The sequence below is a fragment of the Trachypithecus francoisi genome, unplaced genomic scaffold (assembly GCF_009764315.1).
Source record: "Trachypithecus francoisi isolate TF-2019V2 unplaced genomic scaffold, Tfra_2.0 Lachesis_group10, whole genome shotgun sequence".
NCBI classification, from domain to species: domain Eukaryota; kingdom Metazoa; phylum Chordata; class Mammalia; order Primates; family Cercopithecidae; genus Trachypithecus; species Trachypithecus francoisi.
This window is the reverse complement of record NW_022681455.1, coordinates 6,891,495-6,963,239: the sequence shown is the minus strand read 5'-3', so window position 1 is coordinate 6,963,239 and position 71,745 is coordinate 6,891,495. Positions and strand designations below refer to the sequence as shown.

General features: G+C 45.7%; 2 long non-coding RNA genes across 2 annotated transcripts; both read left to right on the top strand.

Annotated features, from left to right (window-relative positions):
- The first annotated feature begins 14,549 nt into the window (after nucleotides 1–14,549).
- Nucleotides 14,550–21,273, top strand: LOC117088644. The gene is made up of 4 exons (XR_004439258.1): nucleotides 14,550–15,000; nucleotides 20,901–20,958; nucleotides 21,004–21,111; nucleotides 21,217–21,273. It is a non-coding gene; the product is annotated as an uncharacterized LOC117088644 (long non-coding RNA).
- A 14,700-nt stretch (nucleotides 21,274–35,973) lies between these two features.
- Nucleotides 35,974–49,827, top strand: LOC117088642. Its single transcript, XR_004439257.1, has 3 exons — nucleotides 35,974–36,139; nucleotides 40,785–40,851; nucleotides 48,453–49,827. It is a non-coding gene; the product is annotated as an uncharacterized LOC117088642 (long non-coding RNA).
- Nucleotides 49,828–71,745: the final 21,918 nt, after the last annotated feature.

The window sequence follows — 71,745 nt, the reverse complement described above, 5'->3', positions numbered from 1 at the left end:
AGTGAATAGAAGAGAAGGGGTTTGGGAGTCTTCAGTGTGAATCATGACCATTGCCCCTTGTGTTTGTACCCCCCAACTTCATATCTTGAAGTCCTAACCTCCTCAGAAGGTGACCTTGGAAACAGAGTCACTGCAGGTGTAATTAGTTAAAATGAGGTCACACTGGAGTAGGGTAGGTGCCTAATGGGACATGACTGGTGTCCTTATAAAAAGGGAAATTTGGACACAGAACACACCCGGGAGAATGCCATGTGAAGATGAAGGCAGAGGCCAGGCGCAGTGGCTCACATCTGTGATCCCAACACTTTGGGAGGCCAAAGTGTGGGAGGATCTTGAGCATAGGACTTGGAGTCCGGTCTGGGCACTGTGGCAAAACCCTGTCTCTACCAAAGGAAAAAAAAAAATCAGCTGGGCATGGTGGCATGCACTTGTAGTCCCAGCCACTTGGGAGGCTCAGGTGGGAGGATGGCTTGAACCTGGGAGGTCAAGCCTTCATCGAGCTATGATCGCATCACTGCACTCCAGCCTGGGCGACAGAGTGAGATCCTGTCTCAAAAAAAAAAAAAAAAATAGACTGGGTGTGGTGGCTCATACCTGTAATCTCAGCAATTTGGGAGGCCGAGGTGGGAGGATTGCCTGAGTCTAGGAGTTTAAGACCAGCCTGGGTAACACGGTGAGACCCTGTCTCTAAAAATAAAAACAACAAAAATAAAAATAAATACAAAGATAAACACAGAGATTGAGAGGATGCTTTCACAAGTCATAAGACATCAAAGATTGCTGGCAAACCACCAGAAGCTGGGAAAAAGTGATGGAACAGGTTCTCCCTCACAGCCTTTGAAAAGAAGTGCATTCAACAAGCAGGAGACTTTGGCCTGAGGCTGTCTCTAAGAGTTCCCACACAACAAGCCACAACCTAACTTAATAGTCCATTTTTGTAACAAATAGGTTTCAGCCAATCATAAGCAGCCAACAAATCACACCATGCCCAAACAAGGCAAATGCCTAGTTATAGCCAATCAGGTAATTTGTCTACTTTGCCTCCCTGTCTTTGGCCTATAAAAGCTCTGTTCACAAGGCTGGCTGGGGTTCTCTGAACCTCTTCTTTTTCCAAGGACTGCCCCATTCATGAATTATTCTTTGGTCAAGTAAACGCTGCTAAATTTGATGTGTCTGAAGTTTTCCTTTTGACACAAGCAACTCTGCCAACACCTTTATTTTGGACTTCCAGTCTCTAGAACTTTGAGTTGGTAAATTTCTGTTGTTTAAGCCCCTCAGTCTATGATTTGTAATGCAGTCTGAAATTTGCAATGCACTAGCAAAGTAACGCACTCTTCTGATTCCATGCTCTTCTCCGATGAGCACTTCAGTGGTTGCCCATGGTATTGTTTTCTTCAGCTATTCTCCCTCTGAAATATTTAACACTTTTCTAAAATATTTTTTTTTAGTACTGGTAACAGGCAAAGAAGTTAAGGAAAAAATAAACACCCCATTTAATTTTAAGACTTAAAATTCATTTTAGTTTTAGTTTTAGTTTAGTTTCTTTTTTTTGACACTGAAAATGCAAATACTCTTTCTGAAACAATGTATTTGACAAATTTGCTCAGTGACTTTATTGGTGTTCTGCTGTTGAGGAGAATAACCTAGGGTCATTTATTCCTCAGTCCAGTCCCAGAGTTTCTATGGCCTGGGAGATTTGTGTCAAACTCTACCTAATAAAGAATGTGCTTGCTTGCTTTCCCTCCTTCCCTCCCTCCCTCCTTTCCTTCTTTCTTTTCTTTCTCTTTCTTTCCTTCCTTTCTTCCTTCCTTCTTTTCTTTCTTCCTTTTTTCCTTCCTTCCTTCCTTCTTTCCTTCCTTTCTTCCTTCCTTCCTTCCTTCCTCCTCCTTCCTTCCTTCTTTCTTTCTTTCTTCTCTTTCTTTCCTTCCTTTCTTCCTTCCTTCTTTTCTTTCTTCCTTTTTTCTTCCTTCCTTCCTTCCTTTTTCCTTCCTTCTTCCTTCCTTCCTCCTCCTTCCTTCCTTCTTTTCTTTCTTTTTTCTTTCTTTCTTTCTCTTTCTTTCTTCTTCTTTCTTTCTTTCTTTCTTTCTTTCTTTCTTTCTTTCTTTCTTTCTTCCTTCCTTCTTTTCTTTCTTCCTTCCTTCTTCTTTCTTTCCTTCTTTTCTTTCTTTCTCTCTCTTTCTCTGTTTCTCTTTTCTTTCTTGCTTTCTTTCGTCTTTCTTGCTTTCTTTCCTGCTTTTGCTTTCTCGCTTTCTTTTATTCTTTTTTCTTTTGTTTTGAGACAGAGTTTCTCTCTTGTTGCCCAGACTGGAGTGCAATGGCATGATCTCAGCTCACCCCAACATCTGTCTCCCGGGTTCAAGCGATTCTCCTGCTTTAGCCTCCCAAGTAGCTGGGATTACAGGCATGTGCCACCATGCCCAGCTTATTTTTGTATTTTTAGTAGAGATGGGGTTTCCCCATGTTGGTCAGCCTGGTCTCGAACTCCTGACTTCAGGTGGTCTGCCCACCTCAGCCTCCCAAAGTGCTGGGATTACAGGCATGAGCCACCGAGACTGGTCAGAATGTGCTCTTTTTCTTTGGCCTAAATATTCCACACACTTGGGAGCCCTGTCAGAAGGGCTGCCACAGCACCAGGGTGGCTGCTTCAGTGGAGCAGCTACTGAGGCATCCAGCTTCTCTTTTGGGACCTCTTTTAAGGTCCACCCTCCTGGTTGTGTCTTTGGTCAGTGCTGACCACTCAGAAGCCACTTCAGAGAGAGCCCGGCTGCCCCCAGGGGTGGTGCTGGCTTGTGACTACCGCAGACTTAAGGATTATCCTCAGCTTTGTAGGACCTGAAGCATAAGATTGTCCACTTACTCAGAACTGTTCCAGCTGCATATCTTTTGCTCACAAAACTTTTCAGGGAAGGATCGTCAGCCTGCATGTCAAGAGCTGCGTATCTTCCCAGGGACTGAGGAACCCATATTCCCAGCACCAGGGCTGCTTAGTGAGGGGGGAGTCAGAATAGAAGGAGCTGGAATCCCATGACCACAGCTGCCCCTTGAAACCATGAAGTCCTCAGGAGGTCTGCTGAATTGAAGCTGTCGTACTCTATGCAGACGGCCTCCATATGTTGCCAAAGCTCTTTCAGACAGGTTCAAATACAGTTAATTCAGTTCTACCTTTCCCTAGATTAACTGTATAGTTAACTGTATGAAATTGCCATACTTGTGGGTCAAAAACAGTCCAATATTACAACTTCATGTAGTTCCACCTAGTAGTTTTCTTTTAAAACTTTTTTTCTTCCTTTCTTTCTTTTTTCTTTTTCTTTTTTGAGATGGGTTGTACTCTGTCACCCAGGCTAGGATGCCATGGCGAGATCAGGGCTCACTGTAGCCTCGACCTCCTGGGCTCAAGTGATCCTTCCACCTGAGCCTCCCAAGGTGCTGGGATTACAAGCATGAGCCACTATGCTCAGGCTTTTTTTACATTTTCTTTTCTTTTCTTTTTTTTTTTGGAAACAGAGTCTCTGTTGCCCAGGCTGGAGTACAGTGGCATGATCTCAGCTCATTGCAACCTCTGTGTCTCAGGTTCAAGTGATTCTCATGCATCAGCCTTCCTAGTAGCTGGGATTACAGGTGCACACCACCATGCCTGGCTAATTTTTATATTTTTAGTAGAGATGGGGTTTTGCAATGTTGGCCGTGCTGATCTCGAACTCCTGACATCAAGTGATCTGCCTGCCACAGCCTCTCCGAGTGCTGGGATTACATACGTGAACCACCATGCTTGGCTCTTTTTACATTTTCAGTTTTCCGTTTTAAACTTCTGAAAAAGCAAAAGGTTGCGAAAATAGTATTAAGAGGTCCCATGCACTCATCACTGAGCCTCTGCAATGGGGACATCTTGTATAATATTATACACTGATCAAAACCAGGAAACTAGGATTGGCATCACACAGCTAATTAGTTTACAGATCTTGCAATGAGCTGGTTTACAGGCTTTGCTTAGATTTTTACCGAACAAATGGCTTTTGGGGCTACCTCCTAGTGACTTCCACACGGACACTGAACAATCTTTTGTAGTCTGTTTATTTGACAGATAATTGATCACTTATTTTGTTTTTTAAGTTTTTGCAAATATTATGTTCTCAAGATAAAAATTCAAATGATATAATTGTGCATAAAATAGAACGTGAGAGCTTCCTTCCTGTCTTTTCTCTCTGTAGAAGTAGCTACCATTGGAAAGCTGATGTAAATCTCTCTTTGCTTTCTCCTGTGGATACACACACACAAACACACACGCAATTTCTTTTACAAAAACAATCATATTTTATAAACTTTGTCTTACTATGTTATGAACACATTAATCGCAACTGTACCATGATTTTTGTTTTTTTTACCACTTTCTTTTATTTGTTTCACTGAGTGAAAGATCACGTTCTGCGAGTGATTTACTCTGCCCTGGGAAGGGAGTCTTGAGCGCTCTCCTTTAATCCAGCCTCCATGCTGCAGATGACAGTGTCTTCTTGGCAGGATATTCTGTCTCTTTGTCATTTCAAATTCCCAAATTGATCGCATCGTTCTCCACCAGAGCCCAAATTTCTGCTATGACCTCTGCAGCCTCTGGGCTGCTCTGCTCCACTCCACTCACTCTCTCCATCGCAGTCAGCCAGGTTTGCTGACCCATCTATGATCTTCTTGGAAACTCAGCACATGTGCCATTTAGGATTTCTCATTTGCCAGACCTGCATCTCTCCCAATATTGTTTAACTTGGGACACGGTTATTAAATCTCTGTGGACTTCTGTTTTCTCATCTGTAAGAGGATCACCTGCAGGGTGATAGGGTCTAGAGCAGGAGGAGGCACACTTTTTCTGTAAAGATCCAGGGAAGCAAGCCAGGTGCAGTGGCTCACACCTGTAATCCCAGTACTTTAGGAGGCTGAGGCAAGAGGATCACTTGAGACCAGGGGTTTGGGGCCAGCCTGGGTAATATAGTGAGATCTCATTTCTACTTAAAAAAAAAAAAAATTAAAAGATCCAGGGAAGTAAACACTTTAGACCTTGCCGGCCATATGGTTTTTACTGCAGCCAATCAGCTCTGCCATTGCTGTGCAAGAGTAGCCACACACGATAGGTAAATAAATAGACAGGGCCGCATTCCAACAAAACTTTATTTGTGGATACTGAAATCTGAATTTCATATTGTTTTCATGCATCACAAATGATTGTCCTTTTTTTTCTCAACTGTTTAAAAATGTAAAGAACATTTTGACTCGCAGGTAGTACAAAAACAAAGGTGGTGGGCATGACTGAGCTCATGGGCTGTAGTTTGCCAATCCCCTGGTCTAATAGGAGGCACCTAGACTTTGGGGTCAGATAAACTAGGATTTCAATAGCTTTTGTTATCTATCTTTTGTCACCTGCTAACTGTGTGACCTTGAGCAGGTTATATAAGCCTCTTAAACTTCAGACCTGGAAGGGGTGCTGTAAGCATTAGAGATAACCTGTGTAAAGTCTGTGACATGCAGAGGTCACTCAGTGAGTCTGAGTTCCTTTTCCACTTGCTTGAGGATAGTTCCAAAACTAGAATTCAGTCACCCAGAGCACAAAGTCCATTTCCGCTGTAAAGCCTTTTGGGGTGAAGATGACTGAGAGGTGTGTATACACTGGTTTAAACAGACTCTGCAGATTCTTTGCGTTAATTGCAAGTGTACACATGTGTGCATAGAGATTTTATGTTTACGCACAGATTCCATGCCTCTCCATGGCGACAGGGAGCAAGTGACCGCTCACAAGAGGTCCTGAATTTTATATTGTACTGGAGATGCCTCCAATTTATTAATTTCTCAGTCTTTTATAACTTTATAGCAATTCGTGGCATGCTACTTAAATCAAGAAGTTTCAATAAAATAAAAAAATCAATATGCATTATATATTCTATAAAAGAGACACTTTAGTAACTCAAAAAGTCTGTGTTCTCCAAGTGCCCCGCCACAAAGGGTTATAGCCCTTGGATGAAGCATCTTTCTAGTGCTCTTCTGAACTTACCCACTTTCCTGTTCAGACAGGCCCCATGCTGGGACATTTCAACTCACTGTAGAATTTAAAGTGACTTACATGTTGTTGTAGTCCATTTTGTGCTGCTATAAAAGAACACCTGAGACTCAGTAATTTATAAAGAAGAGACATTTATTTCTCACAGTTCTGGAGGCTGGGAAGTCCAAGATCAAGGCTCCAGCACCTGGTGAGGGCTGCTTTCTGCTTCCAAGATGGCACTTGCTGTGTCCTCTGGAGGAGAGGGACCTGTGTCCTCACATAGCAGAAGAGCAGGAAGGAATGAACTCACTTCTGAAAGTCCATTTTGTAAGGGCACTAATTCATTGATGAGGGCAGAGTCCTTGTGACCTGAAGAGCTCTTTAGAGCCCCACCTCCCAACACTGTTGCATTGGGGATTAAGTTTCCAACATATGAATTATGAGAAACACATTCATAACATAGCACACATATTATTTCATTTGACACCTAGAACTGGTTTTATTAGTATCTTTTTGTGTGATGGAACAGGCTCAGAGAGGTTAAAATGATTACCAACAGCACACAGCTGTAGGAGGAATTAGAATGCAGGCCCCGGACTCCTGGTCTAGTCCTCTGGCCAATGTGTGGCCTTCTTCCAACACCGCTTCTAAGTATTACATTTGGTCCATTTCACCTCCTTATTATCTAGTTTTTGAAGATATGGTCTGTATCTTTTTGCATTACGTGAGAGATTCTAGACAGTTTTACCTAATGCGGTTTTCAATTAGTATTCAGCAAATACAGATGCTTCTCTACTTACAATGAGGTTATGTCTGGATAAGCTCATCCTAAGTTGAAAATATTGTACATTTTGTTTTGTTGTTTTCCGAGACAAGGTCTAGCTCTGTTGCCCAGGCTGGAGTGCAGTGGCATGATCTTGGCTCATTGCAGCCTCCACCTCCCAGGCTCAGGTGATCCTCCCACCTCAGCCTCCTGAGTAGCTGGCACTATAGGCACATACCACCATACCTGGTTAAGTTTTATATTTTTTTGTAGAGACAGGGTTTCACTATGTTGTCCAGGCTGGTCTTGAACTCCTGAGCTCAAGTGACATGGCTCAGCCTCCCAAAGTGCTGGGATTGCAGGCGTGAGCCAGTGTGACTGGCGAAAATATTGAACCTTTTGACTTATGGTATTTTCAATTTAGGATGAGGTTATCAGACATATCCCCATATGCTGAGGTGTGTAGAGAATACCTACTGCTTCTTCTGCACCCATTGTAAAGTAAAAAATCATCAGTGGAACTTTTTTTTTTATTTTGAAACGGAGTCTTGCTCTGTCACCCAGGCTGGAGTGCAGTGGCCAGATCTCAGCTCACTGCAAGCTCCGCCTCCCGGGTTTACGCCATTCTCCTGCCTCAGCCTCCGGAGTAGCTGGGACTACAGGCGCCGCCACTTCGCCCGGCTAGTTTTTTGTATTTTTAGTAGAGACGGGGTTTCACCGTGTTAGCCAGGGTGGTCTCGATCTCCTGACCTCGTGATCCGCCCATCTCGGCCTCCCAAAGTGCTGGGATTACAGGCGTGAGCCACCGCGCCCGGCCTGTAGTCATTTCTTCATTCACACATTCAGCAGCTGTCCTCAGGTCATTGCCCTTCGCTTAGTCATTTGTAAGCATTTGCTGGGTGCTTCCGTGAGCTCAGGGCAGAGATCACAAATGCTGTAGAGGATATGCGGGAGGTTTTCCAATGTGGCTGGTTTTCCAACATGAGGCAAGAGCCTCAGCATTAGACAGACTCAGGTCCAGGTCTCAGAGCTGGTTAAAATCAGGTCTAAAGTTCCTTCACCTCTACAGGTCTTGTTTCCTCACTTGTAAAGTGGAGAAATGAATATCTACTTCATAATAATTTTGTAAGAACACAAGTGCTTGGTTTCCAAACAGTGCTGATGAAATAGTAGCTATTATCACTCATAAGCAATGAATACTGTATTAGGCAGGATAGGGTAGGTTGCATGGGGTTCCCCATCTCAGTGTCTTACCACGTTATCCCTCATATATTGATGCCCTGTGACCATTGTGGATGTGCTGAGACTCCGCTCCAAGTCATCTTCCCTTGGGACTCATGCTGACTGAAAGGTCGTATCTGGAACACCAGAGAGAAGCCAAGGAGAGAGAGAGCTTGGCAGAACCCACACTGGCTGTTAGAGCCCAGGGTGACCTGTGTTACTTCTCTTCACCTTTTGTGGGCCAAAGCAAGTCACATGGCCAAGCCTGACAGGACTGGGAAGAGAAAATAGAATTCTCTCCTGGCAAAGGCAGTGAATATTTTGGAACACTGTTACAGTTTACCACAATATATATGCAAAATAACCTGTAGAGACTACCAGAAAGTGTGTACAGAAGAAACATGTAAATATGGAATAAACAGTAACATTGAGTGGGCTTTTAGACTTAATTGCTTCCAGAACAAACAATTCTTTTTTTTTAATTAAAATTTTTTTTTGGCTGGGCATGGTGGCTCACGCCTATAATCCCAGCACTTTGGGAGGCCAAAGGGGAGGATCCTTTGAGCCCAGGAGTTCAAGACCAGCCTGGGCAAGATGGTGAGATCCCATCTCTATTTTATTCTAATTAAATAATAATAATAATAAATAAATTCATTTTTTTGAGACAAAGTCTTGCCTTATCACCCAGGTGGGAGTGCAGTGGTGTGATCATAGCTCACTGCAGCCTCTAACTCCTGGGTTCAAACGATCCTTTCATCTCAGCCTCCCAGGTAGCTGGGACTGTAGGCATGAAGCACCATGCCCAGCTAAGTTTTTAACTTTTTTTCTAGAGATGGGGTCTCCTTATGTTGCCCAAGCTGATCTTGAACTCCTGGCCTCAAGCAATCCTCGGCCTTCCAAAGCGGTGGGATTACAGGCGTTAGCCACTGTGCCCTGCTGAGAACAAATGATTCTTTAAGAATTTTCTGAGAAAGGCTTGTCATGCACACTCTCTTGTCAGACTTACATAAAATCAAAGATGACTGTACATGCACTCCAACAGTTGTCAAATACACAGAGTTCCAGGACAGCCAAGCTTCTGTTTGTCTTCCTCAAGGCTTTCCAAGACAAACGTCAATCAAGTCAAATAACTTCTTGTCATTCAACCTAGGTTTTTAAAATGCATTTGGAGAAATCAATAGCATTTTGGAGACTCATTAATTTGGATGTGAGGGCACACACACACAAACACACAGTTGCCAATCTTTTGGATCCTGTATCACTCAGGGTCTTCTAGTTACAAACAACAGAATCCACGCTAGGAAAAAAAAGTCTAGTAATAACCATTAAGTAGCTCAGAAAATTTCCAGGAGAGCTTTGTTCTTAAAAACAATAGCTGAATTACATTGATCCCATTGTTAGATTGTTCCAGTAGAATACTGACTGCTGCCAACACTGGGTGTGAGGCACTGCTGTGAGAACCTCTGCCAAGTTACCCTTGAAAGGCAGACATCTCCCTTCCTTGTGCTCTGCCACCTTGCCAGAATAGATTCTGGGTGACTTCCTACCTTTTTGAAAAAACATCTTTTTTATTTTTAAAAATTATCTTTTCCAGGTCAAAATCACATGCATTCACCACCTTAACCAAGCGATCATCTCCAATCTGAGAAAATTTGATATAGCACGTGTGATAATGTGATCCATTATGACATACGCAGCATCACCTGTGACATTCTTTTATCACAAGGCACTAATATCTGGTGGTCTTTATTTTTTTGATGATAGCAGCTATGGGCAATCATTGCCTAGACCCATTAATTCCTTGGCAGGTACAAAATGGTGATATTGTAATTGTGCCGTTTCTTTTAAAACGAAAACTTTTTATTTTATTTTATTTTTATTTTTTTTAGAGACAGGGTCTTGCTGTCACCCATGCTGCAGTACAGTGGTGCAAACATAGCTTACTGTAGCCTCAATTTTTTGGGCTCAGGAGATCCTTCCACCTCAGCCTTCTGAGTGGCTGAAACTACAGGTGAGTGCCACCACGCCTGGCTAATTAAAAAATGTTTTCTAGTAGAGATGAGGTCTTGCTATGTGGCCCAGGTTGGTCTCAAACTCCTGAGCTCAAGCAGTCCTTCTGCCTCAGCCTCCCAAAGTGCTGAGATTACAGGCATGAGCCACTGTGCCCAGCCTGTTTACTTTTTTTTTTTTTTTTTTTTGGAAATTGAAATAGTTTAATAAAGACACTCTTCTCCTTAGCTATTTTTAGTTACAGGTTAGTCAGGTTATAATAGAAAGGCAAGATAAATGTTTGGTTTTTTCTCTTTATTAGTTCTCAAGTTCATGAAAGTTGGTTCTCTATCACCCTGTCATCCTTTAAAGGTGGCCAGTTCATTTTTTTTAAAAGAAAATCAATATGACTTCATGCATTAAAACATATTTGAGCTTCAGTCATTTGTAGTCCTTCCTTCCTTCCTTCCTTCCTTCCTTCCTTCCTTCTTTCCTTCTTTCCTTCCTTCCCTCCTTCCTTCCTTCCTTTTCCTTCCTTCCTTCCTTCTCTCCTTTCTTGACAGTCTTGCTCTGTCACCTAGGCTGGAGTGCAGTGGCATGATCTCGGCTCACCACAACTTCTGCCTCCTGGGTTCAAGTGATTCTTCTGCCTCAGCCTCCCAAGTAGCTGGGATTACAGGCAAGCACCACCATGCCCAGCTACTTTTCTTATATTTTTAATAGAGACAGAGTTTTGCTATGTTGGCCAGGCTGGTCTCGAACTCCTGACCTCAAGTGATCTGCCCGCCTTCGCCTCCCGAAGTGCTGGGATTACAGGCATGAGCCACCATGCCCAGCCTAGTTGTAATTCATTTTTGAGGCTCAAATTGTTCTATCTTTTTCTAGTGGAAACCACTTTAATTTGGTTCTTGAGTTCTTTTGACATGACTTTTGTGGTCTTTATTTTTTGTTTGTTTTTTGAGACGGAGTCTCGCTCTATCGCCAGGCTGGAGTAAAGTAGCACGATTTTGGCTCACTGCAACCTCTGCCTCCTGGGTTCAAGCGATCCTCTTGCCTCAGCCTCCCAAGTAGCTAGGATTACAGGTCTGTGCCACCACGCCCAGCTAATTTTTTGTATTTTTAGTAGAAATGGGGTTTCACCATCTTGGCCAGGATGGTCTCAGTCTCTCGACCTCATGATCTGCTTGCCTCAGCCTCCCAAAGTGCTGGGATTACATGCATGAGCCACTGTGCCTGGGTTGCGGTCTTTATTTTTAAGAATTATTTTTATTTTAAAAATATTTTTTAGAGACAGGGTCTTGCTCTGTCCCCAGGTTGGAGTGCGGTGGCATGGTCAGAGCTTACTACATCCTTGACCTCCTGATCTCAAGGGATCTTCTCACCTCAGCCTCTCCAGTAGCTGGGACTACATGAGCACACACCACGACCAGCTAATTTTTGCATTTTTTTAGCAGAAATGGAGTTTTATCATGTTGGCCAAGCTGGTCTCGATCTCCTGACCTCAGGTGATCTGCCCATCAGTTTTTATTTTTTTTGGAGAGATGGTGTCTTACCAGATTGCTAAAGCTGATGTTGACCTCCTGGGCTGAAGCAGTCCTCCCGCCTGGGCCTCCCACAGTGCTGGGATTACAGGCATTAGCCACTGAACCCAGCTCTTGGTGGTCTTCAATGGTTTCCTCACTATCTGATATGACAAGAAGTTTCAGGCTGATTGATGCATATACACATATATGTGTGTATACATACATGTGTATATGTGTGCATATATAGACAATTATATGTATTTTAAGGTGAAAGATTAAACAATGGATGGGTTTATACCGGTATTTCCAATTCAGATCTAGATTAGGTGTTTAACTTTTGCCTTTTCTGTATTAAATCTAAGAATCTTTTCTTTTGTACTGAAAATCTTCGTCCTCAAAAATACATGGGGGCTGGGAGCAGTGGATCACCGCTGTAATCCCAGCACTTTGGGAGGCCGAGGCAGGCAGATCACTGAATGAGGTCAGGCATTTGAGACCAGCCTGGTGAAAATGGTGAAACCCTGTCTCTACCAAAAACAGAAAAATTAGCTGGGCGTGGTACATGCTTGTATCGCAGCTACTTGGGTGGCTGAGGCAGGAGAATCGCTTGAACCCACAAGGCAGAGGTTGCAGTGAGCCAAGATTGAGCCTGTAATCCCAGCACTTGGAGAGACCAAAATGAGAGGATCACTGGAGCCCAGGGGTTCAAGACCAGCCTGGGCAACATAGGGAAACCCCATCTCCCCATCTCCCCATCTCTACAAAATAATTTAAAAATTAGCCAGACATGGTAGCACGTGCCCATGGTCCCAACTGCATGAGGAGGCTAAGGCAGGAGGATCACTTGAGCCCAGGAGGTCAGCTGCAATGAGGCATGTTCACGCCACTGCACTCTATTTAGCCTGGGTGACAGAGCAAGCCTTATCTCACACAAACACACACGCGCACAAAGTCAAAGATAAAGAAACATAAGCAGAATATGAGGCCGGGCATGGTGGCTCACACCTGTAATCCTAGCACTTTGGGAGGCCAAGGCTGCTTTTGAACTCCTGACCTCGTGATCTGCCCGCCTTGGCCTCCCGAAGAGCTGGGATTATAGGCGTGGGCCACCACGCTTGGCCTTTCAGCTATTTTCATGTAGCATTTAAAAATGTGCTAGTTTCGTTTCCCAAGATTTCCTGACTCTCTTCTTCTTTCTCACTTTTAACTGGACTCTTTCCTCTGTCCTTTTAAAAAAACGTTCCACTCCCAGAAGTGTCTCAGTGGGGAGTCCTGTCCTGAAAGGGAGCCTGACTTGTTGGTTTCTCGAATTGACAGGAGCAGGATTTCTGCAGACCCATGGATCCTTACTGAAAGCCTCTTATACTTACCTACTCAGCGAAAGCCCTTCCAGTTCAGCTGCTGTTCCCAGATGGCCTCACTGAGCTCTCTGTTAAATACCACGGCTACTTTCAGGTTCTCCAGTTTTCAGACCCACTGGAACACCCTTTTGTGTTGCTCTGCTTCCTCCCACAGAGACGATGCAGCTTATGTGACTACTGGTGCTGTATCCTCATGAACTTGTATTTTGGGGTCTGTGGGGAAAATGTTTTGATCTGATTTTGTTGTAATTGTTCACGGTATCTTGGTTTTGCTTTCCAGTTGCTTTATCTGTTTTTGTTTGTTCATTTGTTTGTTTGTTTTGTGGGGATTCAGAGAGATGAACAAACTGCCCCTGCCTCCGTCGTCTCTGAATTTCTCTGTCCACAATATTCCTGTTTGGAACGTTTTGTAACACAACTGGAAACATAAGGCATGCAGGTATATCTGATTGGTAAGGCATGCAGGTAAATCTGATTGGTTGAGGTTAAAAACGCATGTTTTTGCCCTAGTTGCAGAGGAAGGAGGCCGGTTTCCATCTTGGGAAAGCGGGGCTCATAGATTTGGAAATGCCCTAACATGGAAGGATACTGAAAATGCATGACATATATCCACTATGGATCTATCTGCGCAGGCTCATAGATTTGGAAATGCCCTAACATGGAAGGATACTGAAATGCATGACATATATCCACTACGGATCTATCTGCGCAGGCTCATAGATTTGGAAATGCCCTAACATGTAAGGATACTGAAATGCATGACATATATCCACCACGGATCTATCTGCCCAGGCTCATAGATTTGGAAATGCCCTAACATGGAAGGATACTGAATATGCATGACATATATCCACCACGGATCTATCTGCGCAGGCTCGTAGATTTGGAAATGCCCTAACATGGAAGGATACTGAAATGCATGACATATATCCACCACGGATCTATCTGCGCAGGCTTGGCTTTTGCACACATAAACCAGGTTGATGCCTTTGTGGTGTCATTTGAAGGGCCTCAAAGGTTCCAACTGCCTAAAATGTTTGTCCTAATAACTTCCCAGAGATGAGGGACAATAGAGTTACTCCTAGGATAAAGATATTATCTATTAAAGATTCCAAATTTCATTTTATTAATGAAATTATGATATTTAGGAGGTTAGGTTGGTTTATCTGATCAGAGGACTGGGAAGTCAGTTAAATGTTCATCTCATAAACTAGTCTTTGTGACAACTGGTTTTTGGATTGACTTGAGCCTCATAAATCAGCTGTGTGTATACACAGAACTTTTGACTCTAGAGATTAACAGAAGCACCTTGAGTTGACTCTTGTACCGTAGAAATCTTGAATATTTCTGCGGAGTGAGGACCAACCAGTCTGCTTCTCTTAGGACCCTGCATGTGGTAGTTCTGGTCATCCTTCTTGTTTGTGCTAGTACTGCAGTTCAATTCATTTTCACCTTTCCTTGGCATATCCCAACATGTTTAGCTTCCCCACTGGCCTGCCACAGGGGTCCTAACGTGCTTTGGATAAACTCTTACAGCTTATAAATCAAGACATTTAGGAAGATACATTTAAAATCTGTATTTATCTGCCAGTTAACTAAAGCACACAAGGACATTTAAAATCTATATTTATCTGCCAGTTAACTAAAGCACACAAGTTTTCTTTAATCCTTTCATCATAATGGCCTAAGTTCATAGGGATTAAATAAGCATCCTGGAGATGAAATCAACAAGTTTTCAGTGTATGACATCTATCTAATCCCTTTCAGTAGATGGACCACTCATTTCTGCACCAGCCAAGGTTTCCTGGTAGAACGTGTTATTTATAGCACCACATACATGTGCCTCCCAGTACCATGTGGGCAATGAAACATGATGAATGCAAGTTCATTCTTGGGGAGAGAGGCTTCCTTTAACATTGCCTTGTTTCCTGTTTTGCTGCTATATTTACAAAAAGTGTCCAAAGCATGTCATTTTATGAGTGCCTAGTCTGAAAATGTTTTTCACCAAGACAAGCCAGGACTACCACTGACTGTCTTCTAAGGAGCTGTTGCTTCCCTGCAGTGGAGATCGCTATTGCTTCTGAGAGCAGATGGAGCTGAGCAGTGGATGAAAAATCCTATCAGGTATTGAGCTCCTAGTACATGAGTCAGGTTCACTGTATACACATGCTTCCCTTTAATTCTCCCTAGAACATCACGAAACAAATATTATTAGCTTCACTTTACAGAGGAGCACGTTAAAGCCTGGAGAAAGGAAACTGTGTGAGCTCACACACCTGGCGAGTGACAGAAGCGAAATTCAAATCCAGCTCTAGCTGATTCCTAAGTCCAGACTCTAAATGGCTGCATTACCTGGGCCTCAGAGCTGAAAGGCAGGGAGAGCTTCGTGGGCAATGCACCGGTTCCTGCACTTAGAACATCTTGGTGTTTGGGTTAAGTCTCTGCTATCACAGTCTTGAAATTCTTTTTTGTTGTCATTGAGACGGGGTTTCACCATGTTGCCCAGGCTGGTCTCAAACTCCTGGGCTCAAGCCTTCTGCCTGCTTCAGCCTCCCAAAGTGCTGGGATTACAGATGTGAGCCACCATGTCCCTGGCCACCTTTTTTTTTTTAAAGAAGGCTTAGCATTTTTATTTTGCAGTGAGCCCCAGAAATGGTGCAGCACTAACCAAACCACTGACGTTTTCACTTACTAAATGCCCATGGCTCTTTCTATGGTGGTGCTGACTGTGTTCAACCTCCCAGACCTCAAGAGGCAGGCTGAGCAGCTCTGCCACGTGATGAAGGGTGTTTCCTGAGCAGGAGGAAGATGACCATGGGGCAAGAAGGAGGTTGGAAGGAATTTCTGTAGGTGCTAGCTTCACCCCGCTCCTGGCCTACACCTCTTTCTCTCCATCTATGCTTCCTTTCCCCCTAACTCTTCCTGCCCTCACCATACTGGAGTATATAAGGTGTGGTGTAAGACTTCTGGAATTGGGACCCAGTTATCCTGGTTCCTAAGCCCATGCTCTCCTCACTAAGGATACCTCTGGACAGAGAGGTGTGCTTCAGACTTCCGAATGTCTTAGCGATGTTGAATTAGCCCAGATTCACACCCCCTACCTGCAACATTTTGTGTTCTGCCTGGACTTCTTTGCGCTTGGGAGGACATCTAGCCCAGAGCTCTATTCTGAACTCCAGACATTTATTTCTGGAAACCAACTGGACAAATGTTCCTGGAAGTTCTGCAGGCACCTTAGGCCCATTGTCTCCTCTCTAGCAACTTGCCGTGATCTCGGTTAAAGGGTCACCTCTGGGCCAAACGCCTCAGCTGAGTGTCCTAAAGTTGTCTTAGCTCTTTCCTGTCTCTTGTTTTCAACATCACCAAATCTCACTGAATCCTATGGACTACTTCTCCTCCTCCTCCTCCTCCTTATTCTTCTTCTTCCTCTTCCTCTTCTTCTTCTTCTTCTTCTTCCTCTTCCTCTTCTTCTTCTTCTCTCTTCTTCTTCTTCTTCTTCTTCTCTTCTTCTTCTTCTTCTTCTTCTTCTTCTTCTCTTCTTCTTCTTCTTCTTCTCTTCTTCTTCTTCTTCTTCTTTCTTCTTCTTCTTCTTCTTCTTTTTTCCCAGGAAAAGCTGGATCCCTTAGACTTCTGCCTTTGTGTGTCCCTTGGCCACGTCTGTTGGCTTCTACAGCTGTGGAACTGGTCTCTTTGCCCTACATTCTCTTCTTCCAGGCCATGCTCCACCCCACTGCAGAGTTATCCATTGATAAGACAATCCTGACCATTCATTCTCCTGCTCAAAACCCCCATAAAATCTCCATGGGCTCCCTGTTTGCCACAGGACAAAGTCCAAACACCTTGTGCCATCTGGCCGCATTCTGCCTTCGCAGCTTCATCTCCTTTGGTTTTCCCACTGTACGCCACGCATCAGCGTTTCCCAATACACGTCTCCTTCGCAGCTTCATCTCCTTTGGTTTTCCGACTGTACGCCACGCATCAGCGTTTCCCAATACACGTCTCCTTCGCAGCTTCATCTCCTTTCATTTTCCGACTGTACGCCACGCATCAGCATTTCCCAATACACGTCTCCTTGAAGCCTCTCTGTGCGTGTGCTATTTCAGCCTGGAATCCGTCGTGTTGCCCTGCTCCATCCGCTTAGTCACATATGCATTCTCCAAGACTCAGCTCCAACATTGGCAGTGCCTGGACTTTTTCCCAGACTCCCACCCACCCACCTCCTGACCTCTTTTTACTCGTTACCTATCACACTATCTTGTAAGCATTGGGTCAAGTGTCTATCTGTCCGCGGTTGGATCATGGTTCTTCACGTTTGTGTTCCCAGGGACTAGCACGATGCCAGGCACACAGAAGGGGTGAATGAAGTGTGTGTGTAACATTTGGAATGACTATAGAGTTCATTCCAAATAAAATAACTTTTAAAGTTATTTTGATTTTTGAATTTTCAAACAGAAAATGGACACATGCAGTACTTTTAAATCAGAAAAAAATGCTGTCAGTAGATGCATTTCAAAATGTTATATATATATATATATATTTTTTTTTTTTTTTGAGATAGGGTCTGGCTCTGTATCCCAGGCTGGAGTGTAACAGTGTAATCCTGGCTCACTGAAACCTTGCCTCCCAGGCTTAAGCGATCCTCCCACCGTCAGCCTCCCGAGTTGCTGGGACTAAAGACGTGCACCACCACACCTGGCTAATTTTTGTATTATTTGTAGAGACGGGGTTTCGCCATGTTGCCCAGCCTGATCTCAGACTCCTGTGCTCAAGCCATTTGCCCACCTCGGCCTCCCAAAGTGCTGGGATTATAGGCGTGAGCCACTGTGCTCAGCCATTTTACAGTCTCCAACTCTTGGCCTCAAGGGATCCTCCCACCTTAGTCTCCCAAGGGGCTGAGACTAGCAGTGTGCACCACCATGCTCAGCTGCTTCTGCTATTGTAGAAATTCTTTGCATGTCACCTTTCCAGTCGAATCCTTCATGCCCTCCAGCATGGCTCACTTTCTGCTTTCTGCCATCACAAGTTAGTTTTGCCTGTTCTAGAATTTCATGCTAATGGAATCATACAGTATAAATTCTTTTACATCTGCCCCTTCCCCCCACATCACCATGTTTTTGAGATGGTTCTGCTTAGCCATGGTTTGTTCCTTTTTGCTGCTGAGTAGTTCATTGTATCAACGCACCACAGTTCATTCACCCATTGTCCCAGGATGAGTGGGTGTGTGGGTGAGGGAGGGAGGGATCTTGAACATCTGTAAGGCACAAGCCATCCTGCAAACTTGAGGATGGATCAGTGAGAGCGGAACAGTCTGTCTGGCTCTGATCTTGGACCGTCGAGGTCTAGGTAAACAGGTCTATGATAAACGGCCCCAGACCGATCTGTTCTTTCTGTTGTATTTGTCTTCTCCATTGACTGACGGTTAATACACTTTTCTTCTCAGAGTGCTTGTGATGGCACTTCTCGTGCTAATTTTTGGCGTCTGTGTTGCAATGGAAGACAGATCACAAAACGTTTTAGGATCATGATCTGAGGCATGGTCTAAGAGGGGCTCTTGTATGAGGACTGTAATGTGGATTTGGCCTCCTCCGAGGCCTTTTCTTCCCTTCGTATTGTGAGTTTCTCAGCTATGTTCCCATGGCTGAAATGGCTCCTGGATGGCACCCTCTAGGCAGTCTGGGTGTCTGAGCTCCGACTTCCTGCTGCTCTGAACACAGGCCTCCCATGCCTACCAGCCAGCTTGCTTCTCTCTCTTCTCTCTCTCTCTGGAGGCTGCACGCCCTCCATGCCCGGCCCGTTCTCCTTTTGCTTAGCATCTTCAGCACTGACCTCAGTCTCCTGCTTCTATATTGAAACTTGTTAATGTCCCTGAGCCCAACCTGGTGTTCCAGACCCTGACCTCAGCTTTGCTCTCATGACTCATGGCCTAACCCTTCTTGGCATGGCTACCTCGTCAAAGTGGAACTCGACACAGGGCCAAGGTGTGAGGACCGGAATTGACCAGCCGCACCTTGGCTCATCACACCCGCCCATCACCCCTCCTGATGCGGCAAAGTACTGGCTCTGCACACTCACACAAAGGGAGTCCCTTAATCCTCACAGGGGAGCTCTGAGGCTCGTGGTAGTATCCCTGCTTTAGGACCAATGCAGAAAGAAGTGCAGAGAAATGAAGTGACTTAAGAAGAAACCCCCAACCCCAAAAACCATGCACTTCACAGTGCTTAACAGGTATCCCATCCTGGAATTGGGTGACCAACTGTCCCCATTTGCCTGGGACTCTGCCAGTTTTACCACCTGAAGTTCTGCATCCTGAGAAACCCCCACCAATTCTGTACAAACTAGGATCGTTAGCCTAAAACGTAAAGACAACTTTGAAAACACAGCCTATTTTAATTAGAAGACCCTCTTGCATTCAGTTTGCCCATTGAAACAATGATATTTTCATCTCGAAGTGCGTGTATTAACCCAAAGGAGGTCAATGTTTCAAAAGTACAGCTTGTGTAGAGTATGCCTGTCCATAGTATCCACCAGCTGCATGTCTATTTGTCAGAGCATCAGGGTTTGGACTAGGCTGGATTGCGAAGGCGTCAGAGCCCGCCTCCCCAGAGAGTCCAGTAACTCATATGTTCCTGTCTGGAATTTAACACACTGTCAAATCACTACTGCTTCGGGCACTGTGTTCCTAGAACGTATGTAATACACAATACTGCACTATGGGAGGGGCGTTTACTCCATCTCCCCATACTCAGGAAGTGCCAGCTTACAGGATCCCTTTATTTTGGAAAATCTCCTAGAAGAAAGCCAAAACAAAAACAAGGAACACTTTCCATTCTTCTTGCACAGGAACGCATGCCCTGGGCGAGGGAGACGTGGCCTTCTGGCTTTCAGACGGCAGAGATTTGTAGTTGTTTGCTTCGTGTTTTTTCAGCCTTGGGAGAAGGCTGTTGCAATATCACCAAGATTTAGGCTGTTGTCAATAAAATGATTTCTTCTCCATAGATATGTAAGGTTTGGGGAAGACTTATTTGTTACATTTTTATTATTTTATTTTATATTTTTTCTTTTTCTTGTTTTGTTTTGTCTTTTCTAATTTTTTTTTTTTTTTCAATTTTCTATTTTCTGGGGAAGACTTTTAAAAACAAATCTGGGTCGGGCTTGTTGGCTCACGCCAGCAATTCCAGCACTTTGGGAGGCCAAGGCAGATGGATCACTTGAGCCCAGGAGTTTGAGACCAGCCTGGGCAACACGGTGAAACTCTGCCTCTACAAAAAATACAAAAAATGAATGAGGCATGGTGGTGGGCACCTGTAGTCCCAGCTACTTGGGAAGCTGAGGCAGGAGGATCACTTGAGCCCAGGAGGTTGAGGCTGCAGTGAGCTGAGATTGCGCCACTGCACTCCAGCCTGGGTGACAGAGCGAGACTTCATCTCAAAACAAAACAAAAAACCCCAAACAAACGGAAAATCTGGAACTATTGGGCAAGCAGAGAAAGTGCAGAACAGAATCAGACTTAGGTGCGAGCAGGGATGACTGAGATCCATGAAACTGAACCACTCTCTAGGCAGAAAGGGATTTGTATTCAAGCATGTGGTAGACACATCTTGGAAGAGGGTAACTCATCATGGGCTATGAGGCCTTGGGGGAGCAGGGGTCACCTGACTTCTCTACAGAAGGGAAGCTGTATATGAGAGAAGGCAAGAAGCCAGGGAAGTGTGGCATTGTGGATGCATGGGCACAGGCGCTTGTGTTTCTGACTCCCAGGGCCACCTGCTTTTCCTTCCAGTGGGGCCTCCCGCTTTTGTACTACCCCCCGTGATGTGCCACGCAGGTACTAAGTACATTATATGTGATTTTACTGGAACCAGTGACTTTTTTATTTTTGTGAAGGATCTTGGAGTCCCACAGACCTGGATTTGATTTCTTGCTCTGCTGCTTAAAAGTTTGGTATCCCTGGTGAGTTGTGGAATCCTCTGGCCCTTGGATTCCTCCTCTGTATAATGGGGCAATGCGTGCTTGTCTATCTCCAGAGGTGTTGCAAGGAAAAGAAATGAAATATGAGAGTGCTTTGAAACTGTAAACTGCAAGGTAAATAGTGCAGCAAGTTTACAGTTTGAAACTGTAAACTGCAAGGTAAATAGTGCAGCAAGTTGTTATGGATTGGATTGGGTTTCCCCAAAGTTCCTATGCTGAAGCTCCAGCCCCCAATGTGACTGTATTTGGAGGCGGGCTTTAAAAAAGGTAATTATGATTAAATGCGATAAGAAGGGTGGGGCCCTAATCTGACAGAATTTGCGTCTTTATAAGAAGAGGAGACACCAGTAATCTCTCTCTGCACAATCACAGAGGAAAGACCACGTGAGGATGCAGTGAGAAGACAGTCTAGCCATCTGCAGGCCAGGAAGAGAGGCCTCACCAGGAACCAGCCCTGCTGGCACCTTGATCTTGGACCTCCAGCCTCCAAACTGTGACAAAATAAATTTCTGCTGTTTAAGTCACCCAGCCTGTGGTCTTCTGTTCTGGCAGCCCTAGCAGACTGATAAACAAGTTAACTAACAATTACAAGTTACATAGCAGTGTAAAGCTTGCAGAATACTTTCTTTGTGCAACTTCTTTTAAAAATTGTTACGTTTTGTTAAAGGGGTAACAAAATACTGTCAGGTAGCATGTAAAATCTATTTTCTTTTTAAAAACTTAAAAAAAATTTTTTTATAGAGACTGGAAGTGGTGGGGGGTGGGTGCCGGGTGTCAGGACAGCAAGTCCTACTATGTTGCCCAGGCTGGTCTCAAACTCCTGGGTTCAAGTGAATCTCCTGCCTTGGCCTCCCAAAGTGTTGGGATTACAGGCATGAGCTACCACACCTGGATGAAATCTATTTTAATTAAGTGCATACACTTCTTGCATCATGAAGTGCTATTGAGAATGGGTTTGCATTCTATAAAGCAGGTGGAAATGTTTGACGATTAAGTAGTGCAGCTAAAAGTGCAGTACACTAGGTATTCCTTGGGAGAAGCTCCTTGTGCTGTTTTCCCTAAATCTCCTTATCTGTGCTTCCCTGCATATTGCTAGTACTTCTGGGGTTGATATGATTTTTTTTCCAGCTGTGATAAACGGTGTGCAATGCTGCTTCAAGACAAGAGGCTACAATTTTGTGGAAGGACTTCCAGAAACATGAATTCCTCCTTCCACGCCCCGACTTCTTGGATTAGTGAATCACAGACACAGTCGTTGTGCTTTGGTACCAGCTTTTTGGTGTTAGCTGTTTACACGAATTTACCTTTCCTCCCTTCCTCTTTGCACTCTACTGACACTTTTCCTTTTGCTGCACATAAACTCCTTCCTCTCACTCATAGTTTTAGTAAGAACCATGGGCAACTGGCGGTGAGGGACCATCTCCTCTCCTCGTATTTCAGAAGGTCCTGGGAGAGGTAGGAAGAAAGTGTCACCTTTGTCCTACCAGTGAGATACACCAGATACTTACACACTTTGGCTTATATCCACACCATTGGGGTTATGAGTTCAGTTTTGGAAAACAAAGTCTCTTCAAGCCCTTTCTTTCTCCTTTATGAAATGTGTTAATCTTGTCCAGCTGGGGTAAATTCCATCCTCCAAAGCCTCTGAGCATCTCCCTGTTGCCTATGAGAGTGTCGGTTTTTAAGGTCCGGGTAGGAAGGATCAGGGCCTGAGTGGCCCCAGGCATTAAGGGTTTTGAGGGTTGGATTATCCTCAGGGCAGGCTCGCTTTTCTTTCCCTTTATTATAGTAAAATATACATAACATTTACCATTTCAACTGTTCTTCCAACTCAGTGGCATTAAATGCATTCATGTTGTCCTGCTACTATCACCACCATTCATCTCTAGGACTTCTTCATCTTCCCAAACCAAAACTCTGTCCCCATTAAACAATTGCTTCCCATTTTCCCTCCCTCCAGCCCCTGGCAACCACCATTCTATTTTCTGTCTCTAGGAATTTAATGAACGTAGTGGAAGGACATTTAATGTGTCAGTGGAAGGACATTGGTCCTTTGGTGTCTGGCTTATTTCACTGCACATAATGTCTTTGAGACACATGCATGCTGTAGCATGGGTCCAAATGTCCTTCCTTGTTAAGGCTGAATCATATTCCGTGGTGTGGATGGACCACATTTTCCTCATCCATTCACCTGCCGATGGACACCTGGTTTGGGTCCATCTTTTGGCTATTGCCAGTAGTGCTGCTGTGAACATGGGTGTATAAGCATCTGTTCAAATCTCTGCTTTCAAATTCCCTTGGGTGTACACCCAGAGGAGAATTGCTGAGTCATATGGTAATTCTCTGTTTAACTCTTTTAGGAACCTCACACTGGTTTCCACAGAGGCTGGGCCATTTTGCATTCCCACCCACAATGGTAGGCACCTTTTTAATATGTGTGGCAATTTACTGGGCACCTTCAGCTGCTCAATTAAAGCTATAGGGAAACAGCAGGAACAGCATCTAAAATGTGCAGTGGCCATATATAATGGGATATGTGCCAAACAAAAATCTGTTTTCTTTAAGTTTTCTCATCCAAACAGTTTTACGTTTAGGATTCATTTTGAACCTTTTTAAAAAAAACAAAAAACAAAAAACAGGGTCTCACTCTGTTGCTCAGGCTGGAGTGCAGTGGCACAATCGTGGCTCAGTGCAGTCTCAACCTCCTGGGCTCAAGTGATCCTCTCACTTCAGCCTCCTGAGTAGCTGAAACTATAGGCATGCGCCACTATGCCCAGCTAACTTTTTTTTTTTTTTGTAGAGTTGGGGTTTCGCTGTGTTGCCCAGGCTGCTCTCAAATTCTGGGCTCAAGAGATCCTCCCACCTCAGCCTCCCAAAATGTGGGGATTACAGGAATGAGGCACTGTGCCCATTTTGAACTTTAATACATAGAAATATTTGACCAAAGAGAAACCAAACTCTCCCTGCTCTATTGAAAGTGATCTTCTAACAAATAAATTCCTTGGACCAGACTTGTGGCTTTCTGTGCAAATGTGACACAGCAGTTATATATTCAATAACAAATTAATTTCCTCACTTACTCCATGTGTTTGTTGAGCTTGTTAGGAAAAATTATTCTTTAATCTAACTTTTTACCTTTGCTTTGAAATCAAATAAATATATACTTATTATTCAAGTTAAAATTCTTTTTTTTTTTTTTTTTGAGACGGAGTCTCGCTCTGTCCCCCAGGCTGGAGTGCAGTGGCCAGATCTCAGCTCACTGCAAGCTCTGCCTCCCGGGTTCACGCCATTCTCCTGCCTTAGCCTCCCGAGTAGCTGGGACTACAGGCGCCTGCCACCTCACCCGGCTAGTTTTTTGTATTTTTTAGTAGAGATGGAGTTTCACCGTGTTAGCCAAGATGGTCTCGATCTCCTGACCTCGTGATCCACCCGTCTTAGCCTCCCAAACTGCTGGGATTACAGGCTTGAGCCACCGCGCCCGGCCAAGTTAAAATTCTTATAACAAACTGTGCAGGCATCTGGAAAGTAGTGTGTAAAGGTGGCTCAGTAAGTGTCTGAGAATGGAACAGATTCTTTTTTTTTTTTTTTGAGACAGAATCTTACTCTGTCACCCAGGCTGGAGTGCAGTGGCATAATCTTGGCTCATTGCGACCTCTGCCTTCTGGATTAAAGCAATTCTCCTGCCTCAGCCTCCTGAGTAGCTGGGATTACAGGCACGCACCACCATGCCCAGGTAATTTTTTGTAGTTTTAGTAGAGACGGGGTTTCACGAGGTTGGCCAGGCTAGTCTTGAACTCTTGAGCTCAAGCCATCTGCCCGCCTCAGCCTCCCAAAATGCTAGGATTAACAAGCATGAGCCACCTTGCCTGGCCTAGGAACAGATTCTTTCTGATTAGGTTTTGGAAACAGTGATACATCACCTCCTCTCTTCCCCTAAAGTTCTGGGGTAGAAGAAAGGGAGAATTTAGTCCCATGTGGTTGTTTTAGAGAGATTTTTAAAATGTGACTGATGTTGTGCTTGCCAGTGACAAGCAGAACATTTTTAAAAAATCGATTGATTGATGGACCAGGCGTGGTGGCTCACGCCTGTAATCCCAGCACTTTGGGAGGCTGAGGCGGGCGGATCACGAGGTCAGGAGATCAAGACCATCCTGGCTAACACAGTGAAACCCCATCTCTACTAAAAATACAAAAAATTAGCCAGGTGTGGTGGCGGGCGCCTGTAGTCCCAGCTACTCGGGAGGCTGAGGCAGGAGAATGGTGTGAACCTGGGAGGCAGAGCTTGCAGTGAGCCAAGATTGCACCACTGTACTCCAGCCTGGGCAACAGAGTGAGACTCCATCTCAAAAAAATAAAAAAAATAAAAAAATAAAAATTGATTGATTGATGGAGACAGAGTCTTGCTCTGTTGCTAGGCTGGAGTGCAGTGGCATGATCACAGCTCACTGCAGCTTTAGACTACTGGGCTCAATGGATCCTCTTACCTCAGCCTCCTGAGTAGCTGGGACTACAGGTGCACATGACCACCGCCAGCTAATTTTTTGTAGAGTTGGGATTTTACTGTGTTGCCTAGGCTGGTCTCAAACTTCTGGACTCAAGTGAACCGCCCACCTCAGCCTCCCAAAGTGTGGGATTACAGGTGTGAACAACCGCACCTAGTCGGAACACTTGTTTTTGAAGTGACCCTCCGCTTGGTTCCAGGTGATTCCATCACACGGCGCTGACTACGTTGCATTTATCAAGGGAAGCTGAGAGGCTTTCAAAAAAAGCTGATGATGCACAAGAAAGCCCTGTGCCAAACGCAATGGGCTGTGTGCAGGTGCTGTATGTTTCTCTACTAGCAGTGGTGAAGCCAGAACAAGGTTCTTGTTATAGGAGCTTCCTGCTCCTGACCCTTTACTGCCCTGGTCCTCCCACGACAAAGAATGCCACTTCCGATGATAACTTTGGCTCAGTTGGTGAATCTGCCTTCAGCCTGAGGTTTCTTATTTGTCTCTTTGATAATGGTACTTAAGAAGCCACCAAGGAGGTTAGGCCCAGTCTAATTTGGGGACTAAAAGACAAGGGTTGAGGATTCTTTTGCAACTCTGTATCTACTACTATGGAACTTGGTCTCAAATCAAAAAAAGAAACTGGAACCAGAAGAATCTAAAATAGGTTGTGTTCCAGGATTGTATGGAGCAACCTAATTTGGACTAGAAATGGTGGAGAGGACGTTCATGGCCTTGACCTGCAGAACTGTAGGCACTTCCCCTTTGGTCAATAGGCACCAACTCCGCTCCATACCACATTAGGGCAATCATCCGGGAAAGAGTTTTAAGTTCAAGAACTTCCAGGTAGCTCTCCTGTACTTCATGTTTCAGCGTCTTCTTCTTATACTCACTGGCTATGGAGACATGAGTTGTGCAAAGCGTTGGCCACTGGTGTCACTTCGTTGTCCTCTTTTTGACGCCTTTTAAATAACAACTCCTCATTTCCTCCTCAGTATGTTTTTCACCCCATCTAATTGTGTCTGAATTCTGAAAGAGCAATGCATCAGTTAAGAGTGCATTTAGCTGCAAGTAATAGAAAAAACCCAACTATAGTTCCTGCATCAAATTAGGGTTTCTTTTTTCCCACTTAAAAAGAAGTATGAAGGGAGCAGACCAGAGCTGGCACATCTATTCCACGTAACCACCAGGCATTGGGGTCTTTCTGCTTTTTCATTTTGCCATTCTCGGTCCATTGGCTTTCATCATAATCTCTTCAGGGTCACCAGATAGCTACTGTGCCTCCAGGTTATCATGTCTGAATTCCAAAGAGGAAGAAAGGAGCAGGGAGAAGGGGAGTGTGGATATAGGTTGGGAGAAACCAGGAGAGACAGCCTTGCAAAATGCTGTAGTAATCATTTTTTTAGATGAGTAAAAACATTTATTAATTTATTCAACAGACATTTAAAAACTACCTACTATGAACAGTGGTAAGCTCTAAAGATACAGAGATAATAATTATAACGTACCCCTTGGCACATGATGGTTTGTCTAGACTTTACATCCATCGTCTCATTCTCATGAGCATTAAACTCATTTCTAAAACACAGGGCACACATGGATTCTAATGAAACTCTTTTTTTTCTATACACCCCCCTTGACCTCCTCCACTGTCAAGGGCTGGTATAAGCTTTAAAAAGAAGAGATTGATGGTACTGAGGGTGTGTTAATCTTCCCGAGGGAGGTGGAGGCATGGGCAGGGTCAAGGCCTGGAAAAGAAGCAGAAGCTGTGGCTCACCCACTTCCCACCTGGTTGGTGCCTATCGCGTGTTAGGGAGGTCCCTTCTCCCATCTCTGGCATTTTCTTTCTCTCACCATTTCCTGCTTTCCTCTCTTCTTTACCTGTCTTTATTCCATCCTTACTCCTAGTTCTGCTAGAAGGACTTGAAAAGACAAATGGCTACTCTGGGCATAGACTCCAAAACTGCAAGCAAAAAAAACTCTTTGGAGGGAAATTGAGGATCGGGTCCAGATGTATTGGAGGTGCGGATCTCACACCATGGCTTGCGTCAGCATCACCTGGAGGGCTTGTTCAAATAGTTTGCTGGGGCCTTCCCCAGAGCTTCTGATTTAGTGTGTCTGTCCAAGGCAGGGCTGAAGAATTTGCATTTCTGATAAGTTCCCAGGACACGGCGATGATCCTGGGTTTCTCCTCTGAGAACCACTGTATTAGACATCCTTTCCTCTTACCCATCCACACAATCAGTGGCAGAGTGTGACGGCCAATCGCTTTGGCTAGCATCATCTGGATGACTGCCCACACCCCGCTTCTCCTGGGGTACGTAGGCCTCACTTTTTGGCCCTCCAAATCCCATCTTGTTCATCATTGACCTGGGTTTCACTGCTGTACCTGGTTTGTCACCTGTGCTCCACAAAGAAACCTTGAAGACGATGGAAGGTTGGCATTTTGGGGAGGATATGAGGAGAAACCAGGATAGATGGCCCAGAGGTAGCTGAAGTCTGGGTGATCTCGTCAGGGTCCAGGAAGGACCAGCCACAGGAAGTTCCAGCTTCTAAAATGACCCTTCTCTACCCTAACAAGACAGCTTAGAAGCCAGAAGAGGGTTGGAGGCCCATAAGAACAAATGAATCCGTGGCTTTTGGGGAGAAGTAACAGGGGTAGCCCCTTTTCCAGCAGCAACAGTAGCAGCAGCAGTGGTTGCTCTATCCCAGGATGTGCTGCCACACCTGGAGCAAAAAATTGTTCTTGTGGACATGCTGGCATGCACCTGTAGTCCTAGCTACTCAGGAGGCTAAGGCAGGAGGATCGCTTGGGCCCAGGAGTTTGAATTCAGCCTGGGCAACATAGTGAGACCCCATTGCTAAAAAAAAAAAAAATTGTTTTCCAGTGTGCGCACGGGCAACCCGGATGCACTGGCACAACCCTGCTCAATCATGATCTTAATCTTTAGGGGTATTTATTATAGTATGGTGTGGTTTCCCTATCTAATGCTATATCAAGCACAGCAATAACAGCACAACATTAGTCTTTTGCTAGCACACGTGTGTTTTTGTTTGTTTGTTTGTTTGTTTGTTTGTTTTAGAAGAGTCTTGCTCTTGTTGCCCAGGCTGGAGTGCAATGTCATGATCTCAGCTCACCGCAACCTCCACCTCCTGGGTTCAAGTGGTTCTCCTGCCTCAGCCTCCCGAGTAGCTAGGATTATAGGCATGTACCACCTTGCCTGGCTAATTTTGTATTTTTAGTAGAGACAAGGTTTCTCTATGTTGGTCAGGCTGGTCTCAAACTCCTGACCTCGGGTGATCTGCCCACCTCTGCCTCCCAAAGTGTTGGGACTGCAGGCATGAGCCACCGCGCCCGGCAACCACACATGTTCTTAAAGAGGCTCATGGTAGCCTGTGGTGGTTACTTCACGAGCAGAGACTTGTGATGAAGCTGCACCCCTCAGGGAGGAGAGCACATGGCCCCACTCATAGCCCTTCTACATGACTTCCATATGGGCGGCTGGGACCAGCAGTAAGCTCGAGGCTCTTGACGACAGGCATAGACCTCTTCATGATCCCTTTGCAAAATGAAGTTGAAATCCATGCCTGGTGAAAGGGAAGGTTTGTGGTCTCCAAAGAGCTTCTTTGGTGCTGAGTTTGTTTGTCTTTTTCCTCCTGCTCATTGACTTCATTTTTTGAGCTTGTCTGCCCTTTCTTATTCACTCCTCTGGGTCACTGCATTGTTATCCAGTCACTTGGATAAAGGGCATTTTTGATGCTGACAGAATTTATGTTGAGGCTTGGGGGTACCAGCATCTTCAGAATTCTTTTCTTTTTTTTTGAGATGGAGTCTCGCTCTGTTGCCCTGGCTGGAGTGTAGTGGTGCCATCTCGGCTGATTGCAACCTCTGCCTCCCAGGTTCAAGCAATTCTCCTGCCTCAGCCTCCCGAGTAGCTGGGACTACAGGCGCTGCCACCACACCCAGCTAATTTTTGAATTTTTAGTAGAGACGGGTGTTTCACCATATTGGTCAGGCTGGTCTTAAACTCCTGACTTCAAGTCATCCGCCTGCCTTGGCTTCCCAAAGTGCTGGGATTATAGGTGTGAGCCACCACACCCAGTCCAGAATTCTTTTTGGTGGCATCAAGAAGACAGGTGGACTGCCCTTGCTGTAGTCCAGTCGCTCAAGTTTTGTCCTTTCATGGCAGCAGCCTGGGTTCCACTCTCAGTCAGAGAAGAGTCCTTTCTGGTTAAATTTTTAAAACAGAAAAAAAAATAAAGTAATTTAAAAGAAGACATTTGGTTAAGCCAGGTGGGACGAGAGCAGATTTGTTTTACATTTTCCTCCATTTTTCTCACATGGGCTTCCCTACCAATAGACTTGAATTAGCCGTTGGAATCTGGGTAAGTCAGCTGTGCAGAGGATGCTTTGCTTTGGGGAAATTTTGCCCTTTTCCTTCTACAGGTTTGGTGTCTGCTTTGTGGTCAAGTGGGAGGGTAGCTCCTCCTAGGCTTCCTTTTTTTTTTTTTTTGAGATAGAGTCTCACTCTGTCACACAGGCTGGAGTGCAGTGGCGTGATCTCGGCTCACTACAACCTCTGCCTCTGGAGCTCAGGCGATTCTCCTGCCTCAGTCTCCTGAGCAGCTGGAATTACAGGCGCCTGCCATCACGCCTGGCTAATTTTTGTATTTTTAGTAGAGATGGGGTTTCATCATGTTGACCAGGCTGGTCTCGAACTCCTGACTTCAGGTGATCTGCCCTACTCTGCCTCCCAAAGTGCTGGGATTACAGACATAAGCCCTCCTAGGGTTCTGAGGGCTTTTTCTTTTATACAGTCTTCCCAAGAATGTGTTCTTCTGACTGATGTCCCCGTCTCCATTTCCTCACTTTTCTCAAGGCAGCACATGCACTGAGCACGGATATGTACTTTTTGTGGTTGGCTAAGAGCAATAGTTGGTATTTGAAATACTCTTTTGACCTTGAATATACTGACTTACCAGCTAGTTTTAATGTATAAGCTGAGGTGAAAACCAATCGTGTCTAAAATCTATGTTCTTTGGGATACTTAGCACATGGCAGTCTTCATATGTTAAATGTCACTAGTGATTATAAGTTGCTTGTCACTCATGATAGTGTAAATAAGAGAGTGTGTGAATCTTGGGGGTAGACGTTATTCTTAGATGCATTATATAATTCTGGCCTTGAACAGACGCAGTCATTTTTTTTTTTGCATGTCAGTCACTGAGACCTTATGATGTGTTATGTTCTGCATCATAAAGACATTAAGAAGACCCATTTCTTGCCCTCGAGGAACTTAGGAAAGAGCCTGAGAAGAAAACAGTCACATCAATGTGATCGTTGCTGCAGGAGAGTTTTGGACCTAAAGCAGGAAGTCTGCTGCTCTTGGTTTCACAGAGGAGAAGAAAACTTCTGAATAGCCGGGTTAGGGGGAGTTAAGCTGAAGCTGGACCAGGGTTCTCCCCCTTGGCACTATTGACATTCTGGGCTGGATACTTCTCTGTTGTGGGGGCTGCCCCGTGCATTGTAGGATGTTTAGCAGCATCCCTGGCCTCTACTCACTAGGTGCTGGTGATAGCAACTCTGCATTCTCCGGGTTGTGTCCATTAAAAAAGTCTCCAGGCATTGCTGGGAGACAAAATTGACCCTGATGGAGAATCACTGGGTCACCAGGGAAATCAGAGGGGACCACATCGTGGTCAGGCATGGAGGGAGGAGAGAGCACGGTCCATTCCAACACCCTCAAGTGGACCAAAAGTGAGTGGAACTTGGTGTACCTGTAGGCTGGAAGGTAGCTGGGCCTGACCTTGAAAGTCTCATCTGCAGATCCCAAATGAACTACGTGGGTGCGGAGGCAGCAACAGGAAACAGCACTTTCAAATCAACTCGGAGCGTTCTTGGGTGGCCTTCCAGTAGGTGTCATTAATAATATGCACCATCTGGCAGCTTCCTATTTTAACTAATTAGTCTTGTTGAGTACACGCTAAGCTTTTAAAATCATTATTTTAAAACGCTGTACACACTATAGTTCAGTGCCTTGGGGCAAAACCCAGGTCTCTCAGTTTATGGCCGTGTTTGAAGAGAGGGTCTCATGTGCATTCACCACTGAAGGGTTTAGTAGAAGATTGTTGTTTGTTTGTTTGGTGTTATTGTTGTTTGCAGACAGGGTCTTGCTCTGTTTCTCAGGCTGGAGTGCAGTGACATGATCATAGCTCACTGCAGCCTCAAACTCCTGGGCTCAAACAATCCTCCTGCCTGAGCCTCCTGAGTGGCTGGGACTACAGGTGCATGCCGCTGTGCCTAGATAGTTTTTTATTTTTTGGTAGAGATGGGGTCTTGCTATGTTGGTCTTGAACTCCTGGTCGTAAGAGATCCTTCCGCCTTGGCCTCCCAAAGTGTTAGGATTACAGGCATGAGGCACCATGTCTGGCCAAGTAGAAGACTGTTTTAGCAAGACTGACCTGATATGAAAAGTCAGAGGGCACCGAGACTAGAGTCTGGGCAACCTGGGAGAAGGCAACAGAAATAATGAGGACTTGAGACTAAGACAACATGCGCCTGGGGTGGACAGGAGGGCAGGGCTGTGAGTCAATTAGAGGGTACAGCGGGCTGGGCTGGGACACGCCAGGTTGTCTGTGTGGGCCTCTCCCTTTGGTAGGTGCATAGCAATGGGAGATAGGAGGGTAGCCAAAGCAGGCACAGCGGAGAGAAAAACGATGGTAAGTTAGAGTCTTTAGTTGGGATGGAGGGAAGTTACTTCACAGAGCACTGGAGTCTGGTGTTGAGGAGAAAGGGCCAGACTGGAGATAAAGATTTGTGAGTCATCCTGTGGAGGTAGCAGTTGAAACTGTGGGTGAGATTGCCCAGGGGGAGTGTGGAGAAGGAGAGTCAGGAGGCTAGGATGCAGTTGGGAGAGTAACAGCTGTTTTCCATTCTGATTCAAAGCCTCTTTAGTAAGTTCTCTGTCTCACTATCCCATTCCAAACCCACAGCCCACAATGATTACTCTGTCTTCTTTATTATTTTTTTAATTAAAAAGATTTTTTATTTCTTTTAGAGAGATGGAATCTCTCCATGTCCTGGGCTCAAGTGATCCTCCCACCTTGGCCTCCCAAAGTGCCAGGATTGCAAGTGACAGCCACTGCTCCTGGCCTGCCTTGTCTTCTGTGCAACCACGCAACCCGCTTTTAAAATTCTAAGCTGCTCGCTTTCCACCTAAACAATGACCATACTGGAGAGGCCTTGGGTCCAACAACTCTGTACTTCTGTTACCTTTTCTGTGTTTTGCTCTTGTCTTCTGAACTCTCCTGGAAGCTCACAAAGGCTTGGGTTGCATTTTGGTATCCTCTACTCCCTTACCCCAAGTCAGCTACACCTAGTAACAGTCTCCCCTTTGGATGTTTTCACGGCCCATGCTAGAGGATCCTTAAAGATTCTAGGTCTGGGCCGGGCGCGGTGGCTCAAGCCTGTAATCCCAGCACTTTGGGAGGCCGAGACGGGCGGATCACAAGGTCAGGAGATCGAGACCATCCTGGCTAACCCGGTGAAACCCCGTCTCTACTAAAAAATACAAAAAACTAGCCGGGCGAGGTGGCGGGCGCCTGTAGTCCCAGCTACTCGGGAGGCTGAGGCAGGAGAATGGCGTGAACCCGGGAGGCGGAGCTTGCAGTGAGCTGAGATCCGGCCACTGCACTCCAGTTTGGGTGACAGAGCAAGACTCCGTCTCAAAAAAAAAAAAAAGATTCTAGGTCTGGTTGAACATTTTGGCTAGACGACAAAGTTCAGGTCCCCTTGGAAGAGCCCTATACCTGTCTCCCCAATGCCAGGAACTGGAGCTCAGGGCTGACTCTGAACATCAACATTTCCTGGGTCTGCTTGGTAAATCCCAAACCCTGATTCCAAGAGCAGCCCGAAAGCAGAAAAATCTCCTTGACTTTACCTCTGAAAACACGACTTGGAAGATGGGTGGTTTATTTCACTAAAAATAAGCTAGATGTTGAAGCAGTGTGCTGGAAAATCAAACACCAAGCTCATCGTTTAGTTTGGAAAAAAATGTTAAAATTCTGTTAATGCAGTTGTCACTGGTGATCAGCACAGAAAGACTGGTTAGAGGCCTTCATGAGTGAGGCTGCTGGAAGAACAGCTCAGAGGTGTCGTAAAATGTTTTCGCTCATGCTGGGGTTGTCTGCCAAGAAAGGTGCAGCTTATTGCCAGGGATGTTTTTACCAGGCCGTTTCTGAACTTTAACCCGCTGTTGAAACCAGGGTCATGCGAGGGAGCCACAGCTTCTGGGCCCCCAGCACAGCTAACCCAGACTGCAGGCCTGATGTCAGCCACGTGATGTGACCCGCAACTGGGGCATGGGCTGGCGGGGATGCTGCAGCCCTGTGGGTTAGTTCTGGTGCCTAAGTCAGGGTGTCACAGCAATGAGAAAAGGTGATGCCAGGGAGAAGCCGATGTAGTCCAGAGAGAGCTCGGCTTCTCCACCTGTGGCTTTCCTCTGCTCCAGGGGGACATGTAGACATCGTTTGGAACAGAAAGTGGGCTGAGCAGCCACACCATTTGTTTCCCCATCCGTGTATTCCGAGGTTGCGTGCTCTTCATTTTCTGCCCAGAGTGCTGGGCCCTGGATGATTTCACTTCTCGTCCGAGTGCTGGTTTAATAACCGTGTGAATCAGAGGGCAAGGAGCCAGCGCCCACAGTGCAGAGCATCCAGGCATGTTGCAGCGGCGCAGAGGCGATGTGAGTTCCAGCTCCCGAAAGCTGGGGCTTTACTTCAGGGCTGTGGCCGAGGGCTGGATAGACTGTAGCTGGTGCCTGGCACCCTCCCTTCTGCCCAGGGGTGGTTCTCACTTTGCTCCCTGAACTACCCCTGCGCCGATTTCACCATCCTCCAGTACTCCTTGCTCAGGGGTGGGAGTGACTTTCTTGGAACTCACGGAAGTTTCTAACACTCTTGGTAACATCAGAGTAGAGAAGATGGCTGCACGCATGCCAACATACCCATGCCTGTCTCAGCATCGCCCAGTCTCTTCGATGTAAAGGCATCTGCGAGGAGCAGGGCAAGCTTCCACTCAGGATAATGAGATTTAAGTTTGTTGGTCCTACTCTCTCTCCTGTTTGTGACTGCACATCACGTTTTCATTTGGTTTTGATGGGAGGCACACAGGGGCAGGAAGAAGGGAGCCCAGTTTCCCCATCCTCACCTAGAGATCTTTCAAACTGAAAGCCCCAGGTACTGTTTGGACAGAGGGTGAGGGTGGAGCGAGGGGCAGATTGACCTGGGGCCTTGGCCTTTGGAATCTTCAGGCTCTCTTTGGAGGTCCTGAGCATCCTGCAGGGTAGCATCAAGCTCTTCCTCGTTTGTGTCAGTGTGCTTTTTGTAAATCTTCATGCCACAGCATCCCAACCTCCCCTTGCGTGTTAGTTGGTGTGATTGGGTAAAAGCGGATCAATCCTTTAGAGATGTAAAAGGCAGAGGGGACAGTGGGAAGCCATCTCATGGAAACTTTGTGACGCTGGTCAGAATTCTTCTCCCTCCATTGTTAACAGCCCCTCCAGCCTCCCTCCTCCAATGGAGACACTGAAAACAGCCGCTTCCCCTTCCTTGCCCTAATCAGGGGTCTCCTCCTATTGGCCCATAGGACACAAGAGGTGCCTGCTGGCTGCTGCTGCTGGGAGCTGTGGAAACATGTGGCTGCCACGTAGGCTGTGAGTCAGCATCTCACCTTGCACAGGGGCCTGGGGAACCTGAAGGTGCTCAGTGCCCCGTTAATATTCACCATCCCAGGCAGGCCCAGGGCAAATCCAGGAAGAGAGGCGTGGCAGCCTCAGGGCAGGGCGGTGGGTGGAGACGCCAGTAGCCAGGTGTTCTCTTGGCTCTTCAAGTCACCTGGCTTATTCCCTCCTGAAAATGCATTTTCTCTTTCCCTATTTGGGTGAACTGCGGCTGGCAGGGCCGTGGAAGGGAGGGGCCAGATATTAGAGAGGCTTTGGAGTCAGAGCCGAGTTAGGGTTATGGTCCACTGTAAGATCTTGGAAAAGATATTCTCTTTTGTGTTTTTGAGACAGAGGCTCGCTCTGTCGCCCAAGCTGGAGTGCAGAGGCGTGTTCTCTGCTCACTGCAGTCTCCGCCTCCGGGTTTCAAGCGATTCTCCTGCCTCAGCCTCCCGAGTAGCTGGGGTTACAGGTGCCCACCACCACGCCCGGCTAATTTTTGTATTTTTGGTAGAGACAGGGTTTCACTCTGTTGTCCAGGCTGGTCTTGAACTCCTGGCCTCTAGTGATCCACCTGCCTCGGCCTCCCAAAGCGCTGGGATTACAGGTGTGAGCCACCACACACCTGGCTGTAAAAGTTACTCTCTAAGCCTTAGTTTCCTTATTTGGAGGAACGGTCATCATGATGAGTACATTTTAGGCTTATGAGGATTCCCTGAGATAAAATGAGCACCGGTTGGTGTGAGAAGCAGTGATGATCTTTCTTTTTTCTGAATGGCTGTTTCTCTTGTCCCTTCCCCCTTTCCTGCCCTTTCGACTAATAAGGGAAGAACTTCTCAAACAATTCTGCTGAGTAACCTGGAGATGGGACTTTATGCATCGTAATGACAATGGCTTCTGCTTCCCTGGGCGTGGTAGTTAGTGGAGAAGGGGAGGGTGCCCTGAGGGAGGGAGGACTCTGCAGAGGGATGGGCAGCCAAGAGTTGATCCACCTGTACAGGGAATCTCCTTGGTGATCCTGAATCCATTTGTGAGTCCAGGATGTCTTGGTGGTGGAACAACATCAGGCCTCTGAAATAGGGAAAGGTGAGTTCAGCACGTTTGTGAGGGGGCATTCCAGCCTTGGGGATTTGGGCGAAGGGGACGCGCAGTCAGGCTGTGCCGTATTCACCTCCCGTCCTTGGAGCCTTATCACCCACTAGATAACCAGTCGCTTGCCCAGATGACTCACGAGGGTGCTTTAACTTCTGGGATTGTTCAGGGCCAGCTCCTTGGACATTGAGGAAAACAAGCAAATATAGGAAGATTTGTTTGTTTATTTGAAAAATATTTACTGTGCACCTATTATGTGATGGCCCCTTTCTAAGTCACAGAAGGTGCAGAGCCCTGAGCCACATGGACAAGGTCCCAGCTTTCACGCAGCTGAAATCCTCCAGTGAAGGAGGACAAGAAATAAGACATTTAAATAAATAAGACAACTCAGCTTGCAGTAAGTGCTGTGATAAGGAACTAGGTAGTTGCTTTCAAATTTGAGTGTGTATTAGAATTCCCTAGAGCCCTTGATAAAACACTGATGGTCGGCCCCACCCCAGTATTTCTGATTCAGTGTGTCGGAGTGGGGCCTGAGAATCTGCATTTCTCACAAGTTCTTAGATGATGCTAATGCTGCTGGTCCTTGGACCACCTTTGAGAACCACAGACTTGGGTAATGGTATCAAGGGGTTGGGTGGGGTGGCACCTAGTTTCAAAACAGCTCAGAAAGATAAAGTCAAGGGCCTGTGGACTGTGTTCCTTTTTAGTTGAGGAGGCAGAAGGGATGGAGGTACTGTGCTTTTTGTAGTTCTTTGTAGTTCTTTTGTGGAAAGGACAGCTGCAAACAAAACGAAAACCTCTGTCTCCCTTTTCACTCTATGTTTATTCCTATTCAGATCAGCTTCTGAGGCTGGGAGTGGTAGCTCATGCCTGTAATCCTAGCAGTCTGAGAGGCTGAGGCAGGAGAATCTCTTGAGGCCAAGAGTTTAAGATCAGACTGGGCAATATAGGGAGATCCTGTCTCTGCAAAAAATAAAAACAAATGAGCTGGGCATGGTGGCACGCATATGTGGTCCCAGTTACTCGGGAGGCTGAGGCAGGAGGACTGCTTGAGTCTATGAATTGGAGGCTCACCACTGCACTTCAGCCAGGTGACAGAGCGAGACCCTTTCTCCAAGAAAACAAAACAAAACCAAACAAAACAGAACAAATCCTGAAACAGATGAATTTCTGGAACCTCATTTCTCTGGGGATCCTGAAGCCAGCAGGCACGATGCTTGCTTGTAATGCAGAGTATTCTCATCTAATGTTGGTTCTCACAAAACAGGAGTTTAAAGGCCAGATCTGGGTCTAAACATTTCAGAGACACCACTGATAGCACAGAGAAGGACATTCTCATTCTAGTGAGAATCAGCTTCAGGGCTCATGTTGGGTAGCTGTGTTTTTATAAAAGTCTGTCTATATGTGAAATAAGATAAGAAATCATTATGGATTAATAGATGACAATTTATCTGAAGGCAGAGGGCATAAGTTTATCTTTCTATCCTGTGTCCAGCAGCAGGCCTACTGTAATGGTAAACCATAGATGTTTGTTAATTTCATGTATTCACTTGCTCATTTATCCACAACCAGCTGCTATGCAGGGTGCTAGAAATACAATGGCTAAGAAGACAGACCCAGCTCCACCCTCATGGAGTTTGTAGTTTAAATAGAGGAGGCAGACAAGTTACCAGGTAATTACATGTGGAGGGTCATTTTGTGTCCTATGATAGGAGAAATACAGGGTGATACAGAAACACATAACTGAGAGAGGCCAGGAGGGCTTCCTGGAAGAAGTGACCTCTAAGATGGGAAGAAGCTGGGTGGGTAAGGAGTGGCGTAGACAAGGGTACCAAGAAGACAGTTTTCTGGATAGAGACACGAATGTGCAAAGACCCAGAGGTGAGAGAGAGAGCACAGAACATTCCCTGGCTAGTATTAGTTCAAGATGCCTGGGGCCAAGAACTGAGATAGGAACCTGGAAGGGCCTTGTGGGAATGAATGAGCAATACATTTTTTTTTTTTTTTTGAGACGGAGTCTCACTCTCTCCCAGGCTGGACTGCAGTGGCCGGATCTCAGGTCACTGCAAGCTCCATCTCCCGGGTTTACGCCATTCTCCTGCCTCAGCCTCCCGAGTAGCTGGGACTACAGGCGCCCGCCACTTCGCCCGGCTAGTTTTTTGTATTTTTTAGTAGAGATGGCGTTTCACCGTGTTAGCCAGGATGGTCTCGATCTCCTGACCTTGTGATCCGCCCGTCTCGGCCTCCCAAAGTGCTGGGATTACAGGCTTGAGCCACCGCGCCCGGCCGAGCAATACATTTTGAGGGATGCTGAGAAAATGTCTTAAGATTTTGCTGGTTGGTTGCTGTTTACACTGAGAGTGAAGGTTCTGACTTATGTCCAGAATGGGAATTAATCTCACACCCAGATTGAGGAAACTTGCTAGGGTGATAATTGGATTCTGTTTTGAGTTGGCTCTGTTTGCAGGTCCTGGTTCCCAGATTTGCCCTTCCTCCCACCTGTTGAGCTAGGACGTCTGGGCAAACCAGTTTTGATAGAGGAAGAGGCTTGTTGAACTCTTCGCCATCAAAGAGTATTCTTGGAACCAAAGTGACAACTTTATTACAATGTGGTTTGGAGAAAGATCGTGTCCAAAATGTTGAAAGGTTCAAATATTTTCGTGATGCTGGCCCCCAAGAGGCACAGATAGTTAGCTGTGTGCTCTGCAGGCCTGGCATCAAGGCCCTGACTAATGGTTCTGTGACCTTAGGCAGGTCAGTTAGGTAGGTTTTGGCATCTCATTTTTTATACTTACAAAGTGGGGATAGTCTAGGAACATCCTGGGAATGTTATGTACAGAAATGAGATGGTGTCTATAAAAACACTAGGCTACTGGAGGAAATGTTCAAACCTCCAGGAAGTTGATTGTTAAAGGCATTTAGTCACTAGTGTGGCAAGGGCCAGGACTCTGTGTGTGTGTATTTAATGGTTAGCTATTTAGCCTAGAATCTGTGTCTAGTTTATTTCCATAAAAATGCATTGTACTTGCTTTTAGATAGACTGTCTTCTCTTTTGTTTATATAGAGAATAGTATGTTCGGAAACTTCAGGGTAATGAAATTTCCCAAACGAGTGGGTCCAATACAACTTTTTCTTCTTTTAGTTAATTTTTAATGTATTTGGGAAGGCTGCACATTTTTACTAAAAGTTTGTGCTGTGTATGAGAAGTGTCCATCATCTCGAAAACTCTTTTAACCCTTCATCTTCCTTTTTTTTTTGAGATGAACTCTTGCTCTGTCTCCCAGGCTGGGGTGCAGTGGCGTGATCTCGGCTCACTGCAACCTCCACCTCCTGGGTTCAAGCGATTCTCCTGTCTCAGCCTCCGGAGTAGCTGGAATTACAGGCATGCACCACCACACCCGACTAATTTTTGTATTTTTTAGGAGAGATGGGGTTTCACCATGTTGGCCAGGCTGGTCTCGAACTCCTTACCTCAGGTGACCCTCCCGCCTTGGCACTTGTGAGCCACTGCGCCCGGCCTCATATTCCATTTTGAAATGCATGTTCTTATAAGGAGTGAGGTTTTCTTACACCCACTGTGCTTTCTTTATTGGGCAGTGTCCCTTTTGAGGAGTGCAGGTCTTATTTCAACTTGAAGAAGACAGAATTGCTTCCTCTGTCTCGATGAGCTTATTTTCGGCCTAGGCTTCCTCTGAATACAGCTGGTCTGAATTTTTTTCCCCTTCTATGGTGGCTTTTTTGACCCCAAGAAATACTGAAATTCAGACTGAAGTTACCTGTAGTGGAGATACCTGGACTTTTCCGATTACTTGGGATGTTTCTCAGGCTGACTCACATGTGTGCCTTGCAGCCATGAAGGATACTCTCAGCTCAGAGAGACAACCTTGTGACAGGGTTTCTCTTTTTGCATGCCTGATTTCCTTCCGATTTCTCGCTACCATTTTGAAGAACGGCATAGAAGGTAGAGAAACCAACTTCCCCCTTCAAATGTGATCGCTGTGCCCAATGCAAGAAAGACGGAAGCTACTCACTCTAAGTGGCAGACGCCAAAGGCAAATTATAGTTCTTGGCGGAGAGAAGAGTTAACCTTAACTGTTTGTTTATTTATTTATTTATTTTTAATCCTGATGTCCAATGGACAGATTCCTAAGGGAAGGCTAAATGCCTTTAATCTGCGTTTGGATGAAGCATATTCAGCCAGCTCTTCTGTAGAAAGGCCTTTGGTTTGTATTTGATGTTCTAAAAGTGCACACAGTGGTGCAACCTATATGAGTATTCTGCAGGATAGGTTTATAGATTCAGACAAAAGGGTACCTAAACTTTTACACGTTTGTGGACAATGTGAAATTGTCCCTAAGGAGTCTGTGCTGAGTTTCACTCCTGTTTCCCCACATCGTTGCCAACGATTGACATTGTCATTCCTTTACATTTTTACCAATTCAATGGAGAAAAAAACGGCATCTCATTTTAATTTTAATTTTTCTGATTGCTAGTGAGGTTAAGCATCTTTTGATATATTTATCAGCCATTTGTGTTTTTTCTCTGCAATGTATATATTTACTATTTGTATTTTAAAAACTGGCTTATTTAATCTTTAATATGTACTGATTGTAATTATTCATTATCTTATTTTTTTCAGCATAGACTTGACCCCTGTGAACTATGCTTTGGGAGTAAATGATGAAGGAGGAATAAAGAATAATGCAGTAAGGAAGATCATAGCATTTTGGAGCAGAAAGAAGGTTGTGGAGACAATTTTGTGCAAACGCCTTATTTTATGGATGAGAAACTAAGGGTTTGAGAGGCATAGCTGGCTAGTAGCAGTTCTGAAAATTGGTTCTAGGGCAGGCATTTTTTTCTCTGCCTGCTGTTCCTAATGTTTATGAGGAGTGTCATTGGCTCTTCTTTTCTGGGTACTGTGTCTTCTTCATCCGTTTAACAGCTAGCAATGTACATCTGTCTGCATGGGGAAGAGGGAAGTTTTCCCAGCCACGTGGGAATGGCCCTCGAGGTCTGTTACTGGGCATAAAGTGAAGCACCATTTCTTAGACATATTAAGTCAGTGACAATGAGTAGGTTTTGCAGGAAAAGGGGCATCATATGTTGATGAAAGAAAGAGATTCTCCTTTTTTTTTGAGATGGAGTCTTGCTCTGTGACCCAGAGCTGGAGTGCAGGGGTGCAATCTCAGCTTACTGCAGCCTACACCTTCTGAGTTCAAGTGATTCCCCTGCCTCAGCACCCCAGTAGCTGGGATTATAGGTGCCCGCCACCATGCCTGGCTAATTTTTGTATTTTTAGTAGAGATGGGTTTTACCATGTTGGCCAGGCTGGTCTCAAACTCCTGACCTCAAGTGATCCACCCTCCTTGGCCTCCCAAAGTGCTGGGATTACAGATGTGAGCCACGGCGCCTGGCTGGGATTCGTATTTTTAAAAAGGGGAGGGGGTTGTTAATTGGCTCACTGCTCACTTGTGAAGCTTACAGCGGCTGTACATTTTCTGTTTTCCAATCCTTTCAGAAATGGCAGCAAAGTATCGTAGCAATCATCTAATTCAGAAATCCCTTCTTTTTTTTTTTTTTTTTTTGAGACAGAGTTTCATTCTTGTTGCCCAGGCTGGAGTGCAATGGCGTGATCTTGGCTCACCGCAACCTCTGCCTCCAGGTTCAAGTGATTCTCCTGCCTCAGCCTCCTGAGTAGCTGGGATTACAGGCAGGCACCACCACGCCCGACTAATTTTGCATTTTTAGTAGAGAGGGGGTTTCTCCATGTTGGTCAGGCTGGTCTTGAACTCCTGACCTCAGGTGATCCACCTGCCTCGACTTCCCAAGTGCTGGGATTACAGATGTGAGCCACGGCGCCTGGCTGGGATTCGTATTTTTAAAAAGGGGAGGGGGTTGTTAATTGGCTCACTGCTCACTTGTGAAGCTTACAGCGGCTGTACATTTTCTGTTTTCCAATCCTTTCAGAAATGGCAGCAAAGTATCGTAGCAATCATCTAATTCAGAAATCCCTTCTTTTTTTTTTTTTTTTTTGAGACAGAGTTTCATTCTTGTTGCCCAGGCTGGAGTGCAATGGCGTGATCTTGGCTCACCGCAACCTCTGCCTCCAGGTTCAAGTGATTCTCCTGCCTCAGCCTCCTGAGTAGCTGGGATTACAGGCAGGCACCACCACGCCCGACTAATTTTGCATTTTTAGTAGAGAGGGGGTTTCTCCATGTTGGTCAGGCTGGTCTTGAACTCCTGACCTCAGGTGATCCACCTGCCTCGACTTCCCAAAGTGCTGGGATTATAGGCATGAGCCACCGCTCCTGGTCCAGAAATCTCTTTTTATAATACTTTAAAAAAACACTCCACATGATCTAAGGATGTGCTTTCAGATATGCAAAGTATTTGGCTTGCAAAGAAGATTGAGTGTGAACCTTTGAGAGGAAAAATTATGTGATGTGAATCTGTTGGTCAGATTAAAACAAAATTGTGTGGTGTATGTGTGGGTGTGTGTAAAAGGAATTTTAAAAAAAAGCAGAAATGGCGGGGTGAAGAGGCCGTCTTCAGGTCAGGTTAGAGACCAAAGCAGGGGAGTGCCCAGGTTCAGGAGCTGAGCACACGGAAAACGTGCTTTCTCAGAGCTGGAAGCAAAGGCTGGCCTGTTAAAGGCGGAGAGATGCCAGTGATGTTTCTCTGCTGTGCACAGGGTGGGAAGCAGAGGTGCATGAGTTATCTTGGTGCTCACACAATATTGGAAGGAAGGGAGGTGAGATGGGAGAGGACAGGAATGTCCCTGGTCCTGTCAGCTGTACTGACCAGTGTGACCTGAGGCTGAGCTTCCCACACACAGTGAACAGGAATTTGGAGAAATGGAAGAGAGTGATTATCTAAATTGTGTCTGCAGTGCTGGGGCTGGAGATTTTCTTGAATTCTCAGCAGTTTCCAGACCCACAATCTAATTTCCTTAAATCATGTGACCACTAGAACTATTCCAGAATAATGTGTTTTACTGCGAGTGACCAACCATCCCTGTTTGCCAGAGACGCAGGTTTCCTGGGATGTGGGACTTTTGAGGTGAAAACCAGGACAGTCCCAGGCAAACGAGGGTGGTTGGTCATCTTGTTTGGATAACTAAGATAATTTCAATAACCAAATTAAAAACATCCAACATAAGTGTCAGAGCTAAAAGCGAAACTCATACAGAAGAAAACTGTCCCTTCATCTTTTCTACACAGCCTTAGTATTATTATTTCTTAATTTGCCAGCTGATGGGACACACTGAGCCTTTTGGTGGACCATCGCTTGAGTCCAGGAGCCTGAGGCAACGTTGTACATTAGCACTACTTGGAGAGTTAAAAGAAAAAAAAAAAAAAAGTGGACAACCAGGCCCTCTTCTCCACCGAGTAAATCACAATTCCCAAGGAAAGCAGTATTCCCCAGCAGGGGATTCCTAAAAACTGCAGAGGAGATTGGACCATGTAGACTGCTTGAGAGGTGCTGGTGCAAGCAGGAAAGGGATCCCAGAAGTTAATATCCAATCAATTAAATCGGGGTAGCCACAGAGCCTGGCTTAGGCCTGTTGTTCTGACATACTGCTTTTTTAAATAATTTTTCTTTTTTTCGAGAGATGGGATCTTACTTTGTTGCCCAGGCTGGTCTTGAACTCCTGGGCTCAAGCAATCCTCCCACCTCAGCATCCCCAAGTGCTGAGATTGCAGGCGTGAGCCACCATGCCCATCCTGACATATTTCTTAATAGCACTTGTTTTTACTCTTAGAACTCTCCAAATTTGGCTAATGTATTATATGATTATCCAACACATAAGACTCCCTGAGAATGGCAGGGTGTGATGACTCACACCTGTAGTCTCAGCACTTTGGGAGGTGGGGGGATCGCTTGAGCCCAGGAGTTTGAGACCAGCCTGGGCAACACCCCATTACTATTAAATAAATAAATAAATAAATTAGCGGGGCACGGTGGTGCCTGTCTGTGGTCCCAGCTACTCAGGAGGCTGAGGGGGGAGGATCACTTGAGTCTGGGAAATCAAGGCTGCAGTGAGCTGTGACTGAGCCACTGCACTCCAGCTTGGGCAACAGAGCAAGACACTGTCTCAGAAAAAGAGTAATTAAAAAAAGACTCTCTTAGAAAAATTTTTTTGCTTTCCTATGTTTATTTTTTGCCTTCATTTCATGGTGATGGGAATAATAAAATGTTTTTTCTTAAATAAAAAAACCCCACAAGCTTGAAATATAACTTACAGTAGAGCACACAAATCTTAAGTGTATAGTTGATCAAATTTAACATACATGTTTTCCGAGTAACCACAAGGTATAAAACATTTCCAGCATCCCCCAAAACCCTCATGCCTCTTTCTGGTAAGTAGCCCTTCCTTCCTGTAACACACTAATTTTGGCTTCATATGAGCAGAATCAGATAACATGTAGTCTTTTGTCTCCAGCTTCCATCACTCAACATTTTGTCTGTGAAATTCATCTTTGTAGCAGCATGTATGTGAAGTTTGATCTTTTTCATGGCTGTGTAGTATTCCATCACACAATTATACCATGCCTTATTTACCCATCTGTTGGGGATAGACATCTGGGTGTTTCCATTTTTGGCAATTAGGAATATAGCAACTATAAACATTCTTATAAAGAGTCTTCTGTTGCACACACACATGAGATTTTCTTGGGTCTCTAGCCCTTAGAAATTGTGAGCTCACTGGTTGTTTACCATCCACAGTCAGGCACTTTGGCTGGATGCCCTCAAGCTGTAGAAGGTCAGGTGGGCCTGGAAAAACCTGCTTTTGGCTTTAAGTGCTGGAGAAAATCAGCATTCCATTCAGTGATCATTGAAGGGTCTGAGGATGTCCAAGAGATTCCAGGTAGAGGATGGGTGGATTCCAGTCAACGTAGTAATTGTGGAGGGAGTGTCCTGGAGGGGTTTGAGGCAATGCTTCAGTATCATTGGCAGGTGTACTTGCAACCTTTTATTATGGGAAATTGCAAATGTACATAAAACAATGTAGTAGAGGGAACAGCGTAATACATCTTTATGTACCCATCAGAGCTTCAACAGTTGCCAAATACAGACAGTTTTTTTTTCACCTCCACCTCCTTTCCCCCACCCCCTGATTATTTCTGAAGCAAATTTCAGGCATCCTATCATTTTATCCATAATGATTTCAGTACTTATCTCTCAAAGATAAAGACTCAAAAAAGCCTACAAAGCAATTTCATTACGATGCCTAAAAATCATTTGTAGCAATTCTTTATTTTTGCTAAATGTCCAGCCATTGTTTATATTTTCTCAGTTGTAAGATGCTGATGAATCATTGTAAGACAGTTTGCTGGTTGGAACTGGGATCCAAATAAGGTTTCTATAGTGGGATTTGTCGATCTGTTCAAGTCTTAATCCATAGGAGCCTCTTCATCACCTTTTTCTTGCAATTGTTCAGTTTTTGGCTGTTTTTGAAGGAACTAGGGCACTTTTCCCACAGACTCTCCCGCAGCCCTACTTTTGCTGATGGTATTCCCAAGGTGTTATTACCATATTGCTCTGCCTCTGCATTTCCGTACCTTTAAGTTGATGGTGAGACTTGATCAGATCTGAGTTTGGCTTATTTTGACACTTGTCCCTCCACCCCAGAAGCAGTCTTGCCTGACGTTTACTCCCATCCCATGCCCTCTGGCTCACTTTGTTCAGCCCCTCTGGCCTGGAACATTCTAGGCCTGCTCCTTCTCTAGGGCGGGTGCACGGCTGTCTCCTCTGTTTCTAGCCTCCTCAAGTCTTTGCTCAAGTTTTCTTCTCTGGGCGAGGCCCGTCATGGCCACCTACTGAACACCTGTAACCTCAGAGCAGCACTCCTGATCCTTGAACTGTGCCTGGCACATGATAAGTGCTCAATGTGTGCGCTCGGTGAATTCCTAAAGGGAGGACTCTTCCTCCAGCTCTTACTCGACCTGTGATGACAATGACAATAACGGCAAGCATTTATTGAATTCCTCTTCTGTGCCAGACATGCTATGTGCTAAATGTTTCATTTATTTCATCATTGCAACAACATAGGGTAGATCCTGTTATTATTACCTCCTTCTACAAACAAGTGCAGTGGGTATGGAGATGTGCAGCCCAGAGTCTCCAGCAGTTGGCCCCTTCTACGAAGTGTACACGCTGGGCTGTCTACGTCGATGACTGATCCAGGCAGGGGTATAAAGCCTTGGCCATTCTGGCCAACAGGGGACAACTTTGATGGTCACATAGGCCCCAGAGTTTTCCACTGCGTTGGCTGAGGCTTGTTCCCTCTGCCTAGCTGTGATTCTTCCACCCCTTTTCTGTAAGTGTTGATTTCTAATAAATATCCTGCAAGCCAGACTCCACCTCAGTGTCTTTCTCCTGGAACCCCCAACTTATGATACCAAGGAAAATAAAGTTTAGAGAGTGAGATGACCTTCCCAAATTCCTTCTAAGCAGGTGGTAGGGCAGAGACTTTACTGAGCTGTGGTCTCTTTGATGTGATGTGCTGTTTCTGGAAGCATCATGCCTCCCCAAATCCCGAATGTGGGAAGGGACTGTCAGCACTGTGGTTCAGCTCTGGGTTTGAGCTGCTTTTGTGTTACAGGCTGTCAGCCGTTAACCTGTTTCTAGAGGAAACTGGGCTCTTGGTCACAAATGGCTAACTTACATTGAAATTAGGAGGACAGGTTGTAGATTTCCTGTCCTGTAACCAGGAAAAGGTGCCGAGAGGAGCTCCAAAGTGTGATGCCTTAAAGGGAGAGCAGTGTTGGGTGGGGATGCAGGGATGGGAAGCGGCTGGGCTGAGACAAGGGGTGGTTGGGTATTAGACAGGCAGGAAGGGTCCCCTTTATGGACAGCCTGGAAAGCTAGCAGAAGACTCGATCTGTTGAGCAGCCAGGAGCCTCAGAGCTTCTGAAGGAGGGAGTGATCTGATGGAAGGGCTGTCTTAGCAGGAGACACAGGTGCACGGAGCAGGTTGGAGGACTGGGGCCGGGGGGACAAGTTAGTCCGGGAAAATAGGGAGCAGTGATGTGGGCCTGGACTGGGCGGAGGACATCAGAGATGGAGAGACAGGGACAAAGTAGAGACAGCAAAGAAAAAACAACATGGCCCCGGGGCAGGGGACAAAGAAGGAGTCGATTAAAGACAGATTCCATGTCATTAATCTTGAAAGCATGTTTAGTTTTACTAGTAGATTAGCACAACCATTTAATTCCACTTTTACCTACCAGAGTGACCTTCTCATGGTTTCACTGAGAGTGTTCGGGTTTCTAAAGGGGTTGGAGAAATAGACATTGTCTCATTGTCCAGCAGGATCAGTACCTCTCTAGACAACCATTTCACAATTCTGATGCCAAACCTTAAAAACAGTGGCCTTTGATGTCAATTTCAGCAAAGTGAGCTGTTTGGGGATGAAAAAAAGAGGTGAAAGGGATCAATCGGATTTTGTGAGGCAGGAGTCCTGCTTTCATCCCTGAAGCTTTCGGCATCCTCAGGACCGTCAGCCTTGCCTTATCTCCGAGCCCCACAGAAGGATTCCTTCTGGGTTCCCAAAACACTGGTTACCTGCATTCTCTTCTATTTTTTTGTTTTTGTTCTTTAAATCACGGCATCACTTTATGATCTGTCTGTTTGTCTCTCTCTAGACTTTGGCCTCTCCAAGGTCATGGGCTGTGTCACGTAGTGTGTACTGTGTTTCCCCTCCCTTCCCTTCCCTTCCCTTCCCTTCCCTTCCCTTCCCTTCCCTTCCCCTCCCCTCCCCTCCCCTCCCTTCCCTTCTGACAGAGTCTTGCTGTGTCACCAGGCTGGAGTCAGTGACGTGATCTCGTCTCACTGCAACCTCCACTTCCCAGGTTCAAGCGATTCTCCTGCCTCAGCCTCCCAAGTAGCTGGAACTATAGGCATGCGCCACCACACCCAGCTAATTTTTGTATTTTTAGTAGAGTTGGAGTTCCACCATATTGGCCAGGCTGGTCTTGAACTCCTGACCTTGTGATCCGCCCGCCTTGGCCTCCCAAAGTGCTGGGATTACAGGCATGAGCCACCGCACCCAGCCCTCATGATGTGTGTTTCCCTAACTCTTAGCATGGAGTAGGCATTGATGACGTATTTGATAAGTGAATGATGGGAGGATGAGCAACAATTTATTTTCAAGCCTGGCTTCTAGAATTCAACACTACCAACATGCCATAGGTGCGGATATGTGAGGGTACAACACAGGGCCATGATCGTCCCGACAACATTATGCCGCTTCAGCAAGGACTCTTAAGAGCAATAAGCTCCTGACTCCTTTCTTCGGTTACAGGGTCCAACCCATGGGACTGTTCTCTGTGTTTCCTTGAGAAGTATGCATGTTCTCCTGGTCCCCTCTGCCTTCTGCTTCAGGCCCTGGAGGAACTCCCAGCTTTGCCATCGAAGGAAAAAGATCCCTTCAGATCCCCAGTTCTTGGGCAGGTGGAACAGAGCCAACGCTTTCTTCTTCACTAGGCCTCCCTTGGCTTATCTGGGCTCCTCTTTGATCTATTGTCTGACGGATATTGGAGGTTTCTTGAAAAATCCTCCTTTGTTTACCCAATAGCAGTGACGTCCTCGAGTAAACTGTCTTTTACCAGTGTTCTCCCGCAGGCATTGCGCACAGGTAGTCTGAAGGCTGTGGTGCTGTTGCCTTGGAGAGGTGTTGGGAGAGGCCTTTTAACGTCTAACAAGTAGGTGTCACACTGTGGCGGAAATGGGGGCTGCAGGCACGGACCACTTGCTTGTGTAATTGGAGAGCAGAGAAAACGAGGCAGGATGAGAGGTGGAAGGAGGACAGAGAAGTGGACGTTTGACACATCTCGGTGGAGAGAACTCTGTCCATGGGTTAGGTTGAAAATCCATATCAGGGTTTTTTCTGAATTCTGGTCAAGTGAAAGCCACAGGACTATTCTAGGAGCCAAAGGGAAAGGCAAGCCAGGGATGATGGAGTGAGGGGTGCTTGGAGATGCAGTAGGGAGGGCGGTGAGTGGGGAGTGGAGAAGTACAGGTGCGGAGAGGCAGAGGTGAGGCAAATGGTGTGGCAAGGAGCTCCCTGGGAGACGGTGGAATTGAGGGGTGGAACCATAGTGGGGTTGGCTTGTGGGAGCTTTTACCCTGGACCCACATGAGAATGATCTAGGGAATTAAAAAATATCCGAATGTGGTCCAGGGGCAGTGGCTCACGCCTGTAATACCAGCACTTTAGGAGGCCGAGGTGATAGGGAAGGCAGCAGGGAGGTGCTGGGAGGAGAAGGGCAGGTCTCTGGCGGGGGCTCCACCCCTGGGCCTGTGCCCACTGACTAGGTGAGGACAGGCACTCCTGCCTTCATGCCCCTATGTTGCATTTCCCAAGACCATCCTGGCCTGCCATGCCCCCATCCTGTGCCTGTAAAAACCTGAGACCTTAGCAGGCAAGCACACAAGTGGCTGAACGTCGCCAGGAACACATCGGCGGAGGAAGACTCAAGCGGCTCGACATTGACAGGCCTCCGAGGGGAGCACGCCGGCATGTCTGCAGGACTTCCACCCGCGAAACCACGCAGAGTTTGGCTGGGGCGGTCAGGACCACTGAGCGGCTCGACTTCAGGGGCACACCATCTCCCTTCTGGCTCCCCCATCTGCTGAGAGCTACTTCCACTCAATAAAACCTTGCACCCGTTCTCCAAGCCCACGTGTGATCTGATTCTTCTGGTATACCAAGGCAAGACCTCAGATACAGAAAGCCCTCTGTCCTTTGGACAAGAGGAGGGTCAAATTGAGCTGGTTAACACAAGCTGCCTCTAGACGGCTAAACTAAAAGCGCACACGCCCACTGGGGCTTCAGGAGCCATAAACATTCACCCCTAGACACTGCCATGGGCTGGGAGCCCCACAACCTGCCCACCTCTATGCTCCCCTAGAGGTATAAGCAGCTGGGCCCTGAAGAAGTGAGCCACTCCCCCTGTCGCACACCCTGCCAGGGGGAAAAGGGAGCTTTTTCCTTTTCAGAGGTGGGTGGATGACTTGAGGTCAGGAGTTCAAGACCAGCCTGGCCAACATGGTGAAACCCCATCTCTACCAAAAATACAAAAATTAGCTGGATGTGGTGATGCGTGCCTGTACTCCGAGCTACTCCGGAGGCTGAGGCAGGAGAATCACTTGAACCCAAGAGGTGGAGGTTGCAGTGAGAGGGGACTGCGCCACTGCACTCCAGCCTGGGCAACAGAGCAAGATTCTGTCTCAAAAAAAAAAAAAAAAAAAATCCTTATGTGGGGCCCTTTCTGAGATATTCTAATTTAATTCTCCTGGGGTCTGATTTAAACGTTGGTGCAGGTGACTCTCATGGGCCAGCTGATGAGGAATGACTGCTCTAGACAAGGGAGAGGGCACTGTTTCTTCTGGGGTGGGAAAGAGCACTGAGAGGGAGGGGGCTTGATGGAAGAACTTGAAGATAGATACATATGTAGTGTCTCCCATTCTCCTAGTTCTTTAAATCAGTGCCTCTCAGCCTCTCAGACTTTACACATGCATCCCCTGGGACCTTGTTAAAATGCAGATCCTCATTCAGTGGCCTGAGTGGCCTGAGACTCTGCATTCCTAACAGACTCCCAGGGGATACCACTGCTGCTGACCCACAAGCCATACTCTGTTTTGTATTTGTTTTTTTTTTTTTTGAGGTGGGGTCTCCGTCTGTCACCCGGGCTGGAGTGCAGTGGCACGGTTGTGGCTCACTGTAACCTCCCCTTCTTGGGCCCATGTGATCCTCCCACCTCAGCCTCTCGAGTAGTTGGGATTACAGGTGTGCACCACCATGCCCAGACAATTTTTTTTTTTTTTGACATGGAGTTTTGCTCTTCCTGCCCAGGCTAGAGTGCAATGGTGTGATCTTGGTTCACTGCAGCCTCCACTACTGGGTTCAAGCAATTCTCCTGCCTCAGCCTTCCAAGTAGCTGGGATTACAGGCATGCGCCACCATGCCTGATTAATTTTGTATTTTTAGTAGAGATGGGGTTTCTCCATGTTGATCAGGCTGGACTTGAATTCCTGACCTCAGGTGATCTGCCTGCCTCAGCCTCCCAAAGTGCTGGGATTATAGGTGTGAGCCACCGTGCCCGGCCAATTTTTGTATTTTTAATAGAGATGGGGTTTCACCGTGTTGGCCAGGCTAGTCTCAAACCCCTGACCTCAGTTGATGTGCCTGCCTCAGCCTCCCAAAGTGCTAGGATTACAGGCATGAGCCACTGTGCCCGGCCATAAGCCACACTTTGGATGGCAAGTCTTGACATTTACAAAGTGTCCACTGTCTTGTTTTGCATGTGACTTAAGATGTGGCCTGTGTGAGGTAGGTAGTACCATCCTGGTTTTAGAGATAAGGGATACTCAGAGAAGGGAAGAGGGACTGGGCACGATCCTGGGAAGCAATGTGTGGAGAGGCTTTGAGCCCTGGGTCAGATACTTCTTGCCTGCTGCTCATTTAACTGACTGTCCTTAGCTCGTATACCAGCAAGTGGTGGGGTCCAGGGCCACTGACTCCGAGCCCAGAGCCCGGCTTTTTGCACCCCAGCAGTCTTCACCAGGACATGAGAGGACTTTACTATCTTTGAAAGGGAAGGTGAGGAGGAATGAGAGCTCAGGGAGGAAGGAGGGCATCTAGGGATGCTATTATGGGAACTCAGTCCAGAGACAGCAGAGGGAGACGTCAGTGGCTGGAGTCAGCTTGTATTTGGGCTTCTTAAGCCTGACGTGGATCAGATCCTAGTTGCCTGAAAGGGATGTCTCCAACTGAGCCAGGGTGGGAGCCCAAGAGGCACAGGGGTGGACTTTGTGCAGTTGGGAGATGACAAAGTTAAAACCTAGGACTGTGGTTCCTAAGCTTCAGTGTGCATCGGAGCCACCTTAAGGGCTTGTTAAACCCAGAGAGTTGGCTCTGGGCTCCACCCCAGAATTTTAGACTCAGAAGGTCTGGGGTGGGACCAGATAATTTGCATCTCTAACAAGTTCCCAGTGTATGCTGATGCTGGTCCAGGGACTTCCATTTGAGAACCATATTCCTTCAAACTCCCTGAAGAAAAGTGAAGTCAGTTGGAGCCAGCATGTGCAGTTGACCAAGGTGCCTGTGATTGAGGAAGTCCAGGGTGTGACAGTTTAAAAGAGGGGAAAGGTGACAATGTGATGGACTCAAAGGACAAATCCTTGAGGTTTGACCCCACCCTTCCTTGTTTACCTGTGCAACCTGTGGGTGGTGGAAGATGCTGTTGGCTCTCTGGGTGACGGCGATGACCCCAAGGAAACTGGATTTGCTGGAAAAGTTCAGCTTCTACAAAAGTGAAGAAGAGGGATTCAGTGAGAACAAGGTTTGGGAGTTTGCCCTGTGGAGCAAAGGAGCTTGAACATAAGGATGGCGCGCAGGACAGGAGCCCTGAGAGGGCAGAGGTGAAGGACAGTGGAGGGATGGACACGTGTGGAGCTTGATGCATTGACAGATATATAGTGATTTATCACAAACGTATTAATACTACCTCCCACTTGCCTGCAACCACTGGTCTCTGGTCTTCCTAACAGTGCGCCCTCCCATCACCTCAGCTGATCCCCCCAGCCTCCCTGTGGGTATGTGGAGTAGGTACCATCACTTTCAGCTTACAGATGAGGAAATTAACCACAGAAAAAATTGCACAATGTGCCCGAAGAGGACGGGACAGCTGCAGAGCTCAGGTCTTCCGGCTGGGAGGCCGGTGCTGTTTCCGGGAGTTGGGGGAGGGCCGCAGGTTGCCATGCTCAGTGGACACAGCACGGTGGGATGGCTGGGTCATGCCTTAAGGGTGGACTCTGGTCCTGGAGTGAATCCTGGCTGAGTTAGTTCAGCTGTTTCAGGTAGTGGAGAGCAGAGGGCAAGGCAGGTTGCCACAAGGATGGGGGTTGGGTGGAGGGTGGCCAGGAAGGAAGATAGGGAACCTCATGGAAGTTTGTTCTAGTGCTATACTCACAACCAGTCGTTCTCCCCTGGCAGTGGGGCAAAGCTGGGCCTGCCCCTTCCCCTCATTTCCCTTGATTACGGTAGGCCAGTTCCCTCCGCCTTTGCTCCCACTCCCCTGCTGCTTCCCACTCGCTTCCTCCTTCTGCCTCATGGCTTCTGCATGCTACCATTGTTTGCATTGTCACCACTTCTGTCTGCCACTCAACTATCTTTTTTCTTTTCTTTTCTTTTTGAGACGGAGTCTCGCTCTGTCACTCAGGCTGGAGTACAGTGGTAAGATCTCTGCTCACTGCGACCTCCGCCTCTCCGGTTCAAGTGATTCTCCTACCTCAGCTTCCTGAGTAGCTGGGATTACAGGCTCACACCACCACGCCTGGCTAATTTTTGTATTTTTAGTAGAGTTGGGGTTTCACCATGTTGGCCAGGCTGGTCTTAAACTCCTGACCGCAAGTGATCCACCTGCCCCGGCCTCCCAAAGTGCAGGGATTACAGGTATGAGCCACCATGCCAGGCCTATCTTTTGATTCTATTTGCATTTATTTATTTATTTATTTATTTGTTTGTTTTGAGACAGGGTCTCACTCTGTCACCCAGGCTGGAGTGCAGTGGTGCAATTGTGGCTCACTGCAGCCTCAAACTCGTGGGCTCAAGCGATCCTCCTACCCCAGCTTCCCAATTAGTTAGGGTTAAAGGTGCCCCCCATCATGCCTGGCTAATTTTTAGAATTGTTTTGTAGACACAGGGTCTTGCTGTATTGCCCAGGCTGATCTTGAACTTCTGGCTGCAAGTGATCCTCCCACCTCAGGCTCCAAAAGTGCTGGGATTACAGGCATGAGCCACTGCACCTGATCGCATTTAAAACTCTTAAGTGTAAAGACATGGTTTGAGGATGGGGATGGTGGTGGGGTCGCCATTTTCTCCTAGGCTGGTCTTTAGGTGGCTACTTTTGGGTAGTGTCTGCTCTCTGGTCAGTGAGCTGAGATCAAGATGGCAAGGTGAGATGGTGAAGAGCAGGCGTCTCTGGCTGCCTGGGGCTTTGTTCAGCAGGGGTGGTGGGTGCACAGGCTCTGAGTGGCATGCCCCATACCCTTGTGAAAGCAAAGTAGAGCCCCTGCCAAGGGGAAGTTTGGAAGGACTGGGATATGAAGCCTATTTCCAGAAATCTCCAGACGAGGGGAATGAGATGAGATTTCATTTTCCAGAATTGAAATGTAGGGTAGGGGTGTGGGGTCTGGAGCAGACACAAGACCACAGTCAGGTGAAATAATAGAATTGGATGAGATTTGACAGAGAGGATGCCAAGTGCCAGAGGGGTGAGCTGATGGTTCATAAATCCCTCTTGCCTGCAGCTGGTCCTGTCTCCTCTGATCCTGGGTGCTAAGGGTGGGCAGGGAAGGGTCCATGGACCCAGTTGGGAGTGTAGGAGGGCTAGGGACAGTGACAGACTGACCAAGGCACGTATAGATGGACCCATGTGCAGCAAGCCAGGAAAACACCATGACTACACAGAAAGGGGCATCTGCACGTAACACATACTGTTAGGACCCATTGCCAAGGACAGAATTCCATTCTTAGTTGTACATTCCTAAATGCTAGTACAAGAACCTAATCCATGAACACTCTCCTAAGGCCACCCTTAAGGAGATTTCCACCAGAGGTTAAACGGTCAGAAGCCGCGGGGTAGGGACTGCAGCTTCATGGAAGGAGAAGGTGGGCAACAGCTTGCAAGTCCCCTGAGAATATTCCAGAAGAGGCTGAGGAATCACTGACCAGTTCTGCTGCTGATGGGGTGAGGTTCAGGGTTGGACCACTTGGCCTTTAGGACCGTCCTTGTTCTGACCCTGTATGGTGTGGTATGTCCCAGGTCCTGTCTGTGCCCTGCCTGCTGTTCATAAGGCTGCCCCCATCCCCTCCTGTTAGGAGCAGGAGGGGCCTAGAAAAAGAGAATTCTGTTGAGTTCCCAGCTGTTCCTTAGGTAAATGGCAACTTATTCAAGATGTACAATTGTCTGAATAAATCGTAGTTAGTTTGTGTGTATGGTATTGTTACTGAAACATCAAGGGTTTGGTCTAGGTCCTGCTGCCTGCAGCACAGAAAGCCAATGACTGAGCTGACAAGTACTGCCAAGGAAGAAGACTTTAATTGGGTGCTGAAGCCGATGAGATGGGAGCTCAGCCTCAAATCTGTCTCCCTGACTGACTAAAATTAGGGGTTTTTTAATAGCAGGGAAGAAATGTAACAACATGTGAGAAAATAGGAACTGAGGAGAAGCAAGGGAACAATCCTGATGAATGAGAAGTCTCCTTGTCTGGATTCCGTGATCTGGTGAGTTTTAGTCCTTCCATACTTTTTTTTGAGAGGGCTGAAGGTAGTTTCCTGAAGAAGAAACTTAGATTTAAAAAAGTTTATATTTTTTAAAATTTCAAATATAAATTTCAAGCTTTAAGGCCAGGAGGGTCAATTTCTATGTTTATCAAAAAGAACTGTCTATGGGACTATTGGGTCACTTTCATTATAAGAGTCCAAGTTCATTCATTTGTTTATGAATATCCTGTTTTCCCAGAACTATTTATTAAGAGACTATCTTTTCCCCATTGTGGATGTTGACTGCAAATGCTTGGGTTTATTTCTGGGCTCTTTACTCTGTTTCATTGGTCTATGTGTCACGTCTGTTTTTATGCCACTACTATACTGTTTTGATTACTATTGTTTTGTGATATAGTTTGAAATAAAAAAGTATGGTGTCTCCAGCTTTGTTCAGGATTGCTTTGACTATTCAGGGTCTTCTGGTGGTTTCATACTGCATGATCTCACTTGTATGTAGAATCTAAAAAAGTCAGACTCACAGACGCAGAGAAGGGTGGTTTCCAGAGGCTGGGAAGTGGGAAATGGGGACATGTTGGTCAAAGAATACAAACTTTCAGTTATAAGATGAGTAAGTCTTGGAGATCTAACGTACAGCATGATGGCTATAGTCAATAATGCTGTATTGTCTACTTGAAATTTGCCAAGACAGTAGATCTTAAGAGTTTTCACTACAAAATAACTATGTGAGATAATAAATGTGTTAATTAGCTTGATTGTGTAATCATTTTGCAATGAATACATGTAGCATAGCATCACATTGTATACCTTGAATGTATGCATTTTTTATTTGTCAACTATTGCTACAGTTGTAAAAAATTCAAAACAAATACAAAGGAAATAAACTATATGTGAACATTATGGCTGTTTCTCCTAAAGCCTCTCATACCACTGGGCCCAATGGCTCACACCTGTAATCCCATTACTCTGAGAGGCCAAGGCAGGTAATTGCTTGAGCCCAGGAGTTCAGACCAGCCTGGGCAACATGGTGAGACCCCTACTGTACCCCTCCTTCCCCCCCAAAAAAACAAAAAACTAGCCAGACGTGGTGGTGCACACTTGTGGCCCCAGCTACATGGGAGGTTGGAAGGGGAGGATCACCTAAACCCAGGAGGTTGAGGCTGCAAGGAGCCATGATCACGCCACTGCACTCCAACCTTGGTGATAGAATGAGACCCTGTCTCAAAAAAAAAAAAAAAAAAAAAAGCCTTTCATACCACGGCTAACTAAAATAAAAGCAAGCGTATTCTTTTTTAACCTCCGTGGGTACTGCTGTTATGGTGGATCATCTCCTACATTGGGTCATAGTTATTTGTGTACTTGTCTGTCTTCCCCTGAGAGACTGTGGGTTATTTAAGCAGAGTTCACATCTCTAATGATGGCTTCGTCTTGCATGTGTACACCTCTTTAGAGAGGCTGAGCCTTCCTTATCCATCATATTTGACCCTTGGCAAGGGAAGTCAAGTGGGCATTACCATTATATACTCATTTGGTAGTAAGGATTAAACACCTTGTCTCGGTGGATATGGAATAGTGGTTTCCAGTGCTACAGAACAGCTGGTCTGCTCACTACTCTGTCTGCAGCCTTATGCAGGCTACTTGACCTCTCCAAGCTTTGGGTTTTTTTCACCTTCAAAAAGAAGATAATACCTCAAACAATTTTTGTGTGTATATATACATAAATAGAGCTTTAACACAGTATCTTTCACATAACAAATGCCCAATAAATGTTAGCATTATTACTGTAAGCACAAAGCCTGAGTCTTACTCCTCTGATAGCATTCATTATTATTTATTGAGCAATTACTATATGCTAAGCCTTGTGCTGTGTGCTTCACCTCAGTTACCCTTCACAAAACCCTGTGAACTTTTTAAAAATGTTTTATTTCTTTATTTATTTTTGAGACAGAGTCTCGCTCTGTTGCCCAGGCTGGAGTGCAGTGGCGTGATCTCGGCTCACTGCAACCTCCGCCTCCTGGGTTCAAGTTGATTCCCCTGCCTCAGCCTCCTGAATAGCTGGGACTACAGGTGCACGCCACCACATCCAGATGATTTTTTGTATTTTTAGTAGAGATGGCGTTTCATTGTATTAGTCAGGATGGTCTCAATCTCCTGACCTCACGATCCACCTACCTCAGCCTCCCAAAGTGCTGGGATGACAGGTGTGAGCCACTTCGCCTGGTTATTTTTATTTTATAGATGAGGAAACCTTGACCCAGAAAGGTTAAGCTCCCAAGCCAGACATGGTGGCTCACACCTGTAATCCCAGCACTTTGGGAGGCTGAGGTGGGAGGATTGCTTGAGCCCAGGAGTCTGAGACCAACCTGGGCAACACGGCAAGACCTCATTTCTACAGAAAATACAAAAATTAGCCAGATGTGGTAGGGTATACCTATAGTTCCAGCTACATAGGAGACTGAGGTGGGAGGATTGATAGAGCACATGAGGCAAAGGTTGCAGTGAGCCAAGATCACACCACTGCACTCCAGCCTGGGTGACAGACTGAGGTGATCACTGCACTCTTGCCGTGGCCTCTTAAAGTACGCAGCCAATATTTAAACCCATGTCCTGCTAATATTTATGTTTATGCTTGTTACCATTATGCTAAGTTGTCTCCTCAGGTTTTTAATGTGTCTACTCCCTTTGGGGTCTAAGCTCAGTTCTGGATTCAAAGGTAGGCAAGAATGATCTCTCAGGCTCTGCCCAAGTTACTTCCAGTTTGGTTTATTTCCAAGCCACCCCAAAATACAATGGAAATATCAGTTATAGCTACAGCAGAGTGAGGAGACAAGCTCCCAGGGCGGTCCTCATTCCACATGGAGGAATGCCCTGAGACCTATGGCCAGAGCAACCCTCAGCAGATAAGGCTACTCAGCTAAGGGTGGCTCGGGGATGGGCCATGCCCGCATGCTTAGTCCTTGAGAAGTAAATCTACTCCTTGTCTAGTTTCCACAGTTTCAACAGCCAACAGGAGGCCGCCACGGCCCACCCAACTCATCATACGAGATGCTCAAGAAATATAACTTGGGAGCAAATACATGCATGACGAAGGCCAAAGAGTTTGGAAGGGAGAGATTTGAAGATGTACAAAAAGAACGATAGACCCTGACCAGAAGAGACTTTACTCAGAAGCACTTTGTTTAGAGGCCTGAAAGAAGCTAATATGAATAATATTGATTGCTTATTAGGTGCTCTGCCAGATGCATTCAACATCTTTCCACATTAGATCCTCCCAAAGTTACCATGATAATGATCCTCTGTTGTATATTATAATTACTTGTGGGAGGGGGGTGTTAAAAATACAGAGGTCATGTCAATTGCAATCTGCCCCTCCACCCCCAGCGGGACTTCTGTGAAGAGGTAGGGAGGCAGAAGTGCAGTCTACCTTCCCTAGTCCCCCACATTGAGAACTCTGCCCTATGAAATAATAATTCTTTTATAATTCTAGATTATATTATTATTATTATATATATGTTCTATATATATATTATAAAAGAATCTATCATTCTTTTATAATTACAGTTGACCAGGCCAGGTGCAGTGGCTCATGCCTGTAATCTCAGTACTTTGGGAGGCCAAGGCAGGAGGATTGCTTGAGCCCAGGAGTTCTAGGTTAGCCTGGACAACATAGCAAGACTTTGTCTACACACACACACACACACACACACACACACAGAGCAATTAGCTGGGAATGGTTTCATGCACCTGTGGGCCCAGCTCCTCAGGAGGCAGAGGTGGGAGGATGGCTCGAGTCCAAGTTGAGGCTGCAGTGAGCCATGATCATACCACTGCACTCCAGCCTGGGCAACATAGGGAGACCCTGTTTCAACAAAAGAAAAATGCAGTTGACCCTTGAACAACATGAGAGTCAGGGGCATTGACCCCACCCCTGCAAGGTAAATAATGTGAATATCTGTTTTGACTCTCTCCAGATTTAACTACTGATTGCCTGCTGCTGATTGAAGTCTGACTGATGACATAAATGATTAACACCTATTTTGCATGTTATGGGTATTATATACTATATTCTTCCAATGAAGTAAGCTACAGAAATCAAAACATTATTAAGAAAAGTATAAGGAAGAAAACATATATTTACTATTCTTTAAATAGAAATGGATCATCATCAAGGCCTTCATCCTTGTCTTCACGATGTTGAGTAGTCTGCGGGGGAGGAGGGGGAGGAGGTGTCGGTCTTGCTGTCTCGGGCGGCAGAGGTGGAAAAGGTGGAGGAGGTGGAAGGGGAGGCAGGAGAGGCAGGCACACTAGGGATAACTTTTATTGCAAAAAAATTTGCACGTAAGTGGACCCACACAGTTCAAACCTGTGTTGTTCAAGGGTCAGCTGTATTTTCCCCATTTGAAGTCTGAGACTACAAGGTTCAGAAACTTGCCCTTACCCAAGATCGTATAATTAATTACATGGTGGAGTTAAGATTACAACTCACTTCTGTCTAGCTTTTCCCACTACAACACATGCTCTTTTGTGAACTGGAACTTAAAGAGAACTAGATTCATTTTTAACTTGACTGTTGACTTATGGAATCACCCTCGGACCCTACCTTCTCAGTCTCTTGCATTTTTCTCCCTCCCCTGAAGAAAGCCTGGTCTGCATGTGGTCCATTCTCTCAGACTGAAGGGGCAAGGCTCCAAGGAGCTCAGTATCTTCCGAAGGTACCTGGGGTCAAGGTTATATTTAACACAGAGTGTGCCTGCTACCCTCAATGCATTTTTATTGATTATTTGCAAACATATTTTTGGCCACAGGCAAAAATGATGAAAGCCTGGAAATTAGCACAGAAACAAATCAGTTATTTGGAGCATGTATTCTGTCTTCAGGATTCCCAACTTTGGGAGAGAGATAGTTACATAATTGAGTGTACCTTCTTTTGTTTTCACTGAGATGCTTGGCAGCGTGTGAGCCAAACCTGAATCAGATTACTAGTCCTGTTTTCTCAATGCATGGCTTGGCTTGCTTGTATGCACTCAACGTGGAATAGATGCTCACATAGTGCTTGATGAATTCATGTAAGAGGTATTCTTCCCTGCTTATTTTTTACATTAATTAATTATTATTTTTCAAAAGTAGAGATGAGAGCCAGCCCCAAATATCTTTAAGTTGATAAGCAACTTCAGCAAAGTCTCAGGATACAAAAACAATGTACAAAAATCACAAGCATTCTTATACATCAATAACAGATAAGCAGAGAGCCAAATCATGAGTGAATTCTCATTCACAATAGATAAAAGAGAATAAAATACCTAGGAATCCAACTGACAAGGGATGTGAAGGACCTCTTCAAGGAGAGCTACAAACCACTGCTCAACAAAATAAAAGAGGACACAAACAAATGGAAGAACATTCCATGCTCATGGATAGGAAGAATCAATATTGTGAAAATGACCATACTGCCCAAGGTAATTGATAATTTCAATGCCATCCCCATCAAGCTGCCAATTACTTTCTTCACAGAATTGGAAAAAACTACTTTAATGTTCATATGGAAGCAAAAATGAGCCCACATTGCCAAGACAATACTAAACAAAAAGAACAACGCTGGAAGGATCATGCTACCTGACTTCAAACTGTACTACAAGGCTACAGTAACCAAAACAGCATGGTACTGGTACCAAAACAGAGATATAGACCAGTGGAATAGAACAGAGGCCTCAGAAATAACACCACACATCTACAGCCATCTGATCTTTGACAAACCTGAGAGAAACAAGAAATGGGGAAAGGATTCCCTATTTAATAAATGGTGCTGGGAAAACTGGCTAGCCATGTGTAGAAAGCTGAAACTGGATCCCTTCCTTATACCTTATACAAAAATTAATTCAAGATGGATTAAAGACTTAAATTTCAGATCTAAAACCATAAAAACCCTAGAAGAAAACCTAGGCAATACCATTCAGGACATGGGCATGGGCAAGGACTTCATGACTAAAACACCAAAAGCAATGGCAACAAAAGCCAAAATAGACAAACGGGATCTAATTAAACTAAAGAGCTTCTGCACAGCAAAAGAAACTACCATCAGAGTGAACAGGCAACCTACAGAATGGGAGAAAATTTTTGCAATGTACCCATCTGACAAAGGGCTAATATCCAGAATCTACAAAGAACTTACACAAATTTACAAGATAAAAACAAACAACCCCATCAAAAAGTGGGCAAAGGATATGAACAGACACTTCTCAAAGAAGACATTTATGCAGCCAACAGACACATGAAAAAATGCTCATCATCACTGGCCATCAGAGAAATGCAAATCAAAACCACAATGAGATATCATCTCACGCCAGTTAGAATGGCGATCATTAAAAAGTCAGGAAAAAATAGGTGCTGGAGAGGATATGGAGAACTAGAAATGCTTTTACACTGTTGGTGGGAGTGTAAACTAGTTCAACCATTGTGGAAGACAGTGTGGTGATTCCTCAAGGATCTAGAACTAGAAATACCATTTGACCCAGCCATCCCATTACTGGGTATATACCCAAAGGATTATAAATCATGCTGCTATAAAGACACATGCACACGTATGTTTATTGCAATACTATTCACAATAGCAAAGACTTGGAACCAACCCAAATGTCCATCAATGGTAGCCTGGATTAAGAAAATGTGGCACAAATACACCACGGAATACTATGCAGCCACAAAAAAGGATGAGTTCATGTCCTTTGTAGGGACATGGATGAAGCTGGAAACCATCATTCTGAGCAAACTATCACAAAGACAGAAAACCAAACACTGCATGTTCTCACTCATAGGTGGGAATCAAACAATGAGATCACTTGGACACAGGAAGGGGAACATCACACACTGGGGCCTGTTGTGGGGTGGGGGGATGGGGGAGGGATAGCATTAGGAGAAATACCTAATGTAAATGATGAATTAATGGGTGCAGCAAACCAACATGGCCCATGTATACCTATGTAACAAACCTGCACATTGTGCACATGTACCCTAGAACTTAAAGTATAATAATAGTAAAAAAAAGTCCATTTAGGATGCATAGGAACTCTAGTCCCTGAAGAAGAATATCAATAATTATATTACTAACTTGTGAAATAATTATTTAATAAAGATTTAGTTTTAAAATGTGAAAAAAAAAGTAGAGACAAGGTCTCCCTATGTTGCCCAGGCAGGTCTTGAACTCCTGGGCTTAAGTAATCCTCCCATCTTGGCCTCTCCAAGTGCTGGGATTACAGGCATGACCACTATGCGTGGCCTGCTTATTTTTTTATTGTGGCAAAACATATGTAACATGCATTTTACCATCTTAACCATTTTTGAGTGTACAGCTCAGTGGCATTAAATACATTCACCATTTCATGCAACCATCGCCACCTTCCATCTCTGAAACTTTTTCATGTCTCCAAACTGAAACTGTGTACCCATTAAACACCAGCTCCCCATTCTCCCTCCCCCAGCCCCTGGCAGCCACCATTCTACTTCCTGTCTCTGCGAGTTTACTCCTACAAGTGGAATCACGCAGTATTTGTGCTTTTGTGACTGGCTTGTTTCACTGAGCATAATGTCTTCAAGGTTCATCCGCATAGTGAAGAATGCTGCTATGACCACGGGGGTACAAATATCTATTCCGGTTCCTCCTTTCAGTCTTGTCTATTTATTTTTATATTTTATTTTTATTTTTGCATTCTGTGTCATCTTTAGCACTGAGAATTAATACCCTTTCCAGTTCCCCAGAATAGCATTTTGGGGTCCTCTTTCATTACTGTATTGCAAAAGTAAAGCAAGAGAAAAAAAAGTGGAAAAATGTTTCTGACAATAAACTTGTAGAAAAAGCTATTTGCTTCCTGCTTTGAATCTTGCTATTATATCGCCCACTGGTAATTCCATTTCAGGGCACGTCAAGCGGTTGGTCTTTCTGTTTACTGGCCAACATGTGGTTTGTAGGGGAGGCTGTGGAGAGTGCAGCCAGCCGCTCCGGCACGACGCTGGGGCTCCTGCCAGCCCTCCCGCTCTTCTGCAACGGTCTGCCCATGTTCCACTTGAGACAGGCACCTGCCCGGCAGCATCACTCTGTCACTTCCTTCCCTGTGTTTCAAATTGAGCTTTCAAAGCCCCAAGCAGCAGCCTGGTTGAGAAGTCATTAAAAAAAATCAGCACATACAGAACAGCTCATTTCGACGAACTCACTTTTAAAAGTTTGGCTTTATTCAGGTTTCAACCCTACCGCCTCTCACACCCTCCCGTCTGTGTGTCTTTGTGCATTTTAGCTTTCCCTGGGCCCTACACACCATTTGGAGGGGGTGGTCTTGCTTGCACTTCATTACAGGAAAGTTATTCTGCATCTCCAAAGGCTCATAAATCTGCTCCCCAGATGGAAGTCTCCATCACAGGTTCCTGTCTCTGTGCAAGTCTCAAATTTCCCTTCAATTTAAACTCAACAAATGAATAATCAAGTGGATGAGGTAAATTGTAATACCCACCTCTCCTCCCACAATTTTTTTTTTTTTTTTAATTTTAAAGTGAACGCTGTGGTGAATCTGACTTTTTCCCCCTTGGTTTATGATTAGCCAAGTCTGCAGCAGGTGGTTCCTCAAGAAGAGACGGCAAGGAGAAGTCGAAGGCCTTTAGCCAATGCACAGCCTTGAGCAAGCAAAATGTCTCTAAGTCACAGCATATTTACTAGTACGGGGACTTCATAACACAAGTTTGAGTTTATTGGAGTGGTTGGTAAGAACCTAAGATTTAATTTTAAGGGAAAGTTAAGGGACAGGTACATCTGGGGCCAAAGGCCTGGGGACCTGCAGTGTGACCTTGGAGTAGAAAAGTGGGCCTCCGAAGCTGGATACAGGTACCCCTCTCAGCACAGCAGACCCAGAGAGGCATTGCTGGGGCATTTAGGGCTGGTGAGCTGCTGCTGTCTGACACCACGAGGGACATGGAGCATTGGACTATCCCCTAAATCAGAGACCACACTGCAGTCCCACTGTGGCTTCTGTTCCCCCCACACATAGCTGTCTGTAGCTGGATTTTTCACTCTGCCTGTGCACTGCTGCTTTGGATCACGAGTATAAAAAATGTGCAGTCCTCTTTCTACCTGGTACACAATTATCTCAGCTTTTTATGGTATTTTAAAAAAATCAGAGAAGTACCACATATTGATCAAAACAACTTAAAACAATACAGAGCAGCATCAAGAAAACACTTAAGGCTGAGTGAGGTCCCTCACCCCTGTAATCCCAGCACTTTGGGAGGCCAAGGTAGGAGATCACGTGAGGCCATGAGTTCAAGACCAGACTGGGCAGCATAGCAAGACCCCATCTCTACAAAAAATAAGAAAATTAGACCAGCCTGGCCATCATGGCAAAACCCCATCTCTACTAAAAATACAAAAATTAGCCAGGGGTGGTACATGCCTGTAGTCCCAGCTACTTAGGAGGCTGAGGCAAGAGAATCACCTGAGTCCAGGAGTTTGAGGCTGCAGAGAGCTATGATCACACCACTGCATTCCAGCCTGGGTGTAATACAGAGTCTCTTTCTCTTTCTTTCTCAAAAATAAGATATTAATAAAATTTAAAGAAAGAAAACACTTAGATCTCCTTCCTTCCTTTAGATTTCTCCCCACACTCCTCCAGGCCCCATCATCATGGAATTGCAAGTGAATCCTTTGCTTTCCTTTGTGTGTGTGTGTGTGTGTGTGTGTGTGTGTGTGTGTGTGATGGTGTCTTGCTCTGTCTCCCAGGCTGGAGTGCAGTCATGCAATCTCAGCTCACTGCAACCTCCACATCCTGGCTTCAAGCCATCCTGCTGCCTCAGCCTCCCAAGTAGCTGGGACTACAGGCATGTACCACCCCCGGCTAATTTTTGTACTTTTAGTAGAGATGGGGTTTTGCCATCATGGCCAGTCTGGTCTCCAACTCCTGACCTCAGGTGATCTGCCCGCCTCGGCCTCCCAAAGTGCTAGGATTGCAGGTGTGAACCACCGAGGCTGGCCAGTTTTCTTATTTTCTAGAAACACAAATCAGATATCAGATAGTTTTATATTAAAAAGTGGAGCCATAGTATACATATTAATTTGCAAATTGTTTTTCACTCAAGAGGATATTATGGATATCTTCCCGGATTAATATGTTGAGACTTACCTCTTCTAAGTATTGCATAATATTGTATACAAATATTTGCTCAGCCACTCCCCTAGTTGACAGACTTTCAACTTGTTTCCAGTTTTTACTCTTGGGCACAATACTGCAACTGAAACCCTGTACATTTAAGTACTGAAGCTTTTTTATTATTTTTTAATTTTTTGAGATGGAGTCTCACTCTGTTGCCCAGGCTGGAGTACAGTGACATGATCTCGGCTCACTGAAACCTCTGCCTCCTGGGTTTAAGTGATTCTCCTGACTCAGCCTCCCGGGTAGCTGGGATTACAGGCACCCACCACCATGCCCAGCTAATTTTTGTATTTTCAGTAGAGGCGGGATTTCACCATGTTAGCCAGGCTGGTCTCGAACTCCTGACCTCAGGTGATCTGCCCACCTCAGCCTCCAAAAGTGCTAGAATTATAGATATGCAGCTGTAAGTACTGAAGCTTTCACTTCTGTGGAACACATATCTTGAAGTAGGATTGCTGGGTTTGCCCAATTTTAATTTTAACCCATATTGACAGTTTAATTTCCAAACAATAGAGCAAATCGAGCAATTCACACTGCCAGCAGCGATGTGTGAGCGTGCACATTTCTCTACATTTTCACAAAGACTAGATGTGGATAGTGTTTTAGCTTTTTGTCAACAATATCTTATTTATTTTATTTTATTTTTTGAGATAGAGTCTTGCTCTGTCGCCCAGGCTGGAGTGCAGTGGCTCCATCTCGGCTCACTGCAAGATCCTCCTTCCGGGTTCCCGCCATTCTCCTGCCTCTGACTCCCGAGTAGCTGGGACTACAGGCGCCCGCCACCGCGCCCAGCTAACTTTTTGTATTTTTAGTAGAGACGGGGTTTCACCACATTAGTCAAGACAGTCTCGATCTCCTGACCTTGTGATCCGCCCGCCTCAGCCTCCCAAAGTGCTGGGATTACAGGCGTGAGCCACTGTGCCCAGCCTATTTTTTATTTTTATTTTTAAATTGTATTTATTTATTTATTTTTGAGACAGAGTCTCACTCTGTCACCAGGCTGGAGTGCAGTGGCTTAATCTCAGCTCACTGCAACCTTCATCCCCCAGGTTCAAGCGATTCTCCTGCCTCAGCCCCCTGAGTAGCTGGGACTAAGGTGTGCAGCACCAAGCCCAGCTAATTTTTGTATTTTTAGTAGAGACGGGGTTTCACCACGTTGGCTAGGATGGTCTTGATCTATAGACCTCGTGATCTGCCCGCCTCGGCCTCCCAAAGTGTTGGTATTGCAGGCTTGAGCCACTGCACCCAGTCCTCATTATTGCTTTAATTTATAATTCCCTTATCACTAGAGAGATTGAGCCTTTTTTTCATTAACTTATTGGTCATTTGCATTTCCTCTTGTGTGAGTTGCCTGCCTATATATTATGTTTCCTATTTCTTTGAGTTGTTTCTCTATGATTTATAGGATTAAAACATATTAAGCTGGGTGTAGTGGTGCACGCTTGTAGTTCCAGTTACAAGACTGAGGCAGGAGGATTGATTGAGGCCAGGAGTTCTGGGCTGTAGTGTGCTATGCTGATCAGGTGTGTACACTAAGTTCAGTATCAATAAGGTGACCTCCTGGGAGTGGGACCACCAGGTTGCCTGAGGACGGGTGAACTGGCCCAGGTGGAAACAAAGCGGGTCAGGACTCGCGTGCTGATCTGATCAGTAGTGGGATCACAACTGTGTAGAGCTACTGCACTCCAGCTTGGGCAACACAAGACCCCGTATTTTTAAAAAAGTAAATAAAATTAGAGATATTAATATTAACCCAAACATTATCCTAGTGTGAAGTATTTTCTTCTAGCCTCTTGTTTATCTATTGATTTTGCGGGTGCTTTCTGTCATGCAGACACCATGGCACTACGGCAAAATTTTCTTGCAGTGACATCTCTCAATCTTTCTTCTTTGACTTCTGAGATTTCGGTTTTGCTTAAGACCCTTTCTATTTCAAGAAAACATTTTCCCCCTGTATTTCCTTCTAAAGCTTGCATTGATTATTTTTGACATCACAACTTCATCTCTCTTGGACTTTATTTTTTAGTATGGTATGGAGAAGGAGGCATCTAATTAATTTATTTTGCAGATGCTTTCTTTTTCTTTTTTTTTTTTCTTTCTTTCTTTCTTTTTTTTTTTTTTTGAGACGGAGCTGTGCTCTGTTGCCCAGGCTGGAGTACAGTGGTGCAGTCTTGGCTTACTGCAACCTCTCTCTGCGGTTCAAGCGATTCTCCTGCCTCAGACTCCAGAGTCCATGGGATTACAAGCATGCGCCACCATGCCCACCTAATTTTTCCACTTTTACTGCAGATGGGGTTTCGCTGTGTTGGCCAGACTGGTCTTGAACTCCTGACCTCAAATGATCTGCCAGCCTTGGTCTCCTGAAGTGCTGGGATTCCAGGCGTGAGCCACCGCGCCAGGCCTTTCAGACGCTTTCGAGTCATGCCAACAGTATGTATGAAATAAATGTTTTGTCCCCACTTGGGTTGATGTGCTTCCTTTATGATATAGTTACGTTTCCATAGATTGTTGAGTCTACTTCTAGGCTCTCTATTCTCTTTTATTAATCTATTTGTCTGTTTCTGTGCCAGTTCTACAGAGTTTACAATGGCTTTCACAGTCAGTTTTGATACACTGAAAGGCAAGCTCTCTCACCATTTTTGTTTGAAAACTTTGTTTTCAGCCATTAAAAAAACTCTGGTGGGCTGGGTACAGTGGCTCGTGCCTGTCATCCCAGCACTTTGGCGGGCTGAGGCAGGTGGATCATGAGGTCAGGAGATCGAGACCATCCTGGCTAACACGGTGAAACTCTGTCTCTACTAAAAGTACAAAAAAAAAAAAAAAAAAAAAATTTAGCCAGGCGAAGTGGCGGGCACCTGCAGTCCCAGCTACTTGGGAGGCTGAGGCAGGAGAATGGCGTGAACCTGGGAGGCAGAGCTTGCAGTGAGCTGAGATCACGCCACTGCACTCCAGCCTGGATGACAGAATGAGACTCTGTCTCAAAGAGAAAAAAAAAAAAAAAAAAAAAAAAAGTCTGGTGGACCGGATGTGGTGGCTCACACCTGTAATCCCAGCATTTTGGGAGGCCAAGGTGGATGAATCATTTGAAGCCGGGAGTTCGAGACCAGCCTGGCCAAAATGGTGAAACCCTATCTATACCAAAAATACAAAAATTAGCTGGGTATGGTAGTGCATGCCTATAATCCCAGCTACTCGGGAGGCTGAGGCACGAGAATCACTCAAACCCGGGAGGCAGAGGTTGCAGTGAGCCAAGATCGTGCCACTGCACTCCAGCTTGGGTAACAGAGTGAGACTCCATCTCAAAAAAAAAAAAAAAAGCTCTACTGAACATAACTTTTAGTAGCTCCATGAAATTCCCCTGTGCACGTGCCCAGGTTTGTGGTAGCATCTGAGATGACCACTCTTGTTTCTCTCCAGCCATGTTTCTTTCCATCCTGAGCCTCTAGCAGGCTTTCCTTCTCACCTTCCCAGTTTTGATCCTGACATTTCTGCCTATCGTAGCCCCAGGCAGGCTAACTTGTCCTGCCTTTTAGCTTCCAGCTTAGCAGATATTTCTCCTAGAGAGACTGCCCCAGCTCCATCCCTGTTGGTCAGAGTTCCTTAGCCAGGCCTGGTGGCTCATGCCAGTAATCCCAGTTACTCTGGAGGCTGAGACTGGAGGATCACTTGAGGCCAGGAATTTGAGACCAGCCTGGGCAATATAGTGAGACTCCATCTCTTGAAATTAATAATAACAATAATATTAATAATAGACACTCTCATCATAGTCCCAAGGCACGCTGTTGCCCTATGCAGGCTCCTGGTGGCAAGAAGAAGGTATGGTCTAAATAGACCATTCAGGAAAACCTCAGAACCTCTTTACAAAGATGGAGGCAAGTTTATGGAAAACCAACTGGCTAGCACTGGGGAAACCACGGCCAGCTGAAGCCTGAAGGGGCAAGAAGAAAGGGTCGCTCGAGTGCTGGGAAGCCTTCTGACGGAAGTATTGGTAAGGAGCAGATCCTGTGCCAACCTGTAGCCTGGCAGGGAGGGAGTCTTCCTTCTCTCCACCCATTCTCCCTTGTTCTCCTAGAGCCTCCTTCTAGTCCGCCCTACAGGAAGCCAGGAGGAAAATGAGCCCTTTGATAGAGTTCTTAAAGGCCAGGCAGGGCCTGGGGCTGGAGCAGGATAGAGTGTGCCTGGAGGGGCAGAGGGTGTGTCCAGCACTTGCCCAAGTGTGTGGCCCTGCAGGATGCCAACTTCCATATGCCCATGAAAGATTCCTCAAGTCAGGAACTGTGCTTTATCTCTTTGGGGATATTCCCCCAGGAAAAAACCTGAAGGGGGAACATCAGTAACCTGTACAGTAATATTCATAATACCTCTCTTTAGAGTGGTGGAGAATTAGAAAGGGCCACAATAGGGAAGCCGTCCAGCAAAGGAGCCAGAACGGGTCATTTATGACACAGCCATAGAAAGATTCTCAGGTGGACCCTGTCAACACCTGCAAAATGGGGGTGTAAATGACAAATGAGAAAAGTAAACCTACTGATTATACATATGTCAATAGGTGTACATGTGTCCTATATAGGAAGACATTCAGGGCATATATGTACATAAAAAAGGGCTAAATGTCAAGTCGCATAATTTAAGAGGAAAACAGCAAACTTTTTTTTTCAGATTTAATTTTTTTTAAAGAGACAGTTTCACTATGTTACCCAGGCTGGTCTTGAACTCCCGACCTCAAGTGATCCTCCTGCCTTGGCCTCCCAAAGTGCTGGGATTGCAGGTATGGGCCACTGCACCCAGCCCCAATAGAGCAAACTTCTGATATAATGTATCCCCAAATTAGTGCAAAGTAGTTAGAATACTTAGGACTGTGCACAGCATAAAAATGTAGGAAAGACACCTTACTTAAGGAAGGTGTACTGGGAAAAGCCACTCGGCTTTTGTCGACTACTGCCCCAGCTTCCAATATTTTCATTGGATGTGAAGCTCCTTTTCCAACACACTGTGGTAGATGTGGGGTGAATGTATTGCAAGCGGTCTTTAAAGTTTCTCAAACTTTCTTTTTTTTTCAGAGACAGGGTCTCGCTCTGTGGCCCAGGCTGAAATGAAGTGGCGCGATCACGGCTCACTGCAGCCTCCACCTCCCAGGCTCAGGTGATCCTCCCACCTCAGCCTCCCAAGTAGCTGTGACTACAGGCATGCACCATGAAGCCTGGCTAATTTTTTATAGAGATGGGATTTCACCAAGTTGTCTAGGCTGGCCTTGAACTTCTGGGCTCACGATATCTGCCTGCCTCAGCCTCCCAAAGTGTTGGGATTACAAGTGTGAGCCACTGCACCCAGCCAAGTTTCTTAAACATTCATGTGCGTGGGAATCTCCTGGGATCTTGACAAAATGCAGATTCTGATTCTATAGGTCTGGGTGGGCCTGAGAGTCCCCCTTTCTAACAAGTTCCATGGGGATGCCCACACTGCCAGTCCTGACTACAGCCTGAGCAGCTGCGGGAGGTGGGGTTGCTTGTTTGCTTTTTTACCTTTTAAAACATGTATATGAGGTTTGCAGATATAAAATTTATATGTCCTTTGTCATCCACCCTCCCCTTCCTCTCCAGATTCTGGTATGCCTCTGATACGGTGGCTTGTCCTCCCGTTAAGAATCCCAGTATATTCTGGACCTCCTCTCTATCAGCCAAAAAGAACTGGTCATATTTTGCTCTCTATTTTTATTTACTTACTTATTTATTTATTTATTTTTGAGACAGGGTCTTGCTCTGTTGCCCAGGCTAGAGTGAAGCAGTGTGATCATAGTTCACTGCAGCCTTGACCTCCTGGGCTCAAGTGAGCCCCCCACTGCAGCCTCCTGAGTAGTTGGGACTACAGGTGTGTACCCCCACGACCAGTTAATTTTTAAAATTTTGTGGAGATGGGGTCTTGCTATGTTGCCCAGGTTGGTCTTGAACTCCTGGGCTCAAGTCATCCTTCCACCTTAGCCTCTCAAAGTATTGGGATCACAGACGTGAATTACCGCACCCAGCTGAACTGTACTTTTTATAGTTTTATCCCCAAAACAGTACTTCCAGTGTCCCTGACATAAATATAATCTTGAGCAGGCTTTTTCAAATTGCATACAA